The sequence below is a fragment of the Ooceraea biroi genome, chromosome 8 (assembly GCF_003672135.1).
Source record: "Ooceraea biroi isolate clonal line C1 chromosome 8, Obir_v5.4, whole genome shotgun sequence".
NCBI classification, from domain to species: domain Eukaryota; kingdom Metazoa; phylum Arthropoda; class Insecta; order Hymenoptera; family Formicidae; genus Ooceraea; species Ooceraea biroi.
Window position 1 is genome coordinate 15,617,183 of NC_039513.1, and position 60,948 is coordinate 15,678,130.

General features: G+C 47.5%; 6 protein-coding genes across 13 annotated transcripts in view; 1 reads left to right on the forward strand and 5 right to left on the reverse strand.

Annotated features, from left to right (window-relative positions):
• The window catches only part of LOC105280179 (protein disabled), a 13,742-nt gene extending 1,915 nt beyond the window's left edge, over window positions 1-11,827 (reverse strand). Inside the window, exons 1-7 of one of the 2 annotated variants that reach the window (XM_020031848.2) lie at window positions 11,052-11,827; window positions 8,016-8,230; window positions 7,789-7,932; window positions 5,741-5,893; window positions 5,001-5,249; window positions 4,592-4,840; window positions 1-4,498 (exon numbers count right to left, since the gene is read on the reverse strand). The exon at window positions 1-4,498 is cut by the window's left edge and continues 1,915 nt beyond it. In XM_020031848.2, the coding sequence (XP_019887407.1) occupies window positions 167-4,498; window positions 4,592-4,840; window positions 5,001-5,249; window positions 5,741-5,893; window positions 7,789-7,932; window positions 8,016-8,230; window positions 11,052-11,088 (5,379 nt within the window). In that variant the 5' untranslated portion in view covers window positions 11,089-11,827 and the 3' untranslated portion in view covers window positions 1-166. Of the gene's footprint in view, window positions 4,499-4,591; window positions 4,841-5,000; window positions 5,250-5,740; window positions 5,894-7,788; window positions 7,933-8,015; window positions 8,231-8,325 lie in introns of both variants that reach the window. The other variant, XM_020031850.2, reaches the window with a different exon arrangement.
• A 1,734-nt stretch (window positions 11,828-13,561) lies between these two features.
• On the forward strand, window positions 13,562-27,244 carry LOC105280194 (protein cueball). The gene is made up of 7 exons (XM_011340514.3): window positions 13,562-14,737; window positions 18,407-18,619; window positions 19,590-19,779; window positions 20,751-21,368; window positions 21,734-22,048; window positions 22,279-22,558; window positions 24,042-27,244. Exons 1-7 carry the CDS (start codon window positions 14,650-14,652, stop codon window positions 24,144-24,146), a joined length of 1,809 nt encoding a protein of 602 aa, XP_011338816.1. The 5' UTR covers window positions 13,562-14,649; the 3' UTR covers window positions 24,147-27,244.
• Window positions 27,245-27,317: 73 nt separating this feature from the next.
• Window positions 27,318-29,227, reverse strand: LOC105280168 (anamorsin homolog). Of its 2 annotated transcripts, none has more exons than XM_011340484.3 (6): window positions 28,797-29,227; window positions 28,545-28,725; window positions 28,108-28,430; window positions 27,869-28,013; window positions 27,632-27,744; window positions 27,318-27,561 (listed from the first exon to the last, which is right to left on the reverse strand). In XM_011340484.3, exons 2-6 carry the CDS (start codon window positions 28,696-28,698, stop codon window positions 27,448-27,450), a joined length of 849 nt encoding a protein of 282 aa, XP_011338786.2. In that variant the 5' UTR covers window positions 28,699-28,725; window positions 28,797-29,227; the 3' UTR covers window positions 27,318-27,447. The 2 variants fall into 2 exon arrangements, with proteins under 2 accessions (XP_011338786.2, XP_011338780.2); XM_011340478.3 differs by having other exon boundaries at window positions 28,545-28,722; window positions 28,797-29,226.
• Window positions 29,228-29,721: 494 nt separating this feature from the next.
• Window positions 29,722-32,450, reverse strand: LOC105280103 (inositol-tetrakisphosphate 1-kinase). The gene is made up of 5 exons (XM_011340339.3): window positions 32,065-32,450; window positions 31,639-31,737; window positions 31,421-31,562; window positions 31,196-31,332; window positions 29,722-31,119 (listed from the first exon to the last, which is right to left on the reverse strand). The coding sequence occupies exons 1-5, from the start codon at window positions 32,176-32,178 to the stop codon at window positions 30,541-30,543; spliced, it is 1,071 nt and encodes a 356-aa protein (XP_011338641.2). The 5' UTR covers window positions 32,179-32,450; the 3' UTR covers window positions 29,722-30,540.
• A 553-nt stretch (window positions 32,451-33,003) lies between these two features.
• LOC105280112 lies at window positions 33,004-39,555 on the reverse strand. 6 transcript variants are annotated; one of them, XM_011340386.3, is made up of 6 exons: window positions 39,242-39,555; window positions 37,931-38,195; window positions 37,683-37,849; window positions 34,065-37,517; window positions 33,948-33,984; window positions 33,004-33,546 (listed from the first exon to the last, which is right to left on the reverse strand). In XM_011340386.3, exons 2-6 carry the CDS (start codon window positions 38,120-38,122, stop codon window positions 33,304-33,306), a joined length of 4,092 nt encoding a protein of 1,363 aa, XP_011338688.2. In that variant the 5' UTR covers window positions 38,123-38,195; window positions 39,242-39,555; the 3' UTR covers window positions 33,004-33,303. The 6 variants fall into 6 exon arrangements, with proteins under 6 accessions (XP_011338688.2, XP_011338679.2, XP_011338670.2 ...); XM_011340377.3 differs by having other exon boundaries at window positions 39,099-39,555; XM_011340368.3 differs by having other exon boundaries at window positions 38,700-39,555.
• A 6,079-nt stretch (window positions 39,556-45,634) lies between these two features.
• Window positions 45,635-60,327, reverse strand: LOC109611038 (interferon regulatory factor 2-binding protein-like). The gene is made up of 5 exons (XM_020032004.2): window positions 58,438-60,327; window positions 46,998-47,149; window positions 46,617-46,800; window positions 46,105-46,352; window positions 45,635-46,009 (listed from the first exon to the last, which is right to left on the reverse strand). Exons 1-5 carry the CDS (start codon window positions 59,216-59,218, stop codon window positions 45,869-45,871), a joined length of 1,506 nt encoding a protein of 501 aa, XP_019887563.2. The 5' UTR covers window positions 59,219-60,327; the 3' UTR covers window positions 45,635-45,868.
• Between the last annotated feature and the right edge of the window lie 621 nt (window positions 60,328-60,948).

Here is a 60,948-nt window from a genome sequence, read left to right on the forward strand (position 1 = left end):
TCCGCCGACGTTTCCCGCAATACTCAACGAAACTCATCTCGTGGTCTCTTTCCCTCTCTCTTTTTTCCTCATCCAAGTCTCAATGATTTAGTCCACATCGACGTCACTGAATTCAGCGCGGAATTCGGGTGATCCTCGGCCTCATCTCAGCCCGTCACTTGACGAATCAGTTGAAGAAGTCGTCGCCGTCGAACGGGTCGCTCTCCCGCGCGAAGATGTTCACCGACTCTGATTTCCGGATGTACTGATCGCTCCTGCTCTTGTTATTGTTGTTGTTGTTGCCGGGTCCGTACTTCCCCTGCCGCGAGTTCTTCAGCGGTAACGTGGTGGCGCGATGATCCGGCACGTTGTCGTCCAGCTCGGACTTGAAGGCGAACGCGTCGTCATCAAACCTCAGGTCACCGTTGAAGAAAGAGTCGCGGCCGCTATCTTCAGCCGTAAAGCCGTCGATCGACTGCTGCTGCGGGTCTTTAATGTCGCACGGTAATTCCTCCGGGGTGGCCTTCAGTTCGGACGACAATCTCTGTCGGTCAGACGTGTCGCTGGACGCGCTCGCCGTGGGCGTCAGATCGTCCTCGAAGTAGCTCGACCGCTTGCTGAACTCCCGTCCGGAAACATCCCGTCTGAGGTGATCCTTACTGCCTCGACTACCCGACGAGGGACTCGTCGGTGGTGGTTCACGCTTCTGATCGGCCACGTCGAGCGATCGTATCCGCGCATCCATGGACGCCAAGGATTCCAGCTGCGCGGCCGCGGATCCGCTCGGCGGCTCCGCGTGCTCGACGCTCTGCGCGAAGTCGTCCTCGAACGGGCTCTGCGTCTTCTGCACCTGTCGCGTCTTGTGCCTGGCTATCCGCTTGCGATGCAGCGTCTCGCTCTTCGCGTCCGGACCTTCGGACCAGTATGGCCGCTCCGCCCAACTGTCGTACTCCTGATCGCTCCCCCAGTAGCTCTCGCGGCTCCTCGATCGTTGGGAAGGCCGCAGGTAAGGATCAGAGTCGTTGTCGCTGCACTCGGACCTGGTGGTGCCGCCGAACTTGCGCGGATCTGTGTACACCACGTCAGGGTTGCGGCCGTCGTTCGCACTGTTGGGCCGCTTCGGCCAGTGTCTCTTCCTCCCCGCTGGATTGTACCTGGGCGAATCGTCGGCCGGACGTGGTTCGGGTCCGTATTCCTCGTCCCAGGACGGATAGTCGTGCGGTCGGTCCCTGTAGTAGTAGTACGGCTCTCTCATGGGATAATCGGCATCCGGTGGACCCCGTCTGCCCCAGAATCTGCCGTCCTCCTCCCATCGCCGTCTCTCGTATCTTCTCCTGCTCCACCGGTCTTCCTCGTCGTAGCCCATGCTCTCCTGACTACCGAAACGATCCTCCTCGCTCCACAGCATCAACTTCCGCTTCCGCTCGTCGTCGTAGTACGTGCCACCGTGGACATCGTGGCTCCAGTTGCACCGCTGCGACAGCGGCGGCTTCGACGGTCGACACTTCCAGTGTGCCTCGTATTGATCCTCCTCGTCCTTGTATGGCACTTTCCGGTGCGAATATGCGCGTCTCGGGCCCTCGTCCTCCCACTGGCCCTCCTCGTGCCAGGGCGACGGGTCACGTGGTCGATGACCCCCGCCACTACTACTGGCGCTCTTGCCCCATGGCGTTCCACGTCCCGACTTCCTGCCCATCCTATCGCGGAAGCTGCGCTCCCGCTTGTCGCCTTCCTCGTAAAACGATCTGTCCTCGAAGGCGGGAGCGTCGAAGCGCGGATGTCGCGACCAGTACCTGCCGTCTCCTCGTACTCTACCGTTGCTCTCTTCGCTCTCCTCTTCGTCCTTCCACTCGTTGTCGCTGTCACCCGAGTGTCGATATCCGCCACTGCCCTTGAACGGTACCTCCCTGTGGATGTCCTTGCCGTCCGGCGACCACGGCGATGTGCCGCCTAACGACCGCTGACCCTCGCAGGACGACCTGTCCGACGAGCCGAAGATACTCGTCTCGAACTTGGCCCAATTGCCGTCCTCTTTGCTGTCGTCTCTGTCCGATCGCGTTGTCTCCGCAAACGGACAGAACATGTCTTCGAAGCCCGAGGATGACGGCGGCTTGCCCTCCATAGCGCGATGCGTGCCGGTGTTCAGCATCTTTATCTCCTCGAAGATGTCCATCGCCACGGCTTTCAGGTCGGCGTCCTTTTTGATCGTGATGCTCGGGCTTGACGGTGGCGGCAGGTTGTCAGCAAACAGATTCAGTAGCTCCACTTCGGCCAGACTCTTCGGCTGCTGATTCTGTTGCGATTGCTGCTGTATCACCGGTGATGCACGAGCCGGGCTTATCATCTCGTCCTCGTCCCTTCTGATTGGCGACGGTTCCGGTTCACCGATGATCTCTCGTAATGCAGCATACCTGTCGCTCGACGTCGACGTGGATGATTTCACTTCCACTGAGGATCTCTCGGCCGCGGACGAGCCGTTCGTCTCTTCGTTGAGGATGTCTGAGCCGACTTTATCGGAGGACGTGCCGTTCGCGTCGCTACCCTTCTCGGAGTTTTCCGCCTTTTCCTCCGCCTCCATGATGGTCTGCGTCTTCTCGTCGTCCTCGGCGTCTATCTCCGTCTGCTGAACCGTGGATGAATCAGATGTAACGTCCGCGTCTACCATCACCTCCTCACTGTCCTTCTCCACGCTTTCTCTGTCTTCGACTTCCGCTAGTTTTTCTCTCTCCGCTGTCAGACTCGCGAGTGTATCGGTCGTCGTTGTCTCATTGGATCTCGCGAGCTCTTCTCTCAACAGGTTCTCGTCTTTGACCGGAAGCTTGACAGTCAGATTCACCAGCGAGGCGATGGAATCCGAAGTGCTCTCGCTGACCCTCACTTCCGACTCAATCTCCGTTCCATCGGATTGTCCGTTTTCGTCCAATTCTTCCTTTTCGCCCGTCTCTTCCATTTGCATTTCCTCTTTCCGCTCCATCTGCTCCATCTCCAGCAACTCCCTGAAAACCGCATACTTGTCGTACGTGGAATCTTGCTTCGGTGCCGGCTCGTAATTGGACTTGAACGACTCCGAACGTACAAAGGATGTCACACTGGACTCGATTGTCGTTTCGAGCGGTTTCGATGATGACAATGTCGATGATGCCATAATCGTGGTCCTGGGCGATATCACTTGTTCCTTCGTGGTCGTTGTCACTGGCGAAACGACAGTCTCCTGCACATCGTTGCTGGCAGTTTCTCTCGTCGATAGAGTCGCCAAGCATTGCGTCAACTGTGTCAGAGTCATACTCGTCAGCTGCTGGACAGTCATGTTGAGACTAGACGCCAGTTCGTCCAGATTCGTCCAAGACGACGTCAGCTGACTAAGCGTGATGTCGAGGGATGGTTTCGTCGATTTTTTCGTATCTGCAGCTGAAACGGCAGTGCTGCTGGTAAAAGACGTAGAGGAGAGCGACGTTGCGGGCGGCATCATCGTACTGAAGGAGTCCTCAAAGGCGGCGGTGCTGGTCGCGCTCATCGTACCCACAAAGTCTGATCTAGCGGGCAACTGCGGAGGCGGACTGAAATTGTCATCGAATTGATGACCTCTAGAATCCCTCGGCGGGCTCTTGTTTTTGTCGCGGGTGATTCTGGTAGGCGACGACGGAGTCTCGCGCTGCGGAAAGTCGTACTGAAAGTGTCCGTCCGTGTGCGGCGGTCTAGGGGGCGGCCTTGCACCACCACGATTACCCTGTTTCTTTGGCGGTAATGGCGGTGGATTGATGAGGACACTGCCTGCACCCCTAGGCGGCGGTTCTGGTACCAGATCCAGCTCCGCGCTCGAGCTGGACAGACGCGAATTCGCGTCAGACGAGCAAGAACGCAGCGGCGAAGCTGGCGACTCGTTCGTCACCGAAAAGTCCACCGGAAACTGTTTGTTGGGCTCTGCGGGGTGCGCCTTGCCACCCGGCAAATCGATATCGAAGTCCCTCTTCCGTACGGACTGGAGGTACTTTTTCGGACTCGGCAGCTTTACCAGTGCCTGCGTTGATTCCGTCGAGTCTCTGTCCATGTTGCGAAGAATCGAACCTCCACCCGTGGCGTTCGCGGACGCAGTTGTTGTTCCCTTGGACGACGTCGCCTCTTCCGGTGGTAGTGACACCGACAGCGGCTGATGATGAATCGATCTCGAGGACAGTTCCTTCTTCGGCGGCGAGTCCCCTTGCTCCTCGTTCTCGTCGAATCGCTCAAAGTTGGCGAAGTTGCTGTCCTCGCTGTCTCGCGACGACATCTCACTGTGCACCTTTGTCGACTCCATGCTATCCGTGGTCGTAATGTTGAAGTTTGTTGGGAAACTGTCGCTGGAGCTCGTGGACACCAGATCCTTGAGGACTTTCTTCGGCGGGTTCTTCAGGTGCTGAAAGAAGTCTTTCTTGTCCACGTACGGCTTGATCAGACCGGTCCCCAGGGGATCCAGCTCCGTGAATACGTCGATCTGCGGGCTCTTCGTCTGAGTATTGCGAGGTGTTGTCTCTACCGAGCTCTGTAATACGAGTGATATTTATATTCCGCGATATTTGGAGAACGGCATATAGCTGAAAGGCAAAACAAATGGTACAAATAAATTGACACTTACGTCTTCCTGGTCCTTCTTCGACGTCGCGTTCTTATGCAGATTTGCCAGCTCGTTGTCGGTAAAGAGATTCTCGGCCTCCTTATCAAACCAGTGAATCGAGCTCTGTGGTGGAGGTGTTTTACTGACTAACGTCGCCGGACTCGAAGTGCTCGATGCAGGCGGTGCCGGTACGGTGTGCTGCCGCTCCAGATGTCCTCTCTTCGTCGAAGAGGGCGGCGGTGGCAAGATTGGACGAACTGTCTCCTGAAGCTGCAGTGGACAAGGGAATTCGTTTCAAATATCAAAGAGGAGTAGCGAATACGTGATTCTTTATTCACATTACTGCTTTCTGTAATTGTAGTTTACTCTCTGTAATATTAACTTAGTTTCCAAGAGGGCTTTATTCCAAAGTTAAATCAATTTTATTAACCTTCATGTTTACGAAGGAGTCGCCAAACGGATCGGTCTCAAACAGGTCGTCGGTAGACGGCACGGGATTCTCGGGGGTGATCTTGTCCATCTGATGGATGCCCTGCTGCAACGAATTCAGCTCGAACTGCAGATCCAGCAGATCCGCGATCACGCCGCTCTGTGACTCGTTCTTGCGATCGACGGGCTTGTCGACCTCGCAGTTAGTCGTGCGAATTCGATGAAACGAGGACTCGGTGCCTGCTGCGCCCTGCGGCAAATCGATTATAGTGTATTCGCCCCCTGATGCTTAAAACTGCGTTATGATGGCATACGTCCTTCCTTTTTTTAATCGATCAATGTCGATTAATTCTTATCGCAGTTCCAAATTCTCTATTTGTTTAGATAATAATATTTGTTACAAAATGCAAAGGGCAGCAGCATAATCATGTCAACCATAATTAGCGTTAAACATTAATATATTAATAAATCGATCTTTAGAATTATTTCCGTAACCGATAGTTAAATTAATTCAGCTAGACTAGTCTGTCTAATTCTGTCTCTGGAAAGAGGAAAACATTTGATAAAGATTCGATTTGAACTTGGTACTGAAGAAACTGATCCAAGAGTCCAAGAGTTGATACTTCGTATACTATGAAACAGAGGAGCAATTAAAGGTACAACGAGTGGAACTCATTTGAGAGAAACTGTTTAGTCGGCGTATCTTGACTGTAGCAATTATTTCGAGAGACTGGGACTTACCTTAGTGTCGGGCGCTGGCTCAACGAAAATACCGCCGGTGTGGAATTTAATCGCGTTAATGGCATTCTGCTCTATCTGCTGTTTTGCCTGCTCGATTTCCTTCTTCTTTTGCTCGAACACTACTTGGAACAAGTCTCGCATCGCTATCACTACCTGTTAAGCAAATTTTCTCTCTTGCCACTTCTGCGGTACATCAAAGCAACCTTGTCTCTATTACATCTTTGAGACGTGATAATTTTCAGAAATTTTCGCTCCATGAAAGAATTTCAGATTCGAATGCTAAATTGTTTTAGAAAAGTAAATTATCTTTCGAAGAATTTAATTTTAAGAACAAAATTTTTTACTTCTCATTGATAAAGCACTCTTTTGACATGCGCTTATAATCAATTTTACGTAATAAAAAATAGCAAGAAAATGTTTCTTCTATATTTCAATCGAAATCTCTGAATTCTCTCAGTCAATCTGGACGAATTTCGGAGGATGAAAAATATCGAGGACCCAAGAACGCTATCCGCTGTTCGATGACAGCAATTGCCGAAAGCTCGTCCCTGTTTATTCCGCTTCCATCCCCGTCATCAACGCAACACCCCTCTGTTTGCCGCGATTCCACTTCGGTTAAAATCTCCAGCAGCGCGTCAAACGCGACCGTCGTCGTGTATACGGGCGTAGATTACCGGGAGTCGTTTACAGGAGGCGAGCGCAGAAATTAAACTTGGAAATTGAATGAAGGCGTAAGGTTGTTGAATTAATTTGCCACCTGTCGCGCGAGCTCCCTCGGCTGATTTCATTTTCGCGACGATGATCATCGCTATTGAGTTGAGCGAGTTGAGGACTCGGCAATTGTGCCCGCGATAGAGAGCGAAAGTCTACGCGCTCCATAACGGAGTTAAATATATTCCGCGATTTAGCGCGGCCAATTATAAACTTCCGTTCGCCGCATGATCCGTTGCGCATGATACTCGCTTCTTTGCTAAAAGTTCTCCGCGAACACCGGTAATGTATTACCGCAGGTAATAACGTACCACTGAACCCACAGAATTTCTTTCCGTCCAACAAGAATTACGAGTGCGTAATTCAGACAAGCATCTTTGTAGTATTCTATCGAATCAAATCAAAAGAATATAGTGTTAGTAATGCATCCTTTTTAACAAAACATTTAGATAACATCCAAATCTAATATTATTAACACAAAATCGATGTCAATTAAAATCTTTCAAATTCTGACGCATATAAAGCAAAATCCTTGCGACAAATATTTTCCCCTCATCGATCACGCCTACGGATGTCATACATATTAATTAACGACGATCTTCGCTATACTTCGCTGCAAAGAAAGGAGGCGCTCAAAGAAAGACGTGGTTACTCGGCGATTAAATCGTGTCGTGCTCGAACACGAGAGCGGGACGTGCTGACAGATTTGAATATCAAGAAGTTGCCGGTGGTTCGCTTTGAGCGCAAGTACGAAGCGAGCGAGCCGTGGATAATCCGGCAACAATCTCCCGCGGCGAGGACGCATCCGGAGGACCAGGGCTCGACGCCGGCGAGCCGAGTAATGCAATTATTTACATACGCGTCCGGGATTATACGGTCGCCCGGGGTCGATATTGCTTCTCCGATTGGGCAAATATCATTTTAGACTCTCCCCGTCCTCTCGGGCCCTTTCCCTCTTCGGCCACCACGCTGCGTCTATCCGTCTCCGATAATTGACACACTTTAACCGCGCTTGGAGACGTAGGAACGCGCGCGCCCACGGCCGCGAAATTGTGATCGCCCGTGCGTGTCCCCGATAGCTCTCTCGTGTCGCGAAATCGATTCGACACCCCCTCGTCTTGCGCCCTTGCACCCTGATTAGGTTTCGCCGGTGATACAATTCTTCGAAACTTCGGGGTTCGAGTGCGCGCGTGATTTGTGGAGAATTTATCGGGGAATTTGCAGGGTGAATTGTATTACTTTGCGTATCACGGATCCTCGTGTCATATTGTTAGATGAGAACACGTTTTCCCAGAATGTCAAGATGAGGGTTGAAGCGATGCGAGAATGGGACTTACTTGACTCGCTGCCTTATCAGTCTTAATGCCGAAGAACCGATGTCCGGTGTCCGGTGAGCCAAAAATATATCCGAAGGCTCTCGAGTCGCTCATGTCTTGAGCAATAAATGATATTTTATGCACCGGATGATGATACAAGCAGTCCTGCGAATAATTATAGAATAATTATATCATAAATTACTCTCCAAATTTGATCGTTTACTAAAAAAGAATTTCACGTGACTCACCCCTGTCTTCTCGTCCTTCAAACGAAGCCCATCTATGCTGACCTGAACGGCGATTCGTTGCTTGTGCTCGCCGGCGGCGCGAATCGCCATCTTCAGGTCAGCCAAGGCCGCCTGGCACATCCGGTCACCGCGTGCTTCCGACACCTCCAGAATACCGATCAGCTTCGCCTTGAACGATACACCCTCCCCATGAAAGCGGTTTGGGTCATTCTTGTCTGGAAGCAAGACATGCAGAATTATTGGAAGGGGTGAATCTGAGATTAAGTCACAAGAAATTACAGTGCAGATAGCACAAAATTGTATTTCTCACATGGAATTATATTTTTCGGAAGATATTTCTTTACTTTGTCAAAAGTAGCCTGCGTGAAACGAAATCAAGATTCTATTCTGTTGAAGCCGAGAAACTTGAGGGATCCACGAAGCTCGGAAGATCGGAAAACCGTGAAACTTCATCGGAAAATTCGACGGATGCAAAGTCGTCGTCCGCAAATGCGTCTCGTGCTTTCGCGCGGTGAATCGTCGTGGAAGTAACGCGAAAATGCAAGAGCCCACCACCATGAGGAGGAGCACTCATTGTAACGTCGCGACGTGTGAGCCCCGCTCAGTCTCGCGTGAAGGAGAGACTTGCCCGGCGGATCGAATTATCGTATTTGGAGCCACAGGGGTTCCGTGGAGCGATCCGGCGATACGTCCGAATGCATTAAACCGATATCGATCGGTCGTACAAGCAATTTGACCAGCGGGACTGCAAAATGAGAGAACCCCGCTCGAGTGCCTGCCGAGAACGATCTGCTGTTGCCGTGAAGACCGGCGTTAAAATTAATGGCTTAGAGCGGAAGCCGATAATTGGACCGATACCTATTTACAGCTTGGCGAACATTAGCGATTCGTAACGTCCGCTTCGAAAGAAAGTAGCAATATTGTCCAAGCATCGAAATGTAACCGATAATATTTGGTAAACGAATTAACGCGATGCAGCGCGGGGACAAATATTTATAGCAATGCTGAACGTGAGTCATACGCGAGTTATAATTTCGCGGCTTCAATGCGATCAACAAAGATAATTGGCGCTGATTACGACGAACGCGATTAATTCATACAACTCGATATTAAGTATCAAGGCGAAAATAACTGTTTATTACTGTTCAAGCGTCATAATTGTGCAAGGTTGCACAAGATAATCGACGCTAGCAGCGAAGGTGTACTCAAACGAGGGGAGGAGCACGACAGAGCCCCATGGAAAATCGCTAAATCTAAATAATACGGGGGAGAGAGCACTGCAGAAAAAAAAAGACAAGAGGCGCCAATTTATCGTGACTCTCTCCTTTTCTTCTTCTCTCAGCGGGCACCTCTCGCTGCCCCTGCGATTCTAATGACCGGAGACTGCCGTCACGTTTGTTCGAAGGCACTCGTCGTTCTCGAGTGGAGAACACCAACTGTCGATACTCGAGAATATACACCAATCCAGCATGTACCGGTCCAACTTTTCATCGCGAGGCTCTTTCACCGCAGGAGCCCGGGCTCCTTCCTTCTCTGTTCCCTGGCACCCCCTGCCAGATGCATCTTGCCGCGAGTTCCACTTGTCGCGCCTCCATTTCACAACAATTATTATTGCGGTTCGGGGGATGAGACGCGCGACAATGGAGCAACCGCACGAGAGCACGGGGTCGATTAACACGTGTACCACGAGCCTTTCCGTTATTGTGGAAGATTGTTTCGACCCTGAAGCAATTGGTCCAATTTTACCTGCGTTTAAAGGGATGATCAAAGAAGTTTAGAAAGAAATTCAATGATCCTGACTCATTGAGAAATTTGACCGAGACATACTTCCGGATGTCGTATAGAACATTGGTGGCTGATAGAAGTGTGATGCTATGACGACTATGTGCTATAGCAAGGTATCGTGAGAACATTTTTATTGCGACAATTTTTATTTATATTTTCCCTGATATTTTCGCTGAAAGAGTTGCTTCGAAGAAGACTGACTGCACTCAAACTTGACCCGTTTATTTGCGGATATCCTATCGTGTATGCACTGTATTTATGCGACGCAAGTCGTCATTCACGTGCAAAGATGGCAATTTATGATGAATTTATGTAACAACGAAGGATCGGCTGCAATCAGGAACAAATATAGAATGATGAATTGCTGTCACTGACGTGACTCGTTGAGAATTTATCCACAAAAAGCATGTATCTACGCGCATAATGACTTGCATTCTTGCAGCTCATTTAGATGCCACTTCCATCTGTCTCTCTTCTATTCACCGCAACGCCTTCTGCGTATATTCCACAACCGTAATTCAAGAAATGTTAATCGCTTCAGATATGCAGTAGGAGCACGTATCCATATACGGCACTTCGGAGCAACTTCATTTTTGTTATATTTTATCAAATTTATTTTATTTAGCTTGTTCGCATTTTTATTTCTATTTACATGAAAGAATATTTTCCAATCTGCCCCCATTGTCTTCTTTATGAAGATCCCCTATCGTATAATTCTTTTACAGTCCCATAAGACAATTAATGTTTAATCGAATAAGGGGATGCACGCGCTCCCTCGCGCCCCTCTAGAATCCAGTAGTAATTTCCAACACGCGTACGGCACAACTAGCATCATCTGCCGCCGAGAACGTGCGCGCGTTCGGACAGCTACACTGCTCGATCGGTAACGAATACGAGGGAAACCCTCGAACAGGCTCCCCCGGCGAACCCCAAAGGCAAGGGTTACTTTTTCGCTGCCTCACGCCATGCGTCGCGCACGAAACGCGTAGCGAAGCACCCCTGCGAAATGCACAACGACAAACGATCCGTCCTGTTTCACCACGAAGACGAGGAAGCCATATTACAGGGCGCCCTCAACTACCCCTAACCGATCTACAGGGTGGTACCAGAAACACCGTCATGCCCGGACTCGAGACAGACGGGAAATGTGCGAGCTCCGAAGCCGCTTGACGTTCGCGATCCTCCTCGCGAGGACGATAATTCACGGAGAACACAGACGTGCCGGGGCGGAAGCCCGGCTGTTCTACTCACACTTGCACGGACTGTTTTTTTTCCGTAAGGTCTGCATCGGTGGTGGTCCCGCGTAGACGACGGCGAGAGAGAGCCCCGGCGACGATGCAGGGGGATGATGAAATTTTTCTCCGTCTTACCACGTCCGTCCGTCCGTTTTCTCACCCTCCCCCTCACCCTCCCGTAGAACCGGTCGCCCTTGCTCAAGGCGCACCCTCGAACGTCGTCACAGTCGGGGACACGATCCTCAGCACGGACACATGTCGCGTAGCACGTCGTCGATCTCACCCTATCTTTCTCCCTCTCCCCTGGTCCCTCTGCACCCCGCGCACCCTCGAGTCCTTCTCTCTCTCTCTCTCTCTCTCTCTCCCTCCCTCCTCGTAACTCTCTCCCTTCGTCACTCTCCTTTTCCGTTCCCCTCTCGCGCCGTTACAACCCCCGCTGGCGTCTCATCCTCCGCACCGCGTATTTTCCACGAGTCGACGTAAGCGCTCGGCGACTGGCGGCGTGTACTTATATCAAAGCGTACTCGCTGCGTCCTATCGTGACCTCGAGTATTCGAGTACTCGGGTACACACGCACCACTCTCGCACGCACCTAGCGCGACGCACCCCGGTCACGCATCGCAGAACGGGGACGGGGTGCGGGATCGCGAGGACACCCGGGGACACGGTTCCGCGCGCGCGGCGGCGAGCGCGTGTATCCGCGCGCGCGACGTAAAAACGCGGAGGAAGTGACAGCTGCCTCCACCGTGCCGCCGCCGCCGCCGCTGCCGGCACGGGTCGCCCATGCTGGTCGCTCTTATTGATCAATAATATACGCCGCCGCCGCCGCCGCCTGCGTGCCTGCTTGCCTGCCTAGTACTCGGCTTCGTCGCTCTGGGCCGCTTCCGCTCCGGCTTTCCCACAAGCGAGCCGGCGCTTTCCCGCGAGCGGCCGAATTTCCGGCATCCCGACCGCAGCCGGCGGCACGCGCCGTCGAGCTCCGCAAGTGCGAGCCTCGGCGTGCGCTTACCCGACAAGCGCTTCCCCTCGCTCCTTGATCTCTCTGCTCTCTTCCCTCCTGCGAGGTTTATTTGTTAAATTTGAAATCGGACCTTTTTGGCCCTTATACAAACGGACATGGTAGAATAAAAGAAATTGCAGGCGCGTGTCGCTGATTTCGATCATTTTCGCGGCGAGAAATATGTTTTGTTATGTTCTTTCCTAAAAATAGTTGTTTAAAAAATGTAGTTAAATTAATAAAAAGTGGACAAATCTGAGAATACCAGTTTTTGAATACCAAACATTTTTGTTATTATTTGACGAAACAACATTTTCTTTATCTTCCAAGATGGCGGAGTATACGTTATAGCGATTACTAATTTACCGATTGCGATTCTACTTGTGTTGCTCAGAAATTTGTAATTTGCAAGTAACTCAGAGAGAAGGGTGTATTTGATTTCTGGATATATTTAACACACGCTAGCTCTGTGGACTCTCTCGAATTAGACAATCTTCTCGCCAACTTTCGCTTCTCTAGCTTTCCCTTGATTTACACGCTATTTACACCTGGCGTGTATATGACATTAGTACTTGAAAATATAGTTTAATTCATTTATTTCTCTACATTTTACCCATGTAAGGTACTTCTTAATGAACTTTCAAAAAAGAAAAGTCTTTTTACATAAATAAAACAGAAAGCCAAAATTTAAATTCTTATTTGATAAAAATTATTGGTTTTAGGATCATAAAAAATAAAAATACAACATATCTTTGATATTTGAGGTTTAAACCTGCTGTTTTTTCACTTTTTCAATCATAAATATATGTAATTTTAATAAAAATTAAAGAAATATATATCATTCTTTCTTCAACGTTTTCTTACACAAATTTCTGAAACGCAACTACATAACGTGATAACCGAGCGTTGATAATACAGCATGCTTTGATGAGGACAAGAAAGGTATTCGCTTATCAGCGCAAAGTAACTGTAAAACTTTGGCGGGTAATTTCAAATGCTAGATATTATACACCATAATTACTAAAAATAGTTTAATGCAATTTTCGATTTATCAAAAATTTCCATAATTAAAATAAACCTAAATTTACAAATTTACAAATTATTTTGTTATGCATATCAAGTTTGAAAAACTCACAAAATAGATTAAAAAATGTTTTCCTTCCAAATACAGTTTACCTATGTCTGTAGGAAATCTGTTTCAAGTATTCACCTCAATCAATACGTCCTGAAAAGGAATGAATGAGCATCGGCTCTCGGATTCGATGCCGCGAAAAATTAAAGTAGCACACAAATCTGTAATGAAGCTCTCACCTTCGCATTACGCTCCTGAATAGCAACAGCCGAGACATAAGGACTCCTTTTAATAAAGATCTAGGGAAAATCAGAGCGAGTCAGCCATAAAGTCAAGACATGCAATTGCACAATGGCGTAGAGCCTCATTTTTCTTCATTTTCCATTTAATCTTCAAATATTTCTATTTTTATAATTTTTATTTTTATATTAAAATTTTTTATTTTGTGCATAAGAAATCATAGTCTTTGTGATTTGCTAGAAGAAAACAAATTTGCAAAACAATAAAAAATAAATAATAATTACAAAGTTAATAAAAAATAAATGCAGATTCATAAAACATTAACATTGTGATATGTGAAACGTGTTTTCTAGTACAGTAGCAAGATAACTGTTCCTACATCAACATTAAATGATTATAAGGATAAGGAAACGATAAATAGCAATGACATTACAGAACGTGAATGCATTAATTAAATTTAAATTGCATCATAATTTAACAATTAGCGATTAAAGCGTGTGACCTCATGAGCGAATTAACGGGACGTTTGCGTTTCATCGCGAACAATTCATCCAATTCAGAACGCTGCGCAGCTAAGAACACATTTTATAATTCATACTGTGTGCCTCGATTATATCGACAATCTGAAGCTACATCTATATGAAACAAATAAATCAAATTGTCGGAAAATTTTAACGGAAACGCAAAAAAGCAAAATATATCAATAACTAAATAAATAAATTCAAACATCAAATCAATTCAAATCGAATACAGATTTCAAGTGTATTCTAATTAAATTTCAAATGAATTTAAACTTTAAATTTCAAATGCATGTATACCAAATTTAAAGTGCATTTAAATTTCAAATCTATCCCAAATACATTTACATTACGTTTAAAATAAAATCGGCCACGTGTATATATAACCGTAAAATTAATTGATTTACTTGATGCATGTTTTATTTAAATGAAGCCGGATTATTAACATAACAGATAATTACAGATTGCAGGAACGAGGCTCTCGTGATCAAATTCAAGATGACACGTCCGTCACCGCTCACCGCGTGCTCCTTAAGATTAGCGTCGTCTCTACAGGCGTCTACGGCGCATCGCGACGCGCGTTGCGGAGCGGAGTCGCCGAGAGTGGCGCGCGACCTCAGTTCGCGCACGGCCGCCGTGAGAGGAGGACGTACCGTATTTTCGGCGTGCGTGCCCGTGAGACGAGAGAGGAGAGATTCGTCCCCGTGGTCCTTCTCGCCGTGTCGCTCGCGCGTATCCCCTCGCCTCATCTCGATTCGTCCGCGCGGGTGTCCGATGATCACCAGTCATGATTTCCACTAACGCACGACACCTTCTGCCAGTCACCCTCTTGCTGCTCTGTACCCTCGTGACCACGACGTACGCCAGATCTTGGGGTAAGTTGTGAGAGAGAATAAACTTGTGACAGAAACTAATCGCGGTTATCATTAAAAGTCGTGACACGCGGCGCCGGTAGCGGCCAGCCGTGCCGGGAAGTCGCGGCACCACGGGGGTCGGGTCGCATCGCGACACGCACACGTGCACGCGCGCGGGTGCCGCCCGTCCGTGTGGCCGTACGTGTGCGCGCGTACGCACGTGTCGGTGCGCCAGCGCCGACTCCATTCACCCGCGGCCGCTCGTCACGTACGCCACTTTCGGCGGTGCGCTTTTTCGCGCGTCGCGTTCCTCGCGGAACGCGGCTATTCCGAAAAGTTGAATGAAACATCGCGAGACGACCGGCGCTCGGCGGCGTCGCCGACGATCGCCGATCGTCCGTTCCCGTTTGCGTGACTGACACGTCGTCCCACGTTCCATCACCTGTTTTACGTAACGAATGTCACAGCGGCCAAAGGGTGATCGCCGCGCGCGCGAACGCACGCACGCACGTCAATGGGAAATGGGAGCGAGCGGCAATCGCGAAATTCGATCGGAAGAAACGAACGATTTCCGCATCGCAAGTCGCAGGCGATCGTCGGGTCCTCGGGCGATTTTTGACAGTCACGTTTAAGGTCGCGCGATAATCGCGATTCGCGCGTGTCTTTTTCTACGGAGCGGCGAGATCGGCGAGATCGCGTGACCTTATCGCGTTCGAAGGTGTAACAGGAAGCACGAAGCCGCGTGGCACCTTGAATTAGTTCCTGGTTTAGTTTCCATGCAGTGCGAGAGACAGAAAGAAGAGAGAGAGAGAAACGTTTATAAAAAATTAATCGAAATGGTTTAGAAAGTCTGCGATTTAGGAGTTTGCGTTCATCTCAGCGTGTCGTTGATACGCGTGAGATGCCGAGCACATGATCGATGTGTGACAGCAGCTTGAGCGTTGACGATATTTCGCCGCGGAAAAGCCAGTAGTCAAAGATCAAAGACATCAAGCCGCGGAGCACGAAAATATAAATAATAATATTAATTGGGAAATAACTGTTTCCGTTTCTCTGACGCGTTTAGTTGCACAATCTAGAAATTCCCCTGTAATATCTCTTTACACGATCCAAATATTGATGTTTACACAATTTCCATATCACACAACAGGAAAATTATGCATAAGTGAGATCAAATGCGTTTCATCATCTTTTTTTAATCGTATTAATGATTTATAACGTGCAATAATATTACGAGAGGCAATTATGCAATTACTTTGATTGCTGCACATTCAATTGTCATGAGCGTTAAAGCAATTAGTGAGAGTATCACTATGATCAAATTATGCGTAAGGAATGTAAGAAAAATTGCGCAGCTTCGGAAGTGGAATTTAGCGGCTGGGATTCCAACGTGCGTGCAGCGAATCAGATGCAAATCGTATGAAAACTCGCGTGCCTGCGAACTCAAGTGAAAAAAACTCGCAGCCTGGTAAACAAGACGTTGACGATGAGCGACAAAAATTCGATGCTTCGTGCAAACGTGCCTGCTCACGCACGTGATTCGCTCGGAAATGTCTAAGACGGGCATTTCCGATTATTCTCGAATTACGCAAAGTGCGACGCTTTCGACACGGCGCCGGCGGTGAACTTTGTGCGTCTTCGCGCGGACACGGATTCATATCGATCCGAAGCGTGCAATAGTTTACAAAGATAATTTGCGAGGTCAAGAGGCCGGCGAACATTCGACGATGCTCGAAATGCGATCATCGCGCGATTATCTGCGCCGTTGATCATCGAAGAAGACACATCCGCAAATCCCGCCGATATCTTTTGCGTCAATTCTTAATGAAACTGTACGCGTTCCGCTTGATCGAGCAAATAACACGTGGATAATGTGGATAATGGAATAACACTTGCGCGTCAAATATACATTGTGCGAGTCTTAATAAGTATCACGTTTCAATCAAGTATCACCTGATTGGACGAAGATCAAAGGCGTAATCGGAGGCAACTGGGCGTTACGGGATCGGCTGATCTTATTTATGATATTTCGCGTAATGCATAATGCATAGCAGTCCGCAATAAAGAAGAAAAATACATCTGTTTAGCTCACGGTAACTTAATAGCACGGTTGAATCTATTAGCTTCCAAGCGCGCGTGTTTTTGGTAATTTGAAAAATGGAAGGAGGCATAAATATGATAAACAGGAACGATTCCGGTGTCGGGATGGAAATAGAAATAATTGCAAAAACCAGGTTGTTGCAATTATGTCACGTTAGATCGATACATTCGTTTGATTTTAAATCTAGGAAGGTGAAAGCTACAGAATTAGCGAAGTCTGCTTAACGCCAATGAATCGTATCGCCGCATCATGATATGCCAATGAATCGACGTCGTACAAAATTCCTATCCTCCTTAATTATCTCAATAATCGTGAAGAATTTATAACGGTCGCAGCTCGATAAATAAATTATTCAACAACGAGGTCGCTGGATCGGGGAGTGCCTTTGCTCTCGCGATTGTTAATTACAACTTAATCGCGGTATTTTCCAGCATATTCGTTAGTTTGATTTACGTTGATCATTTTTATGCAGATCGATATTGGAAATCTCCTTCAGAAATTTCCACGCGTACGGGCGTGCATGCGTACGTGCGTACTGCGTGCCAGCGTCTGGCGTGCATACGTACATGCGTCGATCTATTGCAATCGTAACGTCCCGTTGATTGGCGGTTGGTAGGTCGACAAACCGCGAATTCGCTGCGTAACGCAGAAGATTGCGCTGCGTCCGAGCAAAAATACAGTAACCGAGATATCTTATCGAACAGTTCGCCTACCTGAATGCACGGAAACGCAATAAATACTCAGAAATGCCAAGAAGTTACCATAATTGCCCACCGTTTATCTTATTCATTAGTTTTATCGCGATCATCGGCAGTAATTTTACTTACATGTTACTTCGTGCGCCTTTGTCCTCGTAGATTCTTATCTCAAGAGAATTCATGTGAGAGCCCCTTTTTATCTAATATAAACTATTCTAAAGATAAAATTTGTAAATGAGAGACTCATGATATTCGATAATTAACGCTAAAAGAAATTAGAATGCACTTTAGTGTTATCATCGTATAAAGCTCGTTCATGATCATCATGAATCGAAACTTGTAATGAAGATCTAGAGATAAGTAAAATAAAATTTTCACTTCAAGTATTTATGTTAGATTGGTCTGATAAATAAATCGAATACCACGGGAATGGTTCTCAAGTGACGCACCGTGCAACCGTAGAAGTTTCCCAGAACCGGCCCCGGAAGTTTTACTACCACGATTGAAGATGCTTCCCTTATCAATACGTATCACGTAATAACGATAATCTCATGCGTTACGTAACATTCATGCGGCCGCGTGACGCAATCGAAATCACGAATTATAATGTCGATTATGTTCTGACTAATGAATGATAAGGATTCAAGAGCAGCTCTATGAATTATACTGCGTCAGCAATCTTTATTTTGCAATTTCTTGCGCATTATCTTTTTTTTCCAAGTTATAATTATCATTTTATAATTATAATTAATTATTCATCGACGCATTATTTTTGACTGCTCGGTTTAATTAGAAGATACACTTCTTGTTTTCTGATTTAAAATAATGATTTAAAATAATCAGACTTTAATTCAGGGGTTCTCATCAGGTATTTGTTTCCTTCTTTTGCAGATTTGGCCGTGGTGATCGGCAGCGAGATCGACTTCTTCGCGCGGAACCAATCACTCACGGGCCAAGCGAACATCGGGGAAGCCGTTGCCCTGACTGGGGTAACGTATGACGACACCACACGAACGATGTATTTATCCGACACCAGGAACAACGTGTCCATATTTAGTAACGACCTCACGAAGAGGAATTTCACGTCGATCCCTTTGCTTAAAAGTAAGTACAGAAGGTATTATGAATCTTTTCGACTACTCTAGAAAAGATCTTTACCAAGACCGCAAATGACTTGAAAAATATATAAAAAGATTTATGACACTTCTTTAATTTATTTTTTCGCCAGTCATCTTTTACATGCTCGAGATTATGCAATTGGTAACGCGTTATCGCCGTTCTTTAAGAACGGTGAGATTTAAATAGAGCGTTATCGAATATCGTTAACATAACTGCGGTTTTCCTTGTACTCGTCTCGTAATTGTATACATATTAGTGGAATTCCGTGTTTTCTGCCTATGTTTCTGCGAAACTTCTTCGTTTATTAATAAATTTTCTCTTTACAGAAAAAAGTTAATTATATATGTAATCTAAAAAGTAACATAGAAAGATTTTCAAAGGAGGGGAATATCGTATTTCCTCGAATGCAGCTAGAAATTCGCGTCTCTGATGTCAGAAATACGATTCTTGTGATAGTCACCCACGTCGTCCACGTGGGTGACTCTAATGTCATCGTCGACGAAAGCGCCTCTGCTTGATAAAGGCAGTTTGTGAAATGCGCGGGAAGCCGCGCGTGATTCATGACGCGTGTTTCACAGGCGTCTTCGCATTCATTCAATTAAACCGGTTTCATTGACGAAAACTTATTGGAGAGTTACGCGAACGTAAATCGAAAGGACTTGCGTAAATTTCCCTGCACCCAATGTCATCATTAATCGATAATCCGCGTAGATGTTCCTCGCTGCATCTCTTCTCCGAAAGGGCATAATCGAAAATGTCATTACGAGGGCATTACGTGCGTCAAAAGCTCCTCACATGCATTTCTTTTGTTTCGAAAATCCCTCGCACGTAGGGAAGTCGAGATACACGCGCGTTCACCATGGAATGCCATGGGACGCCGTGTGACGCAATATAAGAGACGCTCACGTTATTACAGCGCTATATATTATACAACTTTGATTCTATGTCTACGTAGAGGAGAATGGAACGCACATCATCGGGATCGTCTTCGACACACCGTCGCGCACCTTGTTCTGGGCGGATGCCTTGAAGGAGAACATCGTGAAGATGCATGTGCCGATGGAAGGTGAACCGGGTGACCCGGTGGTTTTGCACAATCTCACCGGAAGCAGTCCACGTGGCATCGCTCTCGATGTGTGTAACAGGTGTGTGCGCGCGTTTGCGATGTCTTACGTAATCGGAATTCCTCGCTTCCCCGTTATCACTTACTCGTCTGTACATAATAAAGAAATACCGAGCGCTTCTCAATTAATAATCGTAGATTTCAGGAGAAATAAAAATTGTAGAATATCAAAAAAGAAACCTGTAAAAAATATTTATTTTTGCAAATACCACATATCACAAATATCGTTTTTCTATTAGCTCCATTGTTTTTGGAAACTCACATTTATTTCGAAAACCAATTCTGTATTATTTTTGTCGCATAGATGCATCACAAAAGTCTGGTTGTAAAATAGAACTATTAGCAGTTACGTACTGTATATTTAGGCATAACGCGAAGCAAACCGCGGGACCAGAATAGATCGCACGTGGAAAGCTATCGTAGCAGTTTATTTGCATCTGTTCGTCGCGTCGTCGTCAGCATCGAATGCTGAAATTTCAAGAAAAAAAATATTAGTTATTGAAAATGAGCACGAAAGAGACACGTATATTTTCATTGGAACGTTCCATTGGAATATTCCAATCCAATTTGTACTGGCAAATAAATTTCTCGCGAAAGAAAGCACGCTTCTCATTTTAATATTACGTTACAAAGAGACGCATAAAAATGTATCGCATTCTGCGATAATTAGACTATCACGAAAATTTATTATGGAAATGATATTTTTTTACAATTTTCCCGCGTTAAAATCCGTGGTAAAAAAATGACAAAAAATTAACATCTAAATCTTATAACATAAATAAATTTAATAAAAATTCGATATCCAATGATCACTATAATTAAATCATTTTAGACTATTTTGTCACGTTTACTTAGAAATATTACGTATAACGATTATTAATTATAACCCTTGTTGCGCGCTTTACTCCGAGCTATCAGTACCCAACTCCTTCCGATGTAAGAGAAACATGAAGCCAGCAATAATTAAGCAAATCTGATAATCTTGTCTTCCAGTCACATATACTGGGTGAACAGCAACACCACGGATCCTAGTATCGAGCGTTCCAATCTCGACGGGAGCGATCGGATAATCGTCATCAAAGAGAATCTGTACGAGCCCCTGGCGATAGCAGTAGACCACGCGGAACAGAAGATCTACTGGATCGACGATGTCGAGGGGATCCACTTTAAGATCGAGCGCAGCAACCTGGACGGCAGCGAGCGGGAAATGCTGGTGCACAGCAAGCATCAGCAGCCGGTCTATCTGGCAGTGGACAGCGAGTCGATATACTGGTCCGATTGGGTGCACAGCGCGATCTGGACCATGCCGAAGAACGCTAAGGCCGGGGACATTCCGATGAAATTCAAGTCGTACTACGATTCTAAGAGGGACGCCGATCCGGCCGGCATCGTGACGCGCGACAACGTCGGCAACATCGACTGCTTGGCGATCCTACCACGAATGGAGAAGAGGACGAACCTGTCGAAGCCCGTGCTTCGAGTGATAACCGAGACGTTCAATAATCTAACTACCAGCACGGAGGAATCGGACTTGACCACCGAGAGCTCCAGTTACTGCCTAAACGACGGCCAGCTGAACAAAATAAATAACACGTGCCAATGCAAACCAGGGTGAGTAGTCGCACATAATTTAATGAGGCATGTAAACAAGCTGTGTGGGAGAAAGAGCAGATGTTACTGATATAAATGTATGATATTTATATTAATAAGAATAGAATAATCGTTTTTCGATTGCAGCCTCTCTCTCTCTCTCTCTCTAACATTTTAATTTTATTTTTAAATATTAATAAGAAGAATAGACATCGTTTTTTTTTCTCGATTACAGTCTATATCCAACATTTTAATTTTATTTTTAAATTTTGTGCAAAAAAATGTCTAACGCAACATTTAAAATTTTACAAGGAGAACTTGGTAGACAAATAACGATTGAATTAGTTTGATGCTTCTCCGTTTAATTAGTTGTAATTCCCTTGTAGGTTTAGCGGATCTTTCTGCGAAATTTCCCTTTGTCATAATTACTGCCTTCGTGGTAAATGCGTCGTGAACCATCACGGACTGCCCGAGTGCGAGTGCACAGGCACGTTTAGCGGCGCTCGATGCGAGAAGGATGTCTGCAACGGTTACTGCCTCTACGATGGCGACTGCTTCATCCAAAACGGAATGCCGTTCTGTAGCTGTAAATATTCCAAAGGGATTCGATGCGAGGAACCGAACGATATCGCGGAGATCTGTGCGATTTATTGCGCGAGCGATCGCGCTGAATTATCCGACATTAGCGTCACCTCCTGCAGGTACGTAGACGCTTTGTTGGACTTTACCACTAACATATAGCATTTTATTATTTGCTTACACGTTCCTGAAGTTTAATTCTGTTATAGCTTGCGGTTTAGAAAATCTAATATTTTTTAGTAAATTATTATTATTTTTTAGTAAATTATTATGACTCAGAAGATGCATATATTTTTTGACAGTACGTTACACACTTAAATACGCAGATGTTAATTGTCTTGCATGAATATAGGTGTACGGACGCCAACCAAACGGCCGAAAGGATTACGCTTAACGATAACTTCCAAAGCGGTACGCTGCTACCGATTTTCATAACCGTCATTGCTCTACTTCTTTTAATGATCGTCGGACTCGGTTGCTACGTGAACCAATTACGAAGGCGACCACGGATTAAGAGGCGCTTCGTGGTCAGCAAGGGTGGCGTGACGCCGCTCACGTCCCGACCGCAGATACCGGACAATCAGTGCGAAATTACCATAGAGAACTGCTGCAACATGAATATCTGCGAAACTGTGAGTGAAATGCCATCTAAATAACGTCGCATGGGACCGATAGCACGCCAACACCATCATCACGACGGCGTTAAGAAACGAATTCGAAACGAGAATCTCACGACGTTGCATCTCGGCCCCCGCACTTTGACTCGAACGCAAAACGTTGGTCATGCCCAACGTTTCTCCCATACGTTCGCATATAATTATTTACGGACAATTATTTACATGCAGATAATTATTTATACGACGTGTTATCGTGAGGAGGTAGTTTATCTCGCAGCGGAGGCACTTGATCCCGCGACACGGCTAAATAAATCCCGCGTCGGATTTAAAAACGCGATCTGGAGACGGTGTTTGCCTCTTAGAGCCAATGTTTCGACTCGGGACCATCGATAATCGTCTAACGCTTGTGCGCATTAGACACTGCACTCACGTTACTGACCTTTTAATAACTGCCTCGCTGAGAGAGCGCAGTTGAACAGTATTGCGCTAGTATTAGATCATGATTCTTTTTAATCATGTATTTATTATTTAATTAATTTTATTTAATTTTTTTATGTGAATTATGCAATAGTACTTAGGAGAGATAAATGACGCGAGGAATTACGTAACGTTATTGAGATATACACGCTATATTCAATGCGCAGTAAATTTTACATCATACATGCATGCGACTTTTATAACCGACTTTTATAACCGATTTTTTGTCACTCTCTCATCGGTTTTATGCAATCTTTCGTACGGATTTTTAAAAATCACACCGCGAGGATGCGAGCAATTATCAACGTGTTGCATGTAATAGCAGCAAAATTATCAAATTATTTTTTACAATCCCACATTGCCCGTCTTACTTAACTTTAGAAAAATATTTTCGCGACATTACGAAATTCACTTTGCCAGTGGAAGAAAGTGTCGACACTATAATCGGTCTACTATCACAAAATAATTAAAGAGGGGGCAGTTAGGCCACCCTATCTCCGGGATGTTTTTATAATCGCTACTAATGCGTTCACATAGATTTCTCGGTGCGACGATCATTTTTATTATCCTGTTTTTATTTCTTATCTATTTATTATCCTATTTTTATTATTTTTATTATCCTGGCTTGTTTTTTCGTTACGTTCCCGATTAACAATCAGCTAAATTCAGCAATCTTTCGTTAATTACACGCGATAACGTTAGCTGCTGGCAAGTTCTCTTCTCACGCTTTGAAACAGCTGTGAAACGCTCATTTATTACCCCGCAAACGTACGATTTATTAAGAGTACGACTTTCTACAAAGCTCTGCCGTGCCATGCTCGCCATGAAATTGCTACTTCACGCCGCAGTCATCGCTTGCAACATCGCGATAACAGATTTAATTTAAGCAGACTCAGCCAAAAATTCATCTAAAAACGCACAGAATTTACCCACAAGTTCCATCTCATCTCATTTTCGCGAAGCAGGAACTGGCGTGGCAGGTGCGTGAGACAGATAACTGAAAAATCTGGTTCTTTTGCAGCCGTGTTTCGAACCAAAATTGCGAAACGGAGTGCCACGGAGCAATAGTACGAAAAAGGAAGAGAAGAATTCCTTGCTGGATAACATGGAGGGTAACTCGTGCTAGCACAGACTACTCTCGTCACGTCGTATGAAATGGCGCAAATTCCGCGGGGAACTCTGCACGGGCGTCGCACCGCGTCGTTGGAGGTCGTGTTCGCGGGGTTGTTCCGCGCCTGTATATACTGCGCTGGCGACGGCGACGGCGGTGGTGACGGCGGTGACGGCGACGACGGCGGATTCTAGTATCGTTGTTAAGTTTGGAAGCATCCGCGTTTACGCGGGACGCGCGCACGGGCACGCCGTGCCGGCGACGATCTCGCTCCATCCTGGGAAAGGAAGCCAAAGGTCTTTTTAGAAAGTCCTATCTCTTAGTACGTCATACACGTTAGGGCTGTGTCTTAGAACCATTTCTTCATATAGTAGTCATTAAATTCGTCAGTTAACTCCTGTTGTTTTTTTTTTCTTTTTTTTGGTGGACGCTCGCGTTTCTTTTCTCTTGGACAACACGAACTCGTGATTCACACACGATTGTACACCCGACTCTGGTCCCTACGCTTGACTAATCTGCCAGAAAGCCACGATCCCTCTTCCTCGTGGCCGCGCACAAACGCGTTCACGTATCCAGATATCGATGAAATTTGCGAAGGAAACGCAAGGACGCGTAAGAAGATTCCTCGACACGGAGTTCCTGGTAATCACAAGTACTGCCAAATAATGAAAAGAAATGTGGACACGGTACCTAGGAACCGTTCCATAACGCATCGATAAGCCGGACGATATAACTCGGGCTCTCTGGCGCGGAAAATTCTCTCACATGTCTTCTCTCATCCTCATTTTTATCACGCTTATTTTCCCCGTAACATTGTATCAAAAGTCGCTGGTCTCAAAGGGAACTCTATATACGTTCAAGCAAACTGAAGAGAATTCGAGGAGAAAGAACAGAGTAGAGTAGAGAAAACGTAGCTGTCGCAGTCACGGAGTAAGCAAACGTTGCCTTAAGCGGTGATTCTAATCGTTGCTCAAAGTATCATTCCCGAAAAAGAAAATTTAGATCGCGACGCGGCCTCGCAGAGGCGTCATTAGTTCCCTCGTAACGTTTCTTCACTGAGCCGCGTGTTCGTCGACCTCGGGCTTCGTAAAACGGAATTACATTATTAATTTCGTCAGGTGATGATTTGACGTAATCTCATCCCCCACGGCCGTGTTTCCTCGGTCTTACTTCTCGCTTCTCTCAGGAGAATCCATTCGCGCGGTGGTTTCGTATCGCGACCGAGCCGCTTCTAATCCCGCATTCCCGGTTAACGAATCCGTTTCCTTCATTTCGTGTATTCCCATAATCATAATTCGCCACTGACCATTTTCATTATACTGTGTGAGTACAATATATACGCGCGTTGTACAGTGTGTATGTGTATATGTACACATATACATGCATATTTGTAATGTTCACGAAGATACGCGGGTGGGGAACTCGAGTTGGATCGCGCCCTCGCGGCAACCTTTTAGCGCGAATCCGCGATTCCGCTATCGGGACACTGAGGTCTTAATCTAACTCGGGGAACGCTGCATATAAATTCATAGTAGAGTAATATGTAAATTTACATAACACGGTATATCTAGGCAACTATAAATATATAATGTACGTACACAGGCTCTACACTGTGTGAAGTGTGTATACCGGATAAAATAAGAAAACGTTCATGGAGAGTTACGATGCCGACGATCCTCACTGCTGGATCGCCCAGTAACAAAGTCCTGATTCAATTAATTAAATCAATTTTATTTTAATTACAAGTTAGAAAATTTAGAAAATTTGTATGGAACTTTCTTCGAATATTTTTACGTTCGTTCTGTATCGATATGCGCAACGCGAAGCCAACTTTTATGTCTCCCTCTCCCTCTTCTTCCAGTTTTATTGCGGAAGTGAAAATTGTTTTGTGTTTTACATCTCCCGTATGATTACGTATGGTTCACGTGCGAGGTGAATAGTGCACTTGTACATTAAGATTGATGTTATTTCTTGTTGTTTTGTTCTTAAGCAGGATATGACCGCGGATTTTATTTTTCCTAATGTCTATATACCCGTGGAAATTGATTATAATATAATTAGCAGTTACTTAAAGCATATAACTTTTGCGTGCACCAAAGTCGTTTTTAATAGTAGTAATAACTCAAAACGAAGTACAATTGTTGGTTTGCAAGCATTGTCACGCTCGGTTGATCGGCAGGCCTTTTTACGTTACGACGTTGAATGAAACACAACAAAAGCTGCTATTTGATTTTAAACTAGCGCTCCAACCAGACAAACCAATGATGTTTTCAGTAATTAATTTCCGTTCGTAGGATTTACGTTACTCTTTTATGATACGGAATAATGTTCCTGTCGTCGTGACAACAAATCATTCGCAATACATGACGATGCTTTTTGTTCCTGTATACGATAGACGCTACTTAAATTGTCACCATTGCTTTTTTTAAATCTAATATATAAGTTTATACTAAAAGTTTGTGACATCTGCGAACTATATACATATATATAAAAACATATATATATAAAAGTTGCGCGACACATGTCAATATCGGAAGGTAGCCCTCTCCCACACACTCATCCCCAGAGATGGGATAGTGGATTTATGGTGAAAGGGTTATATTCCTGAAAAAAAATATAAACCTACGACGCATAGTGTGCAATGTGTGTACATTACGTTATTTTATAAATTATAATTATAAGAATTATAATTATAAGTTATAAACTAGAATTATATAAGAATCAGTTTATATTTCAAAATTCATGCACTCAGGATATGTATTACGTGCATTAAGCACATTTTCCAGTCTTTTTTTATTATGAACGAGCTTATTTTTCGCATGAGAGCGATTAATTTATTATTATATAATTATTTATATTAAATTCTTTCTGCGTAAAAATTCGAGAATTTCTTATATCTATCTTAAATATCTATATATTATATACATATATTTAATATATTATTACTTAATACGCTGAATATTGAATTGTACTTAAAATGTGATCAATTATTAGGTGCTGCAAAATTTGTAATATACCTTCGGAGTCATTGCATACTTTGCGTCGCTTTACAATGGTTATAATGCTGGTTGCTATTGTACACGGATAAAAGCGAAATAAAATGGATTATATCTTATTACCAGTGCGTCGTTACATTTCTTTCGTCGTTCGAGGGAGATACAGCGAGAAATAAAGAAATTCGAATTATAATTTAAGTACTCGTAAGTAATTTATTTAAAGAATATTCTTGATACACATATTTGCGAGGGAAATATTTCAAATAAAATTAGGAAAATTGTACAAAACGGCAGTACACAATTGCTACGAAAAAAAAAGTTCAGGAATCAACGGTCAACTGAGCCTCAGGCAGAAGTACTTTCTCGCCGGGTTTGAAGGCGGGCATTCCAAGGTAGGGGCAGCTGGCACACCTGAACGCATCCCCAAGGTAACACTGAAAGAGTGATCGTCAAATTTGAGATTAAAATATGCGATTATCAAAATGAAAATGATCTGTAGCTTACATTTCCGCAAGAAGATTTGACAGTGCCCTCCTGCGGAGTTTTACCACTCAACTCTTCCGCGAGCCCGCACGAGCAATCCTTGCACGCCTTCCGCTTGCCCGTTGTGCCGCACACTGCAAGAATAGAATTATTAGGCTCGCGTAAATTCACTAGCTCTCTCTATTCAATTGTGCAATATAAAACTAAACGTATATTTAATTTTTTTATTACACATCCTGAGCGTTGGCTCCTTTTTACCTCTTAGAGACGCTTCATCTGGCTTGGCAAAATCTGATTCGTCCAAGAGCTCATCCTCGTCTATCAAATCCTCGTCCACTGGATCATCTAGCTTCCACACGTTAGTCTGTTTCTTCGCGAATGAAAGAGGAACGCTAGAGCCTACCTGAATATTATTGCAGAAGGATAAAAAATATTTTTCTTTAATATATTTATATTTATTTTGATATTATATAAATAAACAAATACCTCAAGCTTACCTCAAACGATGGTTTATTTGCTAACACTTTGCAGACGTCTTCTACGTTACTATATACTTTCGTCAAGAGGCTTTTACTCTCCGAATCTTTATCCAAGCTTTCCCGTTCCGCGTTCTTTACTCTAAAGCCAGACAACTTTAGCTTGGAAATTCTCTCGGGATGGGTGAGTGCCGCAGACTTCCTACTTGCTGGTAGCGGTTCGTAAATGACAAGTGAACCATCTGGCTTCAAAATTCTTAATGCTTCTACTAAGAACTCGTCACTCGTATAGGGCTCTTTGAAAATCACGATGATAACGTTGAAGACAGATGCGCTGTGGTTTTCTAAAAATATATAGAATAAAAAAATACTTCTTTCATTATTATGTACATCAAGATAGGCAAACAATGAATTATTTATATGTACGATAAAACTGCTTGAAAGAAATATAAAATCACCCTTCTTCAGATCTGACAAATTTGTAGTTTGCAATTTGTCGGGATCACCGATGCGTTGTCCAATTGCAGCAACAAAATCCACCGTGTCATCCAGAGACACGTCGTTCCCTGCCACGACCAAGACTCGATCTCCCTTGTTCACGAGAGCTGTCATGTTGAATGATTTCAGCAACGAGTGCTACTATGAAACACACGCGTCTCATTATATAATGTAAAAAGGAAATGAGAATGATATTGGTTCTTGTTAATTACCTTCTGGATAATGCAAGAGGTTAGCTTCCAGATAATTCGATAAAATCAGTAATGATACGTAGCACCACTGCAGTACGGTTAGAAATATTGTGCAACTTCTTTTCTATGAATTTTGTAATACGCGAGAATTTCGAAAAGTGCAAATCATGACGCTGTCTCGACGCAAACGAGCTATAAACGACCGTGACAGTCGTGTCACCGTGTCACGAGCTGACTGTCTGCTCGCGCATAAAATTCTTGAATTACTTATAAATAAAAACTTGAGTAACTTACCGTTGATTGTATTATTTATAGAAATAAAAGTTCTACGAAAACGTAATTCTGAAAATAATTTTTCAATTTATTTTTATTCCCTGTTGAGTTATATCGAGCGAAATGAGTCTGATCAATCGTTGAGTCGCACCATTTGAGAACGAGGTTATGCCTGAACCCGTCGTTGACTCGTACTACCACCTCAGTTTTCGGTCGAGAACAGTGGCGGCTCGTAGCGGATGTTCTGTGAACTAACCTCGAAGAGAAATCCAACGCACGAGGATATAAATTTGTTCGTGTGGCGTGAATTTTTTACGCTTTTGCAGTGCACGGTCAAACGTTAGAGGGGAAGAGAGAGAATAGAAATTAGTGGAAGGTAGAACGATCCGAAAAGTTCATGCAACATGACAAATCTATGAGAATTTAGCGATTCTTGTCCAATTTTTATTTTCAAATAGCAGCACATCTGACGTATCAGGTATCACTTATCATTTTTTATGAAAGTAAATTCGATGATGGGGATTAAACGTTTTATTAATTTACGAAAGTCCATATATCGACTCCCTTAGCAAAATTCAAGCACGAAACTCCGCGTTAATAATTAATACAACGTTCTGCGTTACTGGAAGGCCACATGAACTTTCTAGTCCACTCAAATATTTATGTATAACCATTTTTTTGCTTCTGTACAATTTATTTATATAAAATATATGTACATATAAATAAGTAAATGATTAATATCAGATTCCATATTATACAAAGTAACTGAATAAAATATATGTATATATTTTCTATATATATTTTACAAGATCGCCAAACCTATCGCTAATACTTGGAATCAATCGGTTTAATAGCAGTGATGTTGCAATATTTTCCAATGATAAAATTAATACTCGTAATAAAAAACATAAAAAAATAACAGCTCACTATTACTTCGATCATTCGAAAATATTGGAAGAGAGGTCGTCGACTCACTGTACCGTCACCACTACTCCGATTGTTCCTGTATCCTGCACCCGTTCCGTATGTCGCGCGCGTATATCATCCCTTCCACGATGTATATTTAATATCCTCAACGCCGTTCACACACACAGGCGTGTATAATAACGTCGATGCAGAAATGCAAAATTGTATACACGTAAAACGTTCAAAATATCTTCTCTGGCAGTCATAGTCATTATATATTGTACTCTGCGGAATTTGCATTAGAAAATACGAAATACGAGACTCGAGTTCGTGTGAACGATTAAATGCACACACTCCATACCGCGAATTAAACGAATAAATAAATCCCGAACGTGATTCAATACGAAGAACCCTAAAGACGAAATCATGCTCGATAGAATTTCATTTCGCAAAACCGAGAGCCGAGATTTTATCATTGTTTTTTTTTCAGAAATAAAGAAGTGACGCGATAAGAGATATCGGTAACCGCAATTAATTCTAACGGCTTAATTCCATCGGAAATTAATTGATTATGCACGTTACGCGTCTACTTTGTGGAACATTTCCTCTTCTCGTCGCTCTCGAAGCCGGAATCTAGATCGTCGCTCTGACACTTCTTCAACGTACAGCCCTTGGAGTTTTGTCTGCAAGCTCTTTGTTCTAACAATAATTTCCTAATGCTATCTATTAAATGTTCGAAAAAATTCGGGTAACCGTCGTAGCCGGGGAACACGTTGACGTCTATTATCGCGTACTTCCCGGTATGATTCTCGATGACGACGTCGATGCCAACTAGCACGAGCCCGAATATCCCTTGGATATTCTTCACGATCATCTCGAATGTCTGGTGATTCGGCTTGACGGTCAACGGAATGTCTTCTTCGGAAAGGATAGACCACTTAGATTTACTCCCGCTCTTCGATATATCGTGCGAATTGAAGAATATTGTACTTAGTGAGTTACAGTCTTCTTGGTAAAAGTTCTTCAGGCTCGGACGCTCGACCACGTGGAAACGCTCGCCCACGACGAACACCTTGTACAAAATGGCGTTGTGGTTGATGAAGTCCTGGGCGACGCACGGTAGCTGACAGTCTTTCAAGCCCCTTTCGTTGAAGATGATCATCATCTGGAATCGAACAGCGAGCGGTTTTCAATTTTTATATTCCAAGTGGAATAAAAATTAAAACAATTAAAAAACTTACCTTGTGCGCATTACTCGAGCCGTACGCGATCAGCGGCTTACAAACGAATGGATACTTAATGCCGCGCCTTTTCAACGTCGACGCTGCCTCGTGAAGATTTCTGCTCTTGATTTCTACAAAATTGGGAGTAAATACGTCTGAAAAAAATTGCAATTAGAGTTAGAGAGTTCGACTCTTTTCCGTCCGTATTATTTAATAAACGATAGGATTTTATACATCGCATACCTTTAAGCCGAATACCTTCTTGCATAAATTCATAAGATTCACATCGATTACGTAAGTTCCTAATATTGTCCAAGGGATCGATGACAATGAGATCCGGGTGTTTGGCGATGTATTCCTGAAGCCGTGAAACAATATCTTCTGCCTGTGAAAGACGCATTACAAAATCATTGGAATTTCCTATTACACAATTACAGCGTTGCTACAAGCATTTCTCATACATTTTTATCGCCACTTTCCGCATGCGATTGCGTGTCCGTCAGCTTGTGTAGGAAAACGTGTAGTGGTCCCTGCTTCTCAAGGCTCGAGTTCACGTCGATCTGCAACGGATCAGAGGCTCAGAGACGCCGAAAACACTCCGAATCTGGACACGTGCTCGGAAACGGTGCGAGGCGTGCTTCGTCAAAAAAACGCACACGTCTCGCGATAAAAGGAATTTTGCAATGCCACGTAAATTGCTTTCGCTCGATTATAAAGCAAGATTATTTTCAGGCGAGTACATTCGCCCGTGCGTTACATTTTCAGGCTGCAAGGGCGGTCGACGCGGCCCAAACATTGAACCAACGTCACCCAAACATAACCTCTCGCGCGCAGCGGGCCCACGCTGTCGATTTCGACGCTCAACGAAGAACGTGCCGTTCGCTTACCATCTTCAGCTGGAATCCCTCGGACTCGCACGCGTTCTCGAAATCGGTCCAGTTGAATTTCTGCCGCTTCTTCTCGGGCACCCAGTAACCGATGACACACTTGTCGCACATCATCTTTCCTCACGCTGGCTCGACGCACGCCGAGCACGGTGCGAACGTTTGGTCTCGCGGTCGTGCACGCCCGTCCGAAATCGCGATCAATCCGACCCGTGCCCGCTCGACGCGGTGCTATTTAAACGATCGCCCGTAAATTGATTTCATATTTGCGTAGCGTGACATGGCGTGACGAGGTTACGTGTCGCCGCATTTAAAACGCCGCGTTTCGCGCGGCCGTCGCTGCGTAATTACCGCGTGCTCGATCGCTCGATCTCGCTCGCTTGCTCGAGATTCTCTCCTCGGGAACGTGCTCTCTCTCTCTCTCTCTCTTTCTCGCTCGCTTGCGCGGCCACGCCGGTGTTGGCGTCGTCAACAAGGAAATAGGAACGCCGCTCCTCGACCCGAGCTCGCCGATTTACTGCGCGTTTGTTAATACTATTGTTTACTTCCCCACACTGTTACGTACACACGCGCCGCAAGCACACACACGCACGCCGCCGGAAGTGTATTTCTTATCGGGTGCGCGTGATCGGAAAATAAATAAGGCGCCGGTGCACGCGAGCGGTTTTGGCGGTAACTCGAGACACAATCGGCAAAGCAAACCTCGTAGCGGTAACAAGGGCGAGCTATTTCGAGAACGGTGCGAAATGGGACACCTCGTGTCCTTCGGTGGAACTTTTTTCAAATATGCGATGTCTTAATTTTTCTTCGTCCAAGTATAAATTCCACGGTGCACGTACGTAATACATCGATCGAGAGAGTGTCGCACGAGCAACATTGGTTTCAAAAATAAATTTATATCTGACGGAACGGAAGAAAAAAGGCGCAAGGCTAACAGACAAGTTGGGGGCACTCTGATTTATCTATAATATAATTACATGTATATACACACACACACACACACACATGATGCGATTGCTATGTTATTCCGAAATCGAAGCAACTGACGTGCTTTTCTATTTCTATTAGTTATAAATACAAGAATAATTATAAAAAAATGTGCGTTTAAATCCTTTTGTGTTATAATAAAAGCAAACTGTTCAGACATTTCACGACAAAATGTTCAGATGAGTTCATGGAGCGGTTTAGACGCGCCCAGAGCTGCCCAGCAGAGACTGCAAGAGAAACAAAAAAGTTGGAAAATTAGAACGTCGTTAATCGATCTCCTCCTTTTCGCGTACTCATCGTCGTCGAGTCATTTAAAGACGTTAACATGCTCCTGGTAACCAGTACCGTCACGCTGCTGCTGTCGCGATCCGTCGTGCTGTCCGCGATCAAATCCCTCTTCCTCAGCACCCTCACCTCACCGAGAGAATAGGAACACGAGCTCGGCATGTACAGCTCACCCTCGGAGTGGGACGAAGTCTCGGGTGAAGCTGTCTCGACCTGGAACCATGACTTAAATTAACTTTCTGCTAATCAATACCGGCAATCTGCCGTTGTCAAGCCTTCTTTCTACCAAGAAACTCGAATTGATACGATGTAGACTAATTAAGTTTTGCATACTCATTTAATCAAGAAATAATTTAATTAAAATAATTCGTTTAAAATAATGACGTCTAGTTGCATCGTTAATGCATTTACACGCGATTGCACAAGGAGGGACAATCGTCAAGGCGAACAAGCGTAGGCGTCTGCTGACTTAACTCTGAGATTCGATACCGGAAACTTCTTCTTAGCGACATCCGTTTCAACGCCCACGCTCTTTTATTATTTATAAAACTTTTGGTATTTCTTTTTTTATTCTCGGCCAGATATTTTACAAGAGCAAACGATTTTCTACTTACCCCCTTTACTTTCACGCCAGAAATACCGTTGATATATCTAAAAAAATCATGTGCGGTTAAAGGAATGAACAACTCCAGAACTGCTTGAGCGAACGAATTATTAATATTGGTCTTCACCTATTATCGTGATCCAGTAATGCACTGCTGATGCTGGAATTAGAACCAGACAGGATATCCAATTTATACTCTAGTAATGTATTCCTCGACCGCCGTTCGGCATCGTTCCCCGCGCTTTTTGCAAGCCCAAAGTCTCCATTCTCAATTACTGCCATAGTCGTCGGTTTGCCAGCAGCCTCATCCCTCGTATCCTTTATTGAATTATCTTCTCCCTCGATATTAAAACAAGTCTGCGACCCAGTTTCCTTTAAGGGTGACTCGCTATTCCTCGCGCTTGACGACGAAGCGGACTCTCGCGGAGAATCAGCCGAGCAAGATTTCGCGGGAGCGTGGCCTTCCTGAATAGCCTTCTCAACAGGATGTTGCGAATTACTGTCAGTTTTGATCGCGCACGGAGATCCGACGTCTTCCGTTGCCAACGAATGTACAAAAGTGACGTTCTTCTCCTTTAAAACTTCCCTGCCGAGAAGTTTCGACTTGGCGGGGCTCGCATCCGGCAAAGATCGAACTCGCTCCTTCGTTTCCGAAATTTCCGCAAGTAAATTTCCTTTTTTATTCGCCAATGCGACATTCGTATCGTGCGCTTCCTGTGTTACGATTTCCCTCGCAGCGACGGAAGAAGCTTCTGCAGAAATATTTAATAATCGCGTGTCGATAGCAGTCTGCATAATATTTTCATTTGCATCTTGATTTGCAAGATTTTTATTATTTTGCGCGTCATCGCCAGATGCTGCAATCGCAACATCTGCATCGCCAACCGCCGTCCTACTCGATTTTACAGACGCAGTCTTTGTAGATAAATGCCGAGAGTTCGTGTCTTCATCGTCGTCGCTACGAATATCGGAGATTTGCTTCAACGACTCGGCCTCCGAGTACGGATCTCCCTTACTTCTATTATTATTCTTAGGGCCACCGGTAGCCTCGGAGGAACGCGTCTCAGATTGAACGCTTTCTCGTGTATCCTGATTCACGGAGAAATTGGACGAATTGTTATCGCGACGCTTAAGATCTTGAAAATTTTCGGTGATCCGCTCGACTTTACTCGTGTCAGCTGTCGCTCGCATCTGCCGGGGGCTCTCCTTCCGCGAGATTAACTTTTCGGTTTCATTCGGGGTCGTTCGATTCGTCCGAACCGACAAATTAGCAAGATGGGAAGACGAAGAGATTTCCTTGTCATGTTTATTTATATTCTCGGCATCTTCCTCAGCCTCACTCTTGGCGTTAATTAGAATATCCTTCAGGATACCCAAGGTCTCCGTCTGGTGCGCGTTGCGGGCCGATTCGACCTCGCGCAGACGATCCAACAACTTCTGCACCGCGATGGGAGTGATCGCTGATTCCTTCAAAGCGCTCGTCACCTTCCTCTCGACGCTCTGCTTTTCGTCCTGCAGGATGTAGGTAACGAATCGGTCCGCGGCGGATCCGGACGTGTCCCTCAGGCCATGAAGGACCTGTAAGAGGATATCGCCGGAGCGCCCTCGCTTCCGGGAACGATCGGTATCGCGCCGATTTGCGGCTGTAACGCGCGACTCCACGTCAGCAGGATCGCCCTGAACAATTTGCTCGTCCCGATAACGGCGACACGTCTGCGTCTCCGTCGTGCGCGTGCTGGATAACGCGGGAAGCAGGTTGGAGAATGCCGTGGCATCCGATTTGTCCATCGACACGTCGGATAAGCGCGCCTCAGCGTTTGGCTGAGCCTCGTCAGGTCGAGGTGACCCGAAACCATCGCTCGCCTCCGATGCGGGATACGTGCTAAATTCGACAGAGTTCTTCATCGCGTCATCATCGCGCCCGCGATCGGTCTCCCTCGCGAGAATCGACGACTTGGTCTCCGTCGTCAAATCCTCGTTCCTCAACTCGGTCTCCAGCACCGACGATCTGGTTGACTCGTTCCTCGCGAACGGAATTTCTTCTTGAAATTTCTTATCAGCTGACGACTCGCGGTAAAATTCCTTGGGCTTCGCGTATCGCGGCGTTGTTTGCTCGCCGTCATCCGGTCTGTATCTCGCGAATTCTGGCCTCGACAACAATTCCACGAAGTTCTCGGCCGCGCGGGTGACGCGCCTGAGTCTCTCCTCATTGGAGAGCAGAATTAAATCCAAGTCATCAAGACGCGGCTGATAGAGATCGACCTCGCTCGCCTCGCCCTTCGTGCGGAGATCGCGCGATGTGAAAGACCGACGACGCACATTCTCGCCGGCGACGTCATCACGCGGCTCGTCGTTTGTTTGTCCGCTATGACTGTCGTACGTGTTCGAAAGGCATTCATCAATCGCGCGCGCGCTTCCCATCGACGTGATATTTTCGCGTCGCAAGGAACCTGTTTTTCTCGGAGCGTCGCCGGGAGGAAACGGCGGCTTTGATCGATCGCCTTGGTTCTCCTCCCGAATCTCATCTGCAGCGCTCCCGTCGTCCCGTGGATTCCGACGAGCGGCTCGCTTGTCAATGTCGCTCCTCTTATTGGATGTCCCTCCGCCAGTCTCCTCCGCGTAACGGCTCCTCGTGTCATCGGGCGAGAAAGTGACCTCGGCCTGGTTCCCGTTTTTCTCCTTCGATTTTTCATTACCGGTCTCTGAATCTGCCGTTGCGGCGTAATTAGCCGCTCCATCATTCATCGCCGGTCCCAAGCGTTCGAGTATTCTCGTCCCTCCGGTATCTCTCAAGTCGGACTCTTGATCCTCTTCGTACTCCTGAGCTCGAGACGTCGACGATTCAGCTCGTTCAGCAGAAGCGGAATCCCCGGCGCGTTTTTCCGCCTCGGCTGCCGCAGCGTCGGCAGAAAAGTCGATCAGCCTGCCGCGTTTTTCTCGTTGCAGCGGACCTAATCTAGCGCGTAGTACGGTTCTCGGCGTCCGCGTTCTCATTTCCGCCTCGTTTTCCGCGGACGTGGAGCTCCCGGCGACGTCGTGACGCAGCACGTAAGTGGCCGTATTCGCGCGATGACTCTGCGCCCGCGACGGCTCCGGCGAGATGTGCACGTCCTCCAGGTCCTGCCTCGTCAATTCCCGGTCGACGATGTGCAGCGACGGTCCCATCTGAATTCTGCACGCGTTCCCTCGCGCACGAACGAGTTCGCGTTCCGCTGCCGATGACGACGATGCTCGCCGACGATCGCGAGCGCGATCGTCGCACACCGTCATCCCGTCCTCGTCCCTGAGCGAGTCCTTCGGCGGCACTTCCGTAAGCGGGGCACGTTCCCGCGACCCTCGATCGTCGATATCTCCGTACCCCAGGGACGACCAGTCGTCACGTCGTCGTCGTCGTTGCGACATCCGAAATTTAGGCGCCGACAAGTCGACCCTGCGAGCGCGAGGAAGTTCCCCCGAACTTGCCTTGCCGCTCGCATCCTCGCATCTCGAAGAGCTCGCCTCGTGGAACTTGGAGGCCACCAGCTCGCGAATGTACAGCAGCTCTTCGGCCTCGTCGTCTAACGGCGGATCGTCCGAATATCTGAAACGTTATGAAAGTAGATAACGTAATTATCAGAAAAAAATTTTTTTTAAATAAAAAGGAGAAATTGCGGGAGGGATATTGTAATTTCTAGATGCAAGAAATTTATTAATAAAAGATACTAATACTAACGAAAGATGTGTAGATTAGGTTCTCTTCACTCACGTATTTATATTCCGCCGTGGAGAATCGGGCCTCGACGTCCCGCAGATCTCCCTCAGTTGTATCTTCGCGTTGCCAACGATCTTCGCAGCATTCTCAAGCGCGGCTGACGTTTCGGGACTTAAGACTGGATCGGAAGGTTGCACCTCTACTGATCGATTGTCAAGAAGCTGCAATCAATAACACTTGTTATAAATTACGACGCAGCAGCTGAGCGTTAAGTAAATTATTTAAACAAATGAACGGAGTACCGTCTTTTCATTGATAACGCTCCTCATTTTTCTGGATTCCTCATTATTTCCGCAAGCCCCATTCCTGATAACCGATTTCTTAGACGCGGGAGTTGCAGGATGTCGCGTCTCCTTATGTGCTCCGACATCATTGTCCTTCCTGCACGGCACGCTTGTCTCGTGTTTGCAGTAACATGTGCGGACGGAAGTCATCTCTCTCGTAGACGTCGCGGAACAGATTCGCTCGACGTCGCACGATTGCGGGGAACCCGAATCTTCAGAAGTCCTGAAACAGAAGAGAGACGTGTCATTTGCAATGATGTTCCCGTTAACGCGCGTGTTGCTTATTATACCGAATGTTTATACGAGAAAAAATATCCTTGTTGGAAGAATGAGATAAACCATCGATTATCGATTAACTAAAAATCGAAGTCAAAAGAAAATAAGATGCAATTGAATTATGCATTACCTATCCATGTTCAAAAAGCTCAAAGTGAAAAGGTGAGAATTCTTAGAAAAAGCAACTAATAAAAAACTAATTGCAAACATGTTTCACAGATTTTATTCACGGTACATTATTATTCAGACGTTATTCGCAGTAAAAAAATATTGTGTTAGGTCACTCAAATAGAAATGATATAAATAATCATATATAAATAATGATATAAAAGTACATAATCAACGTGACACATTTCCCACTGCGTATTAAATAAAATATTATTAATAGTTAGATACTCTAATATCTAACTTTTCAGTTAGATATTATTATTATTACTATTAAGATAAATACGGCTTAACGATGTCCAGCGTAGGCTTTAAAATATGTATCAATTAGCTCGCTAAACGAGCGGCGTCCTTGGATATATACGTGGCGTTTAATCCCAATTATAACGGGCAAACAGCAATCTGACTGTGCGATTAAAAAAGAAATCACAGATAGTCGTGCGTCGTACGTTGCGTTCTCGCAGTAAAGCCGAAGAGAGAGACTTAAGTTCTCAATAAATAATAATATTTATAACTCTCCTTGGAAATTTTCCGTCCACACTGCTCTATATAATCATTACCATCGTTTCCAGATTATTATTCAACGTTTTTATGTACAATCTTAGAAATAAAAAATGTTTATTTACGCTGCGTTATATATGCAGTCTTATAAATAAGAAATTTTTATTTACGCTGCGTTACATACGTGCCAACCACAAGTGAAAACAAATAATATAAGAATCGATACGAGATTACGGGAAGACAAGCATCGAACGAATAGACATCGAATACAAATCCGAATATCGTGCAAGTCGATAATCTTGAATGAGGATAATTGTTCTCGCGGACCGGTCGAGGTCGAGCAAATCGGAAACGCAGCAGCGCGAGAGCCAGAGAGAACGTTGGTCGGTGCACGTTGGAGAGCACCCGCAGCGGCGGGTTCAGGGACCGGCGATAATAAAGCTCTGAATTCCTCTTGGTGGCGCGGGGGTTGGTCGCCCACCCTCCCGTTCCAGCTCTTTCCCCGACTACGACTGAAAATCAAGCCGCTTCCCTTCGCGCCACGTTCTTCGAGCTACGTCGTTCGAGCGTTCCGCGATCCCCCGGCTCCACCGAGCCGCAATCAGCGGTTCTATAGGCAATGGTATCGATCCTTAAAGGGGAGGCCCTAAATCACGAAGCTGCGGACGCTTCGAAGCCGCGTGGGCGCTTCCCTTCGTCGCCGTCTTCGCTCCTACAGAATTAACTGAAGTCTCCTCGGCCGGAAGTCGTTCGTTCTCAGTCGACCGCCTCGACATTCTCGTCGACGGCAAATTGCGCTCGCAAGAACCCACGGCGGGACCTGCCCCGGTGAAGAGAAACATAATAATGATAATAATCGAGCGCACAAGAGCGGGATATCGTTTCCGGCCGATATGTCGCCTCGTCGTCGTTTGACCTGTGAATAATGCGCCGGGCGCGATTGACTCGCGCGTCATCGGCGACGCGCCCCCGTGAGCGGCGAAAGGGTCCAATGGGGGAAAGGGCGTCGGGATGGTACTTTTTTCAAAGGAAATACCACGCGGGTGCGAGAATGTCGCAGGCCACGCGAGGACGAGGACGCTAATGTAGCGTGATGGGACGCGGCCGACACACGATGCCGGATGACGTCAACGATCCGCCGCCGCGCGCGCCGGGAGGATCCAAGAAGCTCGCCGCTTTAACGCGCTCCCTCGCGCGTGATCAATAGCGGTACGTCAAAGGTACGTAACACACAACGACGTCCTTTAAAGACGATGGACCGTTCGTTCAGCTGACACAACAAGCGGCGCGCCGCCGGGGCGAGTATCGACCCGGGCCACCGCGAGAGGACCGAGAAGACCGCACGTTTCCGCGTCACCGAGCGTACGGTGACGCGCGCGCGTTCTTGCGTTCTCGTTCAGAGATACGGAATACCTACCGGGATTCTTACGCAATCGTAAAACGCAGAAGCGCGAGGTTCGATGCGTCTCGCATTCATGAATTTTAACCGGCGTGGCACGTTGTTCTTCTGCGAATGTCAAATTTTATTTTGTTTCAACGAGAATCTCTGCAGAAGATCGAACGACCAAAATCATGCAATAAATCTCGATCGAGTGATTTTATCTTGGACTTTGTTTTTCTTTCCGCGCCGTGGCTGAATGAAAGAAACGCATGGGAGATCACAATGAGCGTGTACAAACAATACGCGTGAGCTGGAAAAATATGTTATCGCTCCGATTTGACGAAGCGCGCAGTATCTCGCTTTCAAAGTCACGGCGATTAGCGTGACGCAGTACCGTGCGGCACAGATCTTGTGTGCTGGAGGGTAAGCGGGGAGAAGGGGTTCCGATACATTGTAATTTTATCTCGTGCGCGGGATCGTAAAGGCGCGCGTCTCGTTGTCGCCGGCTCTCGCGTTAGTCACCGCGGTCGTAATTTGCGCTATCGCAGCCGTGGCTCTCGTCACCCTGTTACGGCGGGCTGGCCGGCGAGCTATCGCATAATAACGGTCTTCGTGCACGGTAACGGTCGGGAATGTTGACCCTTAAAGGCGAGAGATGGTTCCGGCGCGCGGAGGTGCAACCACGAGAACGATCCTCCATTTTCCGAATTCGGAAATGTTCACGAAATGACGAGAGGACGTTGGAGGACGGACAAAGGGCGATTTTTTTCGATTCTTCGTTATTCTTATTTTTTATTCGAGATTAATCGCTTTCCGTCCGAGTCTCCTCGTCGAGCTCGGTTTCGCTGTGCGCGGTGGCCGCGATTCGACAGGACTTGCTGCGCAAATTGCAGCGTACGCTTTTTCCTTCCGATCGCATCTTGCGGGAGATGATTCGGGAGCTGCGCCCCCGCCTCATCTCCGGGCGCGATCGATCCTGTTTGTTTCCGTCGCGGCACCTCGCGAGCTAGCTGTACGTTGAATAATTGACGCGTCATCCGCTTTAAAAGCGCGCGCGGTGTCATCGCGGAGAGGATGGTGCCTCGAGCATCGTCTGGAACGTGCACAGATCAATACCCCGCCGGCCACGTTGCGCTCCTCCTCACCTCCGCCACCTCCTCTCGCTCTCCCCGTCCTCCGCCTCGTCCGCCTCCTCCCTGGCCCACCTACCTCAGCTGAATATTGGCATTGATTTTCACGGTTCGGGGGTGGCGAGCCAACCCCCGTAACTGCGGACCCCCGGACGCGACACTCGCGTCTAAGGTCGCTGCGATACGCTTCTACACGTGTGTGTGTGTGTGTGCGCATGGGAGCGACAGATTTTTACGACTTCGTACAAACGGAAGTCACATGTACGATAACGCTCAAAATCTTGTCTCTCGTTCCCTCAGAAGAGCGTCACCTTGCTTCCGTCGTGATTTTTAAATCTGCACCGCCGCGTATTGACGCAATGCTTTTCGTTGCGCTTCTAATCTTGGAAAATAAAAAGTTTGCGAGATGCCGTCAAGGTGATATAAAGGTCAGACGAAAACTGCCACGGTAATTTGCAATCGATATACCTGTGAAATTTTAATGTCCACGTGTGCCACGTAGAATTTTCTGTGAGGGAGAAAAGATTGGAAATACGTGACGTGTTTGCCGCAAACAATCTGCCGCAAAAAAGCTTCTACTACGCAGTTGCCTCGTGATCTAGCTATCAACTGGACATTCTCAGAATGAACAAGTCGGATAATATTTTATAACAGATTTAATAACAAATGCGGGGATACTCGTGAGGGTTTCTGGGTGGGTGGTTGCGGGATAAAAAAGAGACACACAATTCTGTCACATCAACACATATATTTTGTTTCTGTTTGTTGCATACATACGATAAACAGTACAATGTTACGCGTTCCTCGAGGATACGGTATACTAGAAAATTTTCATTATCCACTACTACAATTGCTATTCGACGTATTGTTTTCATATCTCTTCGATTTCGTGTGTATCTGCGTAGTTCTATACGAGAAATCGTTTACAGAAAAGAAGGAGAAATGAAAGAGACGAAGGTAAAAACGAAGAGAGAAAGAGAGAGAGAGAGAACGAAAAGACACGGAACGGAATTACGAGTTGCGAACGCGAGAGTTCCTCGTTTCCTTCGCCCTCGATCGCAAGGGGTCGACTATCGAGCGTCCCCCGTCGAGAAAAAGAACCCAAAAATGCCATTCGATCATCGCTGACGAAAGCGGAAGGAACGCGAAGCGAAGCATGAGAGTTTGCGCACGAGTCCCGTCCCTTTCGCCTCATCGCGATCCCCCGAGCGTGCTCAGCGCGCTCCAATTCCGCTCATTCTCGGTCGACAAGGGCCGACAACGGCAACGATAGGAACAGCGAAAACCAACGTCGAGCGATATCTCGCCACGAAAATCCGTGTGACCGATAATAAGTTTGCAACGCGAAGTTCGCACGACAAAGTTCGTCCCGTGAAATCCTCCCGCGGAGTGCAAGCGATAATGCAACGGGGACTCCGCCTCCGGAGTCATCCTCCGGAGGAAGATTCGAAAAAGAATGTTGTATACCGCAAAGCGCGACCAAGCCTCCCGAAAACGAGAGAGGGAATATTTTTCCTTCTCTCTCTCGTTTTCGAAAGGTCGAAAGTTCACAGATTTAACATTAACGTTAAAGGGAACGCGAGGAAACAGGAGTCTCCCGTCTCGTGTCTGCGCGAGAAAGATGCGAGCTGCTACGAGTCCCGAATACGAGGGTACATTTATGCGAAAACTACCCCCTTCGATCGGGACTCGAAAAATTCCGTACAGTAATGAAGTATTGCTATCAAACGCGTTTTGTCGTTGTCGTCGTCGTCGTTGCTGTCGGCCTTTGCGCGACGAGCCGCCCGAAAAGCGCGTTCCGACTTGTAACGTCGTTTCAACACGTGTCGCGTGTACGAGGGGAATTAAATACTCGAACAGTGTAACCTGAATGTAATAATAAGAAAAATGCTTGAATAAAATTAATCACGTTTCCGAAGGAAATCGAGACACGCATGCATCCATCCGGCGAAAGTTGGGGGACCAAACGATCACCCTCGCGAATCGTGCAATACATTTTGCTTGCTCTCCCGCACATCGTGCGACGATATACATAGAAACTCGTGAATGATTGAATATGTAAGATGCACATTCAATAATTCACGAGCGAGTCGACCGCTTCGTTTCTGGACTTTCGGTTCGGCTTTTCGATTCAAGTGTGTACACGCGCGCAGCGTGTGTCCACGTGTGTGTGTGTGTGTGTGTGTGTATGTGTAATAATTCTACTCTTGAGCTCGCCGCTTGCGCTTTTACCTCGCGACTCTATTTATGCGCGTTATAAAATAGCGTTATTAATTACAGCGTATTATCGACCGGTCACGGCAAGAGTGCGGTATTGAGGTGTTACAAGTTTGGGACGTGCTCCGTACGCGGACCGCCGCGAGCGTAACGACGCGTCGCGACTTCCAAGTCATCCCGTTGCCGCGAAATCGAGGAAGCGTCGACGAAAAACGGGGAAACCTCGAGCCCCGATGAAGGGGTCCGTCCGGAGATGTTTCCTCGCGCCCTTTCCCGCCACTTCTTCGAGCGCTTCTCGTTCCCCCGCGATAAAGTTCCCCGACGATCGCTCCCTTCTCGCAGTGTATATACGTGTGTGTATGTGTGTGTGTACGCCAATCTCTATTTTGTACAAATATATACAAAAGATGCCGCCCGCGCCCGGGAAACAGTTCCTACCCCCCGATCGCTGTACGCACAAAGAATCCCTCCCGGGCCGCAGTGTCCCGGTCGCAGCGAGTGTCTTCGCCCCTGCCTGCCTGCCTGCCTTCCTTTTTACCCCCTTCACTTTTCTCGTTTTTTTTTATTCTTTAGACATAGCGAGTATGTGGTTCCTATTTTGACGGGCGTGCCTTTTTTTCATCGGTGAAAATGAAAAACCAAAAGGCCCTCGACTCTTAAGGTCTAGCGCGTGAAATTTAAAGGCGAAAGTGGACGTTGCACAGTTGGACATGGTTATCTAGTTTATATTAATCCGCCTTGCGCAGTGGCTGGATGGCGCGCGATGTGCTCACGTGACTTGTTACACGTGACCTTATCCTTGTTTTTTACCATTTTCATTTTTCGCTGAAGACCGGACGAGCGCGATTTGTTGTGAGCGCAAATAAAACGCAACGTCATCTATCATCTGCCTTCGCGTGCTGCGAGAAATCGAAAAGAGATAAGGGAGACGTGTCTCTACCCGCCAAAAAAAGGGTCTCTCTCTCTCTCTCCCGGAGAGATGGCGGCGTTCACAATTTCGTTTCGCGAAAAAAGAGAGAGAGAGAAAAGAAAACAATGAGAAAACAGAGAGAGAAAGACGATAAATAATTTAATAAGACAGAACGCAAAAAATATAACGAGTAGACTTTTGTACACTTAAAAAAAATGTTAAAAATTCTTTTAGTCATACGCTTTATTAATAACGACAGGTATGTACACATATACAGAATTTACAGAAAACCCGTGCGCTGGGTCCGCGTTATAATATGGATTTTATTATATAATACAACGAGCGCGAAGTATATAAGTAGTAGAAAGAGTATACAAACGAAAGAATAGAAAAGGGACGGCAATCGCCATGGCGATGGCGATGCTGTGTCTCGCAATCGTTAATCGTCAAACTGAACCCGCGTTCGTCACTCGTTGGACGTGCGCGTACGACAAAATAAAGTACAACGCGCGAAGTACCGCGTTCGTTTTCACGATTGATTAAATGTTTTCTGTTTTTCACAAAGTGTGTGTGTGCATGCATGTTCATGTTTGTGTACGTGTGTTTGTTTGTACGCGTAACGCACGTAAAAAGAACGCGAGCGATCACGCTCGCGATACAAGAGACAATGAAGTAAAAGGCGTATCGAGCCTAAGTACAAACCCAAACCGGGCAACAAATTATCATCATCATCATCATCATCATCATCATCATCATTATTACGTCGCAATGTTAACGCGCGCGAGCTGTTTCGCTTACTTTAACCCGCGAAAATATGCTGCATCCGTCGCGGTTAATCACCACTCTCTACGAAATCCGTATGTACATGTGTGCATGCAGCAGAACAACTGACCGTCAGCGTGCAATTTGCCAAAGACTTCTTCTCAGGACCGACAAACAATGAAAATACCGAGCGGCGCGAGCCGGTCGCTATTTCGCTAAAATGCGCCGTTCGGCCGCCGGTATCCGAACAAAACCGAATCGTCCACTTTCCCCCACGTCCCAACCCACCCACCCACCCCATCCCATCCCACCCCACCCACTTTTTTATCTATCGACATCAACAAACGTTCGTGAGAATTCGTATCGCATCAGACAACGTCTTTGGCTCGAGTCGTTCGTTGGCGCTCTCTCGCGTGCCGCCAACGAGTGCCTGTCACCCCGTTACCAAAAACGTTCGGCGAAAACCCTTCATGGTTTCAACCATATAACACGACTCCCCGCGAGCTCACGAGGGAGACGGAAAATTTGAGCCCCGAATTGAATTTCATGGGTTCTTAAGTCTCCCTCTCCTTTTTAACCTTGAGCCCGGTGCTGCCGGTCTCCTCGCCCAGGATGGTAGCTATCTCACCCTGCATGAAGGCCCACGGTACCTGGCTGTTCGCCAGCGGGCACTTCTCGCCGCTCGGGCAGTAAACCTGAAAACGATCGGGGAGAGGAGCGGTCATTAGGTGAACGCCGTTACGTACCAAGATAGATATTATTGCAGAGACAATTGAAGCGTGATACTCACCTCTGAGGCAGCGCCCTGCCGCTTTATGCTGTCCCGACTGCACGGGAAGCAGAACTTGTGATGCGGCACGCTGGGGCACTGAACAAAGTGAGTGTCTTCCAGACGCTCCTGACACAGCGTGCATTTCAGAGTCGGAGCTGAGACCGGCTCGGCGCCGGCGGCCTGAGCGACCGCACCCTCGGATGACGTCGTGACGGTTGTTGACGATACTTGCCTCGAACTGCTAGATCGTCTGCCGCCGGAAGAGCCTGCAAATTGAACGTTCGTGTTCTCCCGTTACGCTCTGATCTTGCACAGAGACAAGGTTGATCTCGATGTATCAAAATGTCCCGAGAACTCGATAAGTTGCACCTCATAATACACGAGGCAACGACGATTCAAGGAAAATTTCCAAGATAACAGATGCGCGAGAAAGTAGAAATGAAAGAGGAACAACGTGAAGCAAAATATTATAGCTATTTTAGCTGTACGTATTATGCGAAAACGTGATATTACCGCCGCTATGTAATTACCTGAGCTGTTCGGGCTGTGCTGAGAGCCCCTGGAGGCGCTACGCTGCTGCTGAGCAGTCGTGGTCGGCGGACTTCTGCTAGTAGGGCTGGGATTGTTCGGCGGCTGCGGCACGGACTCCGGCGATGTCAAATTGTCGGCGACTGACATTAAAGCGGCCATCGGTGACGGGCCATTCGCCGTGCCCTGAAAAGAGGGAACATCAACGGTCAGCTGGCGCTCCAGATTGTTCGGGTTTATAATAGACCAGTTCGTGGGCGTTCGGAAGTTGAGCCGCGCAAAACAGATAGCGCGGATAAATACGGGCTGTCGGGATGTCGGTTGCGTGAATGAAGCGCGAGGCCCGGTGCCAGGCGCGATAATCGCGCGAATCTCGTGCGTACCTGATGATGATTCGATTGTGAGTTGTCGTTGGCACTTTCCTGCGTCGGTGGCGGCGGCGGCGGAGGACTCGTTCTCGGGCGGAGAGGCGATCCTCCACCATTGGCCGCGACATTGGTCGGTGCCAACGGGATGGATGGCCCGACATATGCTCCTGAAAATACATGTCATTGAATACATGCTTCTTAATTCAAGCGCATATTATCACACGTGCGGTGCTAAGTACCGAGCACTGGGAACTTTCCGACGCGAATGCGTCAGGACACGTTTACACACGATACTGGAATTTACTCTGAAGAGGACGCGATAGATAAAGCCACGAGATCCGCAAATTATACAGTTCTATCTTTTCCTGATTTTTATCATTTAAAATTTTTTAAATTTGGCAAACCGTAGCCACGCGTTACAAGCATCCCTTTTAGGATAAACCCTTTTTAAAATATCATTTTTAATGTGCAAGAACGATTTGATGATTCAAACATTCCAGTTTTGGTATGATTCTACGCAGTTTTATTTGATGCGTGCACGTTGCGTTAATCCATCCTTTTTCCATCGAAGCACGAGCCTTTCTTTAGATCCTCGACAGAATTAACGATATGCGAGCAAACATGTCGGGGGTTTTCCCAAAGACGCATATAATCGACACGACATGACGCGCCGCGAACAATCGTCGTTTATCGTCGTTCGCTCAGATTGTCCTTGCCTACATAAAACTTTTTCTCCTTCCCGCGTGCAATCTGCGTGGAATGTTCCCCCCTGCAATAATCGTCTTCGTAGCGCAATGACTTCGTCGGCGTGCAGAAATAAATGTCATTTTTCTCCCCGACGCGACACGCCGATAATGGCAGCGGCGACGACGATTACGAGGAACGAGGCGAGAATATAAGTGAATCGTTATCCGCGCCGCGTCAGATTACGTCAGAAACGGCGGACCGTTTCTCGTACTAGCTCGTCCGGACCTTGAATCGAGATTTCCAGCGAGATTCTACGTTCTCTGCATTCGCGCCTGAGCGAAACTGCGACGGAAAGATATTCGGTAAGTTGGAGTATCTCCCAGCCGTTGAAAACAAATTTAAATACACCTGGACTTTGACTTCTCTTCAAGCTAGAAACCTGTTTCTGAATGCAGCCGCACAGCAATTAAGCGTTTTAAAGTTAAATAGAAATTCGATCCTAAGTTGCTGCCGCTTTAGAATAAACTTATTACTCTGGCGGAATAAACTTCACGGACTGTAGCGAAGTCTCATTCACGGATGTTGGCGGTGATCGGTTTTCATGAACGGTAAAACGTCCTGCGGCGATAAGAGAATACAAATATATTTTTCGATTATCCGCAATGAACGAAATAAACTGGCGCTCAATGTGTCGATGCATCATCATCGATTTTATTTTCGTAACTGCCTCGCTCGCAGTTACGCATACCAAAAAAGTCGCCTTTATTCGCGCGGCTTGTAAGAGCACACATTGTCACGTAGCGGTGCATTTTGATAATGTTTACGCGGCATGCCACTCGAGGTGAAGCAACAAGAGCGATTAACAGGCAAGTCGTGTGTACGCATACGCGCAACGACTACGACGACGACGACGACGACGACGACGACGACATATCATCACGACGCGACTACGTTACCGTATTGCGTTGTATCACTGGCCTTCGACACGCACCGATCGTTTACCCGGCGCCTTATACGTCGCTTATGCATCACGTGTGATGCATAATCAGATTTCTATCGGCGTTACAGAATCGTCTCGCCGAGCGGCTGTCTCATAAAATCCCACCGGATTTTTAATCCGGAAATTTATAACGGCGACAGTAGCATAAAAATGATAAAAGTGACAATCCGATTATTTTGACAACGGAAAAGCTGATGACCGAGATTTCTCGACTTTTTTTTTACTTTCCTATTATAACGCAAACTGTAACGTATCGATCCGAGTTTCCGTCCGAGAAAAATATCGAGAACAATAAATCAACGACTTGACCGATGTGTAACGCAAGTCCTCGCTGCTCTCGAATCGCAGTCACGACTCTCAGTCGACTCTCAGAACGGGGTACTCGTCTCAATCGCGTGCGTTTGAAGCTTCTGCAAGGCGCTTTTTTTCGCCTCGAAACCGGCGAGCGGTTTCCATTCACGTGCTCTCTCGTTAACGTTGATTGTTTAGCGGCACACGTTCCAAGTATCTGTATCGACCAAACGCCACCCGGAACCTTCGCAACTTCGTCTCCGGCGATATCCGATAATCCATGCTACGCGTCATCCGCGGTGGCAGAAAAGGAGCAGTATGGCCGATGCAGAGACGGACGGAATCAGATATCGGGCTCATTAATATTTCATGCGCATCGCATTTACGACATAATCGCAAACAATATGCTAATCCGCGGAACGGAAATAGCCACGCGTGCAGGAGTCGCCTCGAAATTCACCTCCGCCGTGAATGCCGCGAGCGCGCGCGCGAATGAATATTTACGCGCTGATAATGACGTCGACCGTAAGATTCAGTCGTGATAATGATCTTTTCTCGTCCGGCTTGCCTGGTCTGCCGCAAACGCGCGCACCGTCGATGTTATTTTTAAGCGCGGAACCAGTATGTGGCATCTATATGCTTGCGCGCGCTATCGCGTCTATAAGGCATTATGACGCGTTCGTCGACCGTCTCTCTCGCTCCTCCTCTCTCTCTCTCGTTCAAAGAAGCTCCACTCGTCAGGACGCACACGAGATATCATCGTATTATATATCTCGACCGAGATCCGCGAGCCGGCAGCTTGATCTCTTTACTGGTCGCTGTTCTAACGAGGCTTTCTCGAAGAGGAACGGAGCTCGCGCGCCCGAGCTCTTCTCGGGTGTGCTGGGAGAAACGGCTCTGCGTTCCGACCGACTTATCAGCCGCACGCGAACGCGAGCGAGCGGGAAGAATCATTCGGTCACGGCTGTTCGCGGCGACACGCAATCCCGCGTGCAGATACGCGTCGTCCTCCGGCGTCCCTCTCTCTCTCTATTTCTCTCTGTCTCTTTCCCGCACTCCTTCCCGGAGGTACCGCGGTTTGTGTACGTGTGCAGTCACCGAAGCCTCGCCTATGGTACACGCGGTGGATAGAGGGAATAAAAGACAGGGAAGAGAGAGAGAGAGAGAGGTGGAGTGCCACCGGGTAGACGTGTGACCGGTACTTTTCCGTGACGGTTCTCCGATAGAGCGCGAAGACCGGCGACGCGCAGCGGTCCTCTCTTGTTCCTCGGGTGAGGCGGAGGAGGATGGAGAGCGCCGAAGCGAGCGGCGGGAAACGGGACGAAGCCGAGAAGGCGCGATGAGGAGCGCGAGGGGCAGCTCTATGTATCCCTGTCTCTTTCTCTCCCTCTCTCTCTGTGTAACCGACACATCGCATCACGCAGCACGTAGGCGGCCCCAGCTTAGTCACCACTCGATCAGGGCCGTGCCAAGCGCGCGCGCGCGCGCTCGCGATCTATTCAGAGCGGACCCCGCTCGCCGCATGCCGCAGTTTTCGGTGACCGGAAACGGAATTTCCCGAAATTGTTGTCATCGTTCAGGTAAACGCTTTTAGCCGCCCGAAGGCGTTTAAAACTGTTCGCACGATAAACATCGAGAAAAGCGGAAGTGCAACGTGCGCAGAAAGCAGATTAGTAAGAGTGCGTTATTTTAGGGTAACACGTGGTGAACCCCGTTTTAGCGAGGTTCCTCGGTATCGACAGACGAGATATACGCTACAGCCACGTAATTTTTAAAATCGAAAAAAAATTTTACAATGACATAAAATGTCTCGTAGAGCGGCGACGCAACGTACGAGTGATCGAATAAAAATTTGTATTTATAGATCGACCGCTACTGGCACAGTTAAAGGTGCGTGCGCGATTACATGGCGATAGAACGCTGTTCTCACGGCTGCGTGAGAAAAGTATTTATGATGTTTATCCTGCTCCATTTATACGGCCGAAATAAAGTTTTATTATTCGCGATGACTCACGGTCCGAAACGCACGCATCTAGATAGTGATCCCGACTAGACGTTTCACAAGTCTCCTCATCGATAAGCGGTTCCGTGTGACAACATAACGTAATCGCGTGAAAATTAAAGCGGAAAAAAGACCGCTGTGAGACATCCTCGTCGGCAAGAAGTCCAAGTTGAGTAATATTATGGCTCGGCGAAGTTTCACCCTCGACCCCTTATCTCTCAAATAGACTGAAACGATAAGTCCCGCGGGAGGCACGCAAACGAAACGCGAGTGGATGGGTCGTAAAATATTGTGCTCCGCGTCGCTCCGAGTTATCGCTCAGTTTTGCACAGGGTATCTCGCGGACAATTTTACGAGGAAAGATTAAGAGGCGCGATTCGTTTCCTCCTCGCCGCGCGGCGAGGAGACTGTTTTGAGAAAACCGCCTGTGACCTTACGTAACATCTCTCCTCGCTCGGCGTCGTCGAATCTTTTTCTCGAGCGATCTATCGAGCGATAGATCGCTCGCGCCCGTGTGGGAAGCCGATCCGAAAAGCGAGCGTTTTGAAACCGCGTGGACGTGCCTGCGCGAGCGTACTCGCACGTCCCTGGACTTTGCGTATCAGCTACCGAGCTGCTGCTGGTCAGACGTGTACATGGTGGCCTTGTTTCGAAAGTACAATCCCTCCAGGCGCGTCGTCGTCGTCGATATGCGCATCTATGCCCGATGTGTGTACACACCACGCCTGCTCTCCTCTCCGCTCCGCCGTACGTACGTACGTGAAACTCCCGTCCCGATGACGTAGGGCGGGAGAGCGAAGCGCCTATCTGTACGCGATCGATCGATCGAGCGTGGCGTGGCGTGGCGTGGTGTGTTGCGCGAGCTGCGCCGCGCGATACGGTGCGTGTACGGCTTTAGACGTTGCGAAACGCGCGACCGAGTCGCGCTCGTTATCTGTACCCTGGCGCTACTACGTGCCGCTACGACACGCGCTAGTATTCCGAGCGGGCCGCTCGTGTATCCGTCCTTCTCCTGGAAATTTACGTCCGATTAATCTCGCGCGCGATTAGCTCGGAAAAAATATTAAGAGATAACAAACGAATGTTTAAAATTATACATTGTAAACACGATGTGGGATTCGAGCACATAATTCGCTATCGTAAAGCGCGCTCGGTTATATTGATGCATCACGTTAGGATAGTTCGAGCTTTTGTGCGCTTTTATTATTTCTTATTGCAGGACTGGAAAATTTCCCACTGATTCTCGCGTCTCTGTTAATCTTTGTATTCAATTACTCGTCCGGATTACTATTTATTTATTCATTTTATCCGCGTAATATTTATTTCAATAATGCGTACGTGTATTTTGTAACTCGCGTCGAAGCGTTCTTGATTTTCGATCGGTCTAAACGTAATGGAAGGCGCGCGCGCGCGGCCTGCTCGGCGCGTGAATATACGAGAGCGAAGTCTCCGGTTGGCGGTTTCCCTTCGCCTCTCGGCCGCTTCGGCTTTCAAGCTTTGTCGCACGTACGCGTACGTGAGTGCGCGCGGCCGCCAGTCAAGCAGCCAGTCGACGGACCGTATCTGCTGCTCCGCTTGCCGCATGATTGATCAGCACTGACGTCGCCGCTCGGACACTTACTGACGTAACGCACCATGCCTGACGCCCGCGGAACAACAACCGCCGGATCACGTTCGGTTTAATCTCGAGAGCCCGAGAACACGCGCTGGACTCGGAAACCGATCCCGCTCGCTCCGTCAATTTCACGGGACCGCGGTTACTCCGCCGCAAATAACGCGCGATACATCGAAAAGGCTGCATCTCTCCGCGACGAGAAAACACGTTGGTGGAACATGCGAGATGTTACGTCGTGTAAACACCATTTTCCCGCGCCCGCGGCTATTTCAAAGTTGAACTCGCTGGACCTGGTCACGGTCTCTCCGTTGGAAATATTTACCGTCGGCGGAATTGCTGGGATTACTTCGTGCGAAAAATCGGCGATACACAAAAGTCCAGGGGATCTGAGAAAGTCCGCGCTTTTAGTTGTATCAATAATCGATGATCGAGTCAAAGAGCAAAGCAAAGGAATTTCTCCGGATTTCAAAGGCTCTCTCACGATCCGCCGTTTATTTCCAGATCCCGATCCTTGCCAGCGGTAATTCTATTTTTATCGGGACTCGCGTACGCAAACGTGAACGCTGTCTTTTGAACGGAAACAGTAACCTCAAGGATAAAAAAAGCTCGGCAGAAAAAATAAGCAAATCTCACTTGTACAAACGCGACGGGTTTTTTCTCCGTTCTCTTTGTTGCAAAGGCATTTTCGCTAACGCGCCGATGTTAATCACCTCTCAGGCGGGTAACCGCTAATGTTTACGGAAGATAAGAGAATAAATTGTGCATGCACAAATACGTGAAATATTTATAAAGTTGAAGTTTTACGCTTGAAATATTTTTAAATGACTAACTTTTATTATCGTGTGGAATGTGTTTTGCGGCAACATTGTAATGTAGAAATTATTACAATTGCAAAGCGTCAAAAGCACATGTATCTTTTGTGTAAAATTTTCCTAAATGTTTACAGAAATGTTTCTCCGTGAATAACTATATATTAAAAATAATATAATAAAATATTGAAATATTTTTAGTTAAATAGATTATAAAAATATTCTTTTGATGCAAGTATCATTGTAATCAATGCGGCATCTCGTAATCTGTAGACCGAGTGAACGAAAATATCTCATTAAAGCATTGTCGGCACACGTATTGAGTAACAGCGATAACAACGCAACAGTTCTCGATCGCTGATTATCCTGCAAGCCGTTATCAGATGAGATAACGCGATCGATATACCAAACGCGGCCCGACAATACACAGTATACTCAGCTGTTTAGTGTTCTACGTCACTGCACCGGGTGTCTCGAAAACATCGCGCGCGGATCTCGCAACCGGGTTATTGCCCCGAAGATTTATTACTCACGGACAATCGACGGAAAACATCGTTCCGAGTGAAAATCTCATAATCAGCGAAACGGTTTCTTTCTTTCCGGAATATGGGAACGATAATAACATACAAAAATGTTAAACACCACTTGTAAGTACCGACAATCACGATAGAGCTGCAGTATTTTTAAACGGTGATGAAAACGAGATTTGCACTCTCGTGCAATCACGTGACGATAATGAACGTCCGTCCGAAGTGGACAATTTCGATTTAAAAAAAATGAGAGAAGCGTCGGCAGACTCGGTTTATTTCCGAATTAATTTCTCATGCGCGGTTTCACTCGGGAACAGTAAATGCAACAGCAAAACCACATTCCTGCTTGGTTAAAGCCGAATTTAGAAAGTAGTTCCGCGCGCCGTCGAAATAACGGTCGATGAGCAAGGTCACCGTGCCGCTCGCGCCTAGGTTCGGGTCGAATCATACGCAACAACTTCAACGTCGTTGCCATCGTCACCGTCACCGCCGCCGCCGCCGCCGCTTCGTCAATGAGCCGCGCGCGTATCCGCAACGCAGGCGACGCACGAAGCAAGAAAAGGAGGGCATGCTACAGTTATCCCGGCAAAATGACACGGCCTCGGAACCGGTTTCGTCGTCGTCGTCGCCGTCGCGGCGACTTGCATCGCCAGCGTGAATCGCGCGGTGCAACGACGAGATGACGAGGACGAGAGAGTGGGGACGCGACGATCGAAAAACGCGACGCGTCACAAAGGGGGAGAGAGACACGCGGTGCGAACGCACTCGTGCTCGGATTGTGCGTACGACGGAGGAAGAGAGCGCGCGAGTATAGCTTGGTTTTACGCAGAAAGCGCGAACCGCCAGGTGCAAATAGCGCCTAATAACCTATTATTTACAGAATAACCGATAATTAGACAATAACGAGTACTTTTTAATTTCATGATCACGTCAATAATTAAAGCTCAAACGCCGAAGCACTCGGCGGGTGCGCTTTGAAATGCGTGCGAACGTTAACACGGCTCGATCGCATTTAGTAGGATCGTTTCTGTGGTGTCTAATTATAGCGTAACCGTGGTCTGTTGTGCCGCCCAGCTCAGATGGGCTCGTGCGAGATCGGTGCCTGACGCGCGCTTCCTTCTCGGCATCCACACGGCGTCGTCGCTCCGTTAAAACGCTCTCGATCGACATTGTCAGCTGTGCCGTGTATCATCAGCGGTGACACCATCGTTTGAGCGATAATCGAGCTATTTGTATTACAATCACGTGATGGCCTCGGTAAACGACGATTCGCAAATTGTAGCCTTTTACGTCCGCGCATCGCGCAAAATTGATGTGGCTCGTTGCGTCGTTCCGACCCGCGCCGCGAGTTCTCCGCGTCAGTCCATCATCGCGCTGGATGCGATTAAACGGCAACTTTTTCGAACGCACCGCTCGCACACGTCGTTCTTAGAAAGTTCCTTTCACTAGTTGCTCAATTAATTTTATTGCCGTGCACGTTATCGCTGGACTGTAACAACCTCTAAACATAGCAACAGCGTCCCTTGTCAGATTTGTGCCTCGAGAAACTCCCGGACGCCCGTGACAACGAGACGACGCGTCACGCGACCTAATGACTTCATCCTCAATGGTGGATGAATGAAGCGATCTTCCTTTTCAAGGAGATGATTGATTTTCAGCTCTGCTAACATCATCAGGTTACAACAATTGATTCGAGCAGCAAAATTGATTCAAGCTCTTATCAAAATGTTCATTCACTTGCCCTCCGCGCGCGGCAAAAGGCGAGCTTCTTATCGATCCGATAAGAAGCACACTTGAGCAAGAGAACAATCGAAAGGTAACATTGCATCGGCGCTGCTTGATCCATCCGCTTTGATGTTTAACGAGTGATCAACGCTCGCGCAAAAAACCCTCGTGAAAAAAAAACGCGGACGAAGCGAGTGATTTCTAATCGCGCCGGTGCGGTGACGTAGAAATCGTCGCGCTGGCAAACGCGACTCGCGACTTATCGTCGTCGTTGTTCGCCGCGCGGCAGCAACGGCTGCTCTTTGATCCTGCGGAGGCAATTTACAGCCGACAGGATCTACGCCACCCTAACGCCGTGGAACGCGGCAGCCGCGTTGGCTGCCGCGGCGATTCGTTCGTTATTGAGCGAGCGACGGTCACAACGGTCTCATTCATCGAGTATAAATACGGCGGCGTCGCCGTGACGTCATCTGATTGGAGCACGTCACACGGAATGTGGCGGACTGAATGCGGTATCTTTTGGTCGTCCCATCACGTGCTCGACGTATGTCTCTTTTGTACGCGTTTGGACACGGACCGAAGGCGAGCGACAGAACGAACAGCAGCGAGATACACCCACAGAAAAGATTTCTGGACTTAATGCTATTACTCTTTAATCTATCATAAAATAAGATCGCTATAGCGACAATCATATTTATTATTGAAAAGAAGCATATTTTAATCTTCAATAGAAAATTCGAAAATCTAGATTCAAATAATCTTCGTGCTATCTCATTCATTTTCTCAGAAGGATTTAGATACAAATTTGTAGCAACTTCAAAATATTCTTGATTTCAGAATATTGCGAGATCTAAAAGACATCTTATTCTATTCTTCTAAGAGAATTTGTAGAATCTGCACAAAACAGCCAATATTTATGTGTTGCAATCGAAAATCGGGAAAGTGTTTCTGTTATTTACAATGAATAAGTGCAATACTCTACAAGAAATATTAAAAGATATGAAAATGTCTTATCTCGAATCTTATTTCTCAAGTAAGTATATACAGGGTGTCCGGTAATGATCGCCCCAGCTTCCGTACACGAGTAGAGCGGATCGAGACGAGGAGAAAAGTCCTATACCGTTTTGCGATATTCGCAATAATAATCCTATACCTCGAGCGGCTCGGCACTCGCCTCCGCGCGCTCTGGATTCGCTTGACTTTAATATTCAATATTTCGATTATTATTAGTGGCGATATATAAAGTGGCGCTAATATCAAATTATTCTACATACAAGAATTTATAAGCATAAATTTGTATATGTTACTCTTGTCTTATTTAATTCGAGAGAGAAGAATAGAAATTACTGATTTAAATTAAAAATTGTTTTATTTTCATATTTTTTATACTTGTAATACGATTAAATTAGTCAAGAATATTTTTCGTCTTGTTATCAGAAATCCTTTCTGAGGGTGTAGAGAGAAAGAGACCGAGACAGAGAGAGGGGCGGGCGAGGAGCGAGGACGTTAGCTTCCTTTTAACGCGAGTACGCACGTTCACGTCGTGCCGGCGTGTCCACGCATGTGTGCGTACGTGCGTGCGTGCGTGCGTGCGCTGCCTCCTCGCGCCAGATGGCCACGAATGATGGCCGTGCGCCGCGGCGCGCAGCCCTCCCTCTTCGACTATTTATAGGAGCGGCTGATAAAAACGTTAGAACTCCGCCCGCTAAAAATTACGTCGACTTTAGGTAGCCGCTCGCGCCGTGTGCGTCGTTGTTGGAACACCCGAGATGTCTGCTCTCTGCTACTTTGCTAACTCTATCGTGAAGCATGGAATAAAAGATAATAGCTATTAAAATGTTAATATACAATTACAGGATTTTATCTTGAAGACTGCATGTGCTGCATTTAATAGCTATTACTACTAGCTTGTGATTTATACAGGAAGACCGAAGCTTATCCACTAAACGGAAAGTGCCTGAGCCACCTTGACGCGTTAACTGCGTTCAGAGGAAAGCGTGACGTGATTTACGACTCTTGCCGGGACCACAATGACATCACCACGGACTTGCAGTCGTACATCTTGGCGAAGTCAACAGCAGAATGCTCGACGGAACCAGCAGTTTCATCACACTTCTGTCGAGCATTCTCCACTGATTGCGCGTTACACGTTGTGTTTGCGAAGCGTCGACTGTTTGAAGGATCGTCTTCTCAAAATGTTTTTTAACATCGTTACTAAGCGATGCTAATGTCTAAGGCGAACTAGCGATTAATGATTCTATTAATATACTGAAAAGCTCCGTGAATGAGCTAAGCGCCGTATTTGCCGAGTCTAAATCCCGCCGCCAGGAATCGATTCTCGCAAGGACTTTAATGAGTCACGTTCCGAAGCACGCGAGTGCGCGCACAAGTGATAAATAGAACGTCGCTCGTAAACCCGTTTGCGTAAACTCACGGAGCTCTTACTCGGTGTACGCTCCCGGTGTATCGTCCGCGGCGCTTGTTGACACAGTTAACATTCTAAACAGAATTTTACTACAAAATGGACTCGCATTCAGCGTCGGGAATTTGTAAACAGCGCTTTCCTGGCGTCCCAACCGACACAAACGCAATAACGGTATCGCCGTTCCATTTCACTGCAATCATACGGTCGTCCAAACCACCCGACATCGTGAAACGCGTGCTTTCCACGCGCCCCGTCAAGTTCCCAGTGCGTCCTCGACAGCAGCGAAGAAAAGGAGCGCAACCCAGGTAGGAAACCGGCGACATCGTGTCGCCCGAGACCCGGAAAGAGAGCGGAGAGGAAGGCGCACTCACCGTTCGGCTTGAAGGTCGTCGCAGTTTCGAAGCTGGGCGCCCGGACCGGATGCTTCTCCTTGTTTCTGTCCTGGACGTAGCTGACCGCGAGGCTGACCGCCGGCAGGGAGTCGCCGCGAGTCAACGGCGGCCTGACCGGATGCTGCTCCTCGAGCGACAATCGCTTCTCGGTGTGCTCGTCGTCGTCGATCGCCGAGATGCCGCGCTTGAGCTGCGTCATCCCGCGATTGTGCCCGAGGTTCACGTGATGCGCCCCGACCGCGGCCAGGTGGGCGGTAGGCAGGCGCACGTTTCCGCCCCGCATGCCGTTCGCCATCTCGTGGCCCTCGTCGCCGTGGCCGCCCTGGCGGCCCGCGATCTGCTGCTGCCGGGCGGCCGCGGCCGCCGCGGCCGCCGCCGTGCCCGAGTTGAACTCGGTGATCGAGTTACGGTGGTGCAGCTGCGAGTAGCCGGCGATGTTGTGGTGGCGCGAGTGGCCCTGCCCGGCCGTGTTCTGTATGGGCAGCACGTCGAGATTCGTGCCGCCGTTGTGCTCGGTGTGACCACCACCGCCGGCGCCGCCACCGCCCGCGGTGCGGTAAGTCTTGGACGCGGACGGCCTGGCGTCCTGGAAGCCGTGCGCCTTCTTCAGCTGCTTCGCCGACTCGAGGACGAGGTCGATGCGATCGGCCCCCTCGTAGTTGACGCAGCCGCGGCACACCGGCTCCGCGAAGTCCATGATCATCGCCCATGGCATCCTGGGCAGGTCGCACAGGTAGCACTGCGTCCGTTTGCCCATCATCTTGCCGACGGCGAGCGTGGTGACTGGATTTGATTCGAAAAGCTCGTTGAGGATATCCGACGAGTGACGTGTCTCACTATGCTATCGTTTTTTTGTCGGTTGTGACGGATCTCTATCACTTCACACTCACTGTTTCTTTCACAAACGATACCCCCCGCGGGACTTTGTTGTCCTGCAGGCCCGACCTGTCTACCTGTCTTCGTTTCGTTCTACCTTTATCACGAGATCACTCCTCGGCCGACTACGACGCTCCACAACGTGGCACGTCCGAAAGCGCAGAGCACGCCACGTTGGTACGCTTCTCTTCTTCGTTCTGGTCCCGAGGATCACTCTGCGCCGCGAGGCAACAATCGATCAGGATGAACGCGCGCGCGAGCTTCCGCACTGCTCGTCCCAGAAACAACAACGGTCGCTCGACGTAACAACGGCGACGATAACGTCAACTGCCTCCCGTCTCGCACGCACTCCGCCGACGCGCGCTCGGCTCGCGGGCACATGAGCCGCGGGAGGACGAACGCCAAAGCCAAGCCCCAATCGAGTCGCCCGACGAGTCCTATTTGCTTTGTTGGCGTCGCACGCTGCTCACGCCCGCTGGTTCACTCGGTATACTTGGGGAAACAAACGAGCAAATCCAACCGTTCGTCGACAAGCGATCTCGGAAAGATCGAGGCGCAACGCTCGCGATCTATCCAGACGCGTCTCGCTCTCTCGATGCTCGCGAAAAGACAGCGAGCAGATGAAAGCACCGCGCACGCGAGCACGACCGTAGTGTCGCGTATTCGACCTCCTCTCCTCTCTCCCGCCCTCTCCTTCCGCCAAACACGAGACAACGCGCGAAATTGATACGGATATGCGCACCCGTACTCGTATACTCGCGACAGGACGTGCGCTCGCCCGGCTGGTTGCCGTACGAAGAGACGAACTCGCTCGAGAATGCGACGGAAAGCCGAGCTACGAGCTAACCTCCCCCTCTTTCGGTTCAGCGCGCTCTCTCGTTCACGCGTCCTCCGTCGGACCTCTCGCTCGTTCGGGTCCGCTCGGCCCCGCTCGGCCCCGCTCGCCGCGGGATCTCGCCGAATCCCTGCTCGCTCTATCCGTCCTATCGTCCTTCTTCGCCACTTCTCACTCCGTCTCTCCTCGGCGCGCGTCCGTCTCCTCCTCGCCCCGACCAGTACGCGAGCCATTGCCAAGCCGTCCTCCCCCCCCCTCTGCCCTCCCCGGGGTCCCCCTTCGCCCCTGCGTCGAAACAGCTACGACGACGACGAAACGACGGCAGCGACGACGCGCTCCGCCAATCGGGCGTTGTGGCGTCATGGTGCATGACGTCATAATCGGAAGGCCGCGCATGCGCGCTGCACGACGCCCTAGGGGGACACGTAGGCAGCGACCGGGATCCGGAGTGCGAAACACGCTAAAGGCGACGGGGCAGGGTACGGAGGGAGGCTGCATACTGTGCGCGCGCGCGCTCGCTCACATCAGCTCGGCGCCCACTCTTCGGAATGAACCGCCGGTTTTACACCCGTGAAAACTCGCCCGCTCGTTAGAGCGAGTCTTTAAGCCGCTCTCAGTCCGTCGTACTTGTTACTATCTATCTCCGTGATGTTTATCACGAATTGTTAGCTTCGTTATTGAATAAAAGTTACGCGGGGTGTGCGTTGGGATACGATGACGATAACGAGCTATAGCGTTGTCACTCAACGTACCTCATCACGCAAGCGATATCTCCCGAT

Excerpts from the sequence above, each read along its gene's own strand:
- LOC105280194 (XM_011340514.3), top strand. The coding sequence starts at position 14,650 with ATGATTTCCACTAACGCACGACACCTTCTGCCAGTCACCCTCTTGCTG. Across the intron at positions 14,738-18,406 it reads GACGTACGCCAGATCTTGGG|ATTTGGCCGTGGTGATCGGC; the intron begins GTAAGTTGTGAG and ends CTTCTTTTGCAG. Across the intron at positions 22,049-22,278 it reads ATTAGCGTCACCTCCTGCAG|GTGTACGGACGCCAACCAAA; the intron begins GTACGTAGACGC and ends GCATGAATATAG.
- LOC105280168 (XM_011340484.3), bottom strand. The coding sequence starts at position 28,698 with ATGACAGCTCTCGTGAACAAGGGAGATCGAGTCTTGGTCGTGGCAGGG. Across the intron at positions 28,431-28,544 it reads TTTGTCAGATCTGAAGAAGG|AAAACCACAGCGCATCTGTC; the intron begins GTGATTTTATAT and ends ATATATTTTTAG. Across the intron at positions 27,745-27,868 it reads AGATGAAGCGTCTCTAAGAG|TGTGCGGCACAACGGGCAAG; the intron begins GTAAAAAGGAGC and ends CTATTCTTGCAG.
- LOC105280103 (XM_011340339.3), bottom strand. The coding sequence starts at position 32,178 with ATGATGTGCGACAAGTGTGTCATCGGTTACTGGGTGCCCGAGAAGAAG. Across the intron at positions 31,563-31,638 it reads CGGAAAGTGGCGATAAAAAT|GCAGAAGATATTGTTTCACG; the intron begins GTATGAGAAATG and ends CGTCTTTCACAG. Across the intron at positions 31,120-31,195 it reads GCTCGAGTAATGCGCACAAG|ATGATGATCATCTTCAACGA; the intron begins GTAAGTTTTTTA and ends GTTCGATTCCAG.
- LOC105280112 (XM_011340386.3), bottom strand. The coding sequence starts at position 38,122 with ATGACTTCCGTCCGCACATGTTACTGCAAACACGAGACAAGCGTGCCG. Across the intron at positions 37,518-37,682 it reads CCACGGCGGAATATAAATAC|ATATTCGGACGATCCGCCGT; the intron begins GTGAGTGAAGAG and ends ATAACGTTTCAG. Across the intron at positions 33,547-33,947 it reads CTGGCGTGAAAGTAAAGGGG|GTCGAGACAGCTTCACCCGA; the intron begins GTAAGTAGAAAA and ends TCATGGTTCCAG.
- LOC109611038 (XM_020032004.2), bottom strand. The coding sequence starts at position 59,218 with ATGATGGGCAAACGGACGCAGTGCTACCTGTGCGACCTGCCCAGGATG. Across the intron at positions 46,801-46,997 it reads CACAATCGAATCATCATCAG|GGCACGGCGAATGGCCCGTC; the intron begins GTACGCACGAGA and ends CCCTCTTTTCAG. Across the intron at positions 46,010-46,104 it reads GGCAGGGCGCTGCCTCAGAG|GTTTACTGCCCGAGCGGCGA; the intron begins GTGAGTATCACG and ends GATCGTTTTCAG.